Genomic DNA, 63065 nt, shown 5'->3' on the forward strand with positions numbered 1-63065 from the left:
GACACTAAGAGAGACTCACATTGATCTAATCTACATGGGAAGTAGAAAAAGACAAGATCTGAGTAAATTGGGAGCATGGGGACCTTGGGGGAGGGTTGAAGGGGGAGGTCAAAGCAGAGGTTCAAAAGTTAAAGGCCCACCCCATCAAAAACGAGGGAGGGAGGGAGGGAGGGAGGGAGGGAGGGAGAGAGAGAGATTCTGAAGTTCCGTCAATCATTTGCTGTGGATCCTCAATGGACATCACCCTCTAATGGATAAATAGACTAGGCCTAATACAGAGCCCTGAACTCCCTTAGGGTGTGCCCTGCAGGCTGGCTCACCCATTAGACTGCAGCTTTGGGTTCCAAGGAATCCAGGCCACCACATCCTTCCACCTTGACCTCCCCTCCGGCAGAAATCTGTGAGGGTTGGGAAAGGGCAGGACTGGAATTCAGGTCATCCCACCCAGAGATGATCCCGTGACCTGAGTTAGCCAGCTCTCTTCCCTCTCTGAAGTGATGCGGGAACCACTAGCCACACTGACCGCCGAGACTGCGACAGTGTACCTAGTAAGTGCACGCAGGTTCACATGTATGAGTGTCAGAAGTCGGCTTCCAGTGTGACTGTCCACCCTTGTTTTTGAGATTTCTTTTTCACTTCCGCATCTGTGCGCATGTGTGTGAGTGCAGATGCAGAGAGGCAGGAGGGCGTTGGAGCTCCTGGTGCTACGGTTACAGGTTTGTTGTGAATTACCCAGTTTGAGTCCTCTGCAAGAGTAGTTAGCACTCATAACCACTGAGCCATCTCTCCCGTCCCCTTTTACCTTGTGTTTTGAGACCAAATCACTTCCTTACCAAGTAGGTTAGCCAAGGCCCAAGGCTCCACTTGTCTTCCAGATGCCAGGATTATAGCACGGGCCCCAAAGCCCCACCTTTTATAAGGGTTCTGGGAATTGAACTCAGGTCCTCGTGCTTTCAAAAATTTCAGGCTGGAGAGATGGCTCAGAGGTTAAGAGCACTGCCTCTTTCAAAGGTCAAGTTCAAGTCTCAGTAACCACATGGTGGCTCACAACCTCCTGCTTTCAAGGCAAACGCTTTACAGACTTGTTAACCTCAGCCTTGAGCATCTGTGATTAGCATGAAACTATGTGAAATGTAATACAGTTGAAAAATCACACCACTCTAGAGGCAGAGGCAGACCTCTGAATTGTAAATCAGCCTTGTTTACATAGTGAGCTCTAAGCTGGTCAGTTACATAGTAAGACTATGTCTCAAAAAAAGAAAGAAAGAAAAGAAATATGAGGGGGAAAAAGGAAAAGAGAAAAGAAGGTTGTCAGGCCTGGTGGCGCACACCTTTAATCCCAGCACTTGGGAGACAGAGGCAGGCAGACTTCTGAATTCGAGGCCAGCCTGGCTACAGAGAGAGTCCCAGGACAGCCAGGGCTATGCAGAGAATCCCAGTCTTGGGGAAACAAACAAAAGAAAGTTAAGTAAGTTTAAGGTGGAAGGGTAGAGCATGGATTAAATGCATTTAATGATTCCTCACACAAGGCACCGTAATGTATAGATTCGGTGCATTAGTGATTAACTGTGTCACCAATATTGTCAGTGTCACATTAAGGAAAGGAATCAAAGCCCTTCCCCTCGGTGTCATTTAGCCAAGAACAAGTTCAGATTTGAATTCTCGGCATCACTCTCCTATGTCTTCTGTCCTTCAGTCTGTTTTCTGTGTCTGAATCTGTGCCTGCCTCAAGGCTGTCCTATGAGTCTGTCCCTGTATGTCGTCTGTCCCTGTGTGTCTGTCTGTGTGGTCTGGAAAAAAAAAATGGGGATGGTTAGTAGGTATTTCAAGAATGTGGTTTCTCTGTGTAGCCTTGGCTGTCCTGGAACTCACTTTGTAGACCATGCTGCCCTCGAACTCATGTAGATCTACCTGATTCTGCCCCCTAAGTTCTGGGACTAAAGGTATGCACCACCACATCCAGCCTATATATATATATATATATATATATATATATATATATATATATATATATAGCAAAAAAAAATTTTTTTAAGGTTTTTAAATATTGAAGCCCTTAGGAGGTTGAGGCAGACAGATCTCTGTGAGTTTGAGGCCAGTACAATCTACATAGTACATCCCAGGGCAGCCAGGGCTGTATAAGAGAGAGATACCTTGTCTCAAAAAAAAAAGTTTTAAATTACATTTCTCTCTCTCTTTATGGGGTATTGGTGCATGAGCCAGAGCGCATGTGTGACAGTCAGAAGAGAAACTGAAAGCCAGATCTGTCCTCCCACCCAGTGGGTTCTAGGGATCAAACTCAAATTGTCAGGTTTGGTAGACCTTTGATCCTTTAATGTTTTGGGGGGCCTTTGGAGTGGGGGTTGTTGTTTTGGGGGATTGGTTGTTTGTTACAGGTGGTATGTGTAGTCAGATCAGGCATGTGGGTGGTTCTCTTGGCCCATACCCATACAGAATCATCCAGAGGGTGGAGCCTCTGAGGTCACCATCATTGCATACAGTGACCCAGTAACCTCTGGAAGGCCAAGGGCTAGCCACATCTGGTTGTACACGCCTGTCGTTCCAGAACCAGGGAGGTTGAAAGGGGAGGACTTCTGAAGCCAGCCTGGGCTACTGACAGAGTTCGAGATTAGACTGGAGGACTTAGTGAGATTACCCAGCCAGGTCTCAGTGATGTGCCTGCCTCTGCCTCCCGAGTGCTGGGAACAAGTGCATGTGCCCATCACATCTGGCTTGTTTTTTAAGTCAGGTCTCATCTAGTCCATGCTGGCCTCAAACTCATCGTGTAACCAGGATGATCTTGAACTTTTGATCCTCCCAGTTCTATATACTACCTCAGGAGTGTTAGGATTCTCTAACAAGATTCTCTTCGGTTTGTTTTGTTTTTCCAGACAGGGTTTCTCTGTGTATCCTTGGCTGTCTTAGAACTTAACTCTGTAGACCAGGCTGGCCTTGAACTCACAGAGATCCACCTGCCTCTGCCTCCTGAGTGCAGGGATTAAAGGCATTCATCACTACAGCCCAGCTAAAATGGGCTGTCTCGAAGATAAAATAAGTCATATTTCAGATTATTTTAGGTAACAAATTAATAGCATTATACCGACAAAATGCCAGTGTTTCAGAACTGGAAATATGAAGGGCTAATAAGAGGCTCAGCAGGTAAAGATGCTTGATATCAAGCCTAAAGACCAGAGTTTGATCCCTGGGACCCACATGGTGGAAGGAAGGAACCAACAAGCTGTCCTTTGCCCCTCATATGCATGTTGTATCTCTCTCTCTCTTTCTCTCTGTCTCTCTCTCTCTCTCTCTCTCTCTCTCACACACACACACACACACACACACACAATGTAACTTTTATTTATTTATTTATTTTTGGTTTTTTCGAGACAGGGTTTCTCTGTGGTTTTGGAGACTGTCCTGGAACTAGCTCTTGTAGACCAGGCTGGTCTCGAACTTACAGAGATCCGCGTGCCTCTGCCTCCCGAGTGCTGGGATTAAAGGCTTGCGCCACCACCACCCAGCTACAATGTAACTTTTAAAAAAAACATCAGGAATACCAAAAAGTAATGTCATAATGACAGTTACTGCCATTTTACAAAGAGCTGAGAAACTGAACTTGCTGAGGTCACCTAGCTGGTATGGTCATGCGGTGTTCAATGACAAGGATGCATTCTGAGAAACAAGTCATTAGTTAATGTCATCATCATGCAAACAGCACGGAGAGCTCTTGCACACACTAAATGGTGTGTATTGGTCATTCTTTGATGCAATCGAGAGACTTGGCAAACAAGATGTATGAGATTGCTGTTGGCCGAACACCAAGGCTTGTTTCACAGGAATGGGCTAGAGAACTGCCCCAGTGGGCACACTGCTGCCCAGTCAGGAGGACCCGTGTTCAAATCACCTGCATCCAGAGGAAAAGTCAGGCATGCCAGAGCATGCCTGTAACCCCTAGCAGTGGGGGCTGATGGGCAGCAGAGACAAAGGGATCTCTGAGACTTGTTGACAGCCTAACTCTGGTTTAAGTGAAGGAATGAGGAGGAGAGTGACAGAGCAGGACAGATGCCCAAAGTCCTTGTCTGACCTCTGACCTCTGCCACACCCCTCCCCCCATACACACACCCTCAATTTTGTTAAAACTATTTAAAATACCGAATAAGGGGGCTGGCGAGATGGTTCAGCAGTTAACATCACTGGCTGCTCTTCCCAGAGGACCCCGTGGAGGTGCACAACCATCTGTAACTCCAGCCTCAGGGGATCTGACACCCTCTGCTGGCCTCTGAGGGCACTGCACACACATGGTGCACAGCTGGGTATGCAGGCAAAACACCCATACACAAACAATTGAATGAAGTTAGCAAGGATATTGGTTACAGTGAGGACTTAGTTAATGGCTCAAGGGTGACTCAAAAGCAGCTTGCACCACCAAAAAGCCAATCCCTCCCCAGCATGGATGTGTAACAGGCTTTATTTTGGGCCACCAACCAGCTCCCACATCGTGACATGCGGGGGAGGCTGGAGCGATGACTCAGTGGTTAAGAACACTGACTGCTCTTCCAGAGGACCTGGGTTCAATTCCCAGCACTCTTATGGCAGTTCACTCCAGATCCAGGGGATCTGACATCTTCATACCAGTACACACAAAATAAAGTTAAATAAGTTATTTTTTAAAATCATGACATGGAGACTTATTTGTTATGAACGCTTGGCCTTATGTTCCTTTCTCGCTGGCTCTTATAACTTAACCTGTTTCTCTTCATCTGTGTTTTGCCTCTGTACTTTTTACCTTTCTTTCCTTTTGCATGTCCTACTCCGTGTCTAGCTGACTGGCGACTGCCTGGCCCCAGGTGTCTCCCTTTTTCTCCCTCTCCTAGTTCTCTTTCCATTTCTCTCCAGCCTAGATTCCTCCTCCTACTTATTCTCTCTGTCCACCAACCCTGCCCACCCTCTACTATCTACTATCTACCTATTGACCCCTCGGCGTTTTATTAGACCAATCAGGTGCTTTATGCGGGGAGGATAAAACAGCAACACATCTTTACACAGTTAAACAAATGCAGCAGGAACAAGTAACACACACCTTTACATAGTTAAAGTAATATTCCACAACATGGATGACTCACAAAACCTGCATCCCTGGAGCTCCCTGCAAAGCACACAGCCGGCTTGCCTCATCCAGTCTTCTCTCCCCAGAGATTGTGGCTGCTGTTATAACTGAGCATAGCCTTGGGGACCGGGCTTGCAGGGCTTCTAAATTTTAGGAGCTTCCTAGGACTTTTCATGGGCTTCCTGCCCTCCCTTCTTCCCTCAGTTCAGAGGAAGCAGTTACACAGTGACCCGCACCAGGAGTTTGGGAGCACCTGTGAGTTACTATGTACCCATAGTATTTACTTACACTCTTTCCCTTGAGACAGGGTCTCACGTGGTCCAGGCTCATCTTCAGCTTCTGATCCTCATACTTCACCTCCTGAGCGCTGGGGCACAGGCTAATCCAGGGCACACACATACATACACACACACACACACACACACACACCATGCAGGCTAGCCCTCCACGGCTCCACATCCTTGCACAGCACTTTCCCAAAAGGTTTTTCAAACACAGTGGATGCACGTACTCCAGCATCTTCACGAGCACAAGACGTGAGTCTGGTTACTACAGAGGCAGCATCCTCTGGCGGTAGGAGTTTTCCCGGCTCCATTCTAAGCCTATAGCATCATCAAGAATTAGCTCCGTGGTTCAGGGGAACAGACACATCACTGTGCCGTGAATGTTTACAGTAACTGCTATCAAACCACAACAGACAAGCAAACTAAACTTGAGGGACAGGGAGATGACCCAGTAGGAGAAGGTGGCTTCCACCAAACTTGATGGATGACCCGAGTTCCATCCCTGGAATCCATGCAAAAAGGCAGGTATGGTGGCAAGCATCTGTGTCGCAGCATCACTGTGGTGAGACGGGAGGTAGAGAAGACCAGCTAGCCTGCAGAGTACCGTACAATAGCAAAACCAAGGGAGATCCTGCCTCAGGAATGTGAAAGGACTGACTGACCCCTGAAAGCTGCGCTCTGCCCGCCGTTCATGTCCTGTGTACCCACTGCCACACGGGAATGACTGAGCACACACATATGTACATATATATATATGTACCAGTAAATTTTTAAAAATTACATTGATTTTTTTTAATTAAAAAATAAGCCAGGCACTGGTGGTGCACACCTTTAATCCCAGCACTCTAGAGACAGAGGCAGTTGAATCTCTGTGAGTTGAGGCCAGCCTGGTCTACAGAATGAGTTCCAGGACAGCCAGGACTATATGGAGAAATCCTGTTTCAAAACACACACACACACACACACACACACACACACACACACACACACACACAGCAAGAACCAGTAAGATGTAAGATGAGTCAGCAGGAAAAGGCCCTTGCAATCAAGCCTGACCTGGGTTCCGTCCCCAGAGTCCACACCATAAGGAGAAGAAACCCGAGTTCTGAAAATTGTCCTCTGACCACACATGCACTTTGGCATATGCACAACACCCCGCCATACACAATAAGTAGATAAATGTAATAAATAAATAAACAGATAGGTAGTGTGTAGTACTACTTTCTTGTCGGACTTTCTTGGACCACCAGCCCGAAATAATGACACAGAGACTTCTTATGAAAGCTTGGCCTTAACTTAGGCTTTTTCCCAAGTAGCTCTTCTAACTCAAATTAACCTGCTTTTATTAATCTATATTCTGCCATGTGACTTGGCTACTTCTCCTCTCTACAGTATATCTGACTTGTTCCACCTCTCCCTGGATGTCCGGGAACTCTTCCCAGAGTTCTGTCCTTCCCCTGAAACCCTGCCTATTCTCTCCTGCCTAGCTATTGGCCATTTAGCTCTTTATTAAACCAATCAGAAGGCGTCTTAGGCAAGGACAGGGCTTTACAGTGTACACAAATATTCCACAAAAGTAGTCCAGGCTTTTAATCCCAGCACTCAGGGGGTAGAGGCCGACAGATCTCTGAGTTTGAGCCTGGTCTACAGAACAAGTTCCTGAACATCCCAGCTACACGGGCGAAACCCTGTCTCAAAACAACCAACAAGTCAAGGTCTTCTTCAGTTATGGAGAGAGTTCTAGCCCAGCCTGGGTTGCAGCCCTATCTCAAAACAAACAAATAATAAGAACTAAGCAGAAAAGGTAGTGATAAAAGGCTGAAGATGTAGCTCTGGGGAAGAGTGTTCTCCTATGTGTAAGTTCCTTGATTCAATACCCAAGGGGAAATAAAAACTATGAGGGCAGGCAAGATGACTCAATGTATAAAGGGACTTGAGTTGGATCCCAGAGACCCGAATGGAGGAAGGAGAAAATCCACTCCTGCAAGATGTTCTACTCATGGGCAGAGGAACACCTGCATTGCCCTCCAACATCCTCCCCCAATACAATAAGCAAATATATGCAAAACATTAAATCCACGCTGCTTTTATAATCATTTTGTTGATAGAGCTCCACTCTGTAGCCCAGGCTGACCTCAAACCTGAAGCAATTGCCCCTCTAGCATCCTTACTGATGACCCCACAGCAGCCTTTCTCAGGCTTGAGGTTTCTACAGAGTTCTTTACAATTTCACCAATGATACCTTGGAGCATCCAAGAATACTGTAGCCTCCATCAAAGCCCTAGAAAGAGTCTCAGGATCATTAATTCTCACCACGTAGCCATTCCCTGCTATTTCTAGAAGATGCATTGCAGATCAGGACTCTGGTTGGGCTTTTTATGGTTGTTTTATGTGATAGATGTCTTCCCTGCATGTATGTCTGTGTACCATATGTGTGCCTGATACTCTAGGGGGCTAGAAGAGGTTGTTGGATCCCTTGAAGCTGAGTTACAGTTTGGAGCTGTCGTATGGGTGCTGGGGATCAAAATGAAGTCCTCTGGGGAACAGTACGCGATGCTCTTAGCCACTCCAGCCCCTGGGTTTATCTTATTAAAAATAAAATGTGTCAAAGATACAAAACGTTCATGAGCTGTGGGTTCGGACCGTCTCCTTAGGTGTCTCGTTTTAGGAGCTGTCCACCTTGGTTGATTTTGTTTTGAGACAGGTATGTATGTAGTCCTTGCTTGTGTGTGTGTGTGTGTGTGCACTCAAAACATTAAAGGAGCAGAGAGCTCTCACCACAGTTCGTGTGTGGTGGGCAGAGGACAACTTATGGCACCAGTTCTCTCGGTCTACCATGTGAGTCACAGGGATGAAGCTCAGGTCAGGCTTGGTGGCAAACCCCCTTACCCGTCTCCGCTGAGTCAACCTACCCACCCTTAAAAATGCAGCTACAAATGACCTTGTCTCTCATCTTCCATACCCCTCTCCAATACCCAAACAGCAAATACAATGTTTTGTTTTGAAGATTTTTATTTTTATGAGACAGGGTCTTTCTGCACAGGCCTGGTTGGTTTCGCATTCACTACGGAGACCAGGATGGCCTTGAACTCTCAGATCCACCTGTCCCTATCTCCTGAGTGCTGAAATTAAAGGTGTGCGCCACCTCGCCGGGCTCTGCTTTGCCCAGACTAACCTCCAAGTTATAATCCAATCTACCAGTGACCTCAGTCTTCCTAGATTAAGATTGCTGGTATTTACCGCCGCGTTCAGTTTGTAGCAGCTGTCAAAGATGTGTCTTCTCACCTTGTTCATCCACCCACACACCATTCCTACTTCCAAGCCTTAGGCCCCTGGGCATCTGGGGCTCTCCACTTAGAACAGGTTGCCATCATTTGAGTTTTACCCAGTGACTATTTGTCCTTAAGTGTTGTGCGCAAGATGGTCCAAGAGGAGCAGACCTAGAATACCTTAGTAAATCTTAAAGTGAGACCTGAAAGCCTTGCGGCACACACCTGTCACCTCAGCCTTTGGGAGGTGGAAAAAAAAACAAAACACCAGGGATTCAAGGTCATCCCCGTCTACAGAGCTTCGCCCAGGACGGGTTCCCGTCACAAAACCCAGACTGAATCAAGAGGTAACAGCGAACAGCGTGCAGACACCGCCAGAGGGGAGGTGACCACAGGGCAGGGCGGGGCAGGGACAGTGAGAGGCGACCACGCGTGAAACCCAGCAGGCTAGCACACAATGGGCCCCGGCGGGCAGAGCATGCGCGCGGCGCTCCGGGAGGGGGGGGCTGGTCGCCGCACCACGTGGGCCGCAGAGCGCGCCGGGGCCAGCAGCGGGCCCCGTCGGCCCAAGGCCGGGCGCGGCGGCGCGCGCATGCGTGCGTGCGATTTGCGATCAGGCAGCGCGGCGGACAGCCCCGGTAGCGGGGCGGGAGGGGGGAGGAGGAGTTATATTGCGGGGTCCTTCCTCGCTGGCCCGCTGGTTCCTCAAGGAGCGGAGACGGCAAATGGCGGACTTCGATACCTACGACGATCGGGCCTACAGCAGCTTCGGCGGCGGCAGAGGGTGAGGCGGGCGGGGGGCGCGGTTTGGCGGGCGGGTGGGTCGGCCGGGCCGAGTGCGTGAAGGTGCGGAGGGGACGGCCTTGCCGCGCTCACTCGAGACGGGCGGCGTGAAGCGGCCTGACCAGGCCCGAGGAGAGGCCTGGAAATGGCGCGCTCCGGGAGCGGCCGGCGACGGTTAGGCTGCCGGGCTCTTGCTCGCGGCGCATATCCCTCCTCCGGCTCCGCGCCGCCTCCGTCTCGAAGTTAGACCGCAGCGACGCCGGAGGGTTTCCCGGGGAAACCGGCGCCGGCGTCCAGCTTCCTCCCCATCGCGCTCTGGCGCGGCGGCAGGCTGGGCTGCAGCACGGAAGCGGGCGGAGGCCTGCCCCTCTCCAGGGTCCCCGCGGACCGGATGGGGTCGCGGGGCCACGAGAGGGCCGATTCCCTTCCCGCTTGGCGTCTGGATCCTGGGACAGTCGGATCCACCGAGGGAGGCAGGGAGCGCGGACAGCAACCAAAACAAATAGACCGTAGTGGGGAGTGTGTGCGTGTCTGTTTCTCTCTGCCTCCCTCGCGTCTAGGATGCCTTATTGACAGGTCTTACGTGTCTGCTGGCGGAAATTGGTCGTTTCTCCCTGCCCTGGAGAAGAATCGCTTTCGCCTTGTTCTGACTGTATTCAAAATGCAGACGATTAGAATCACCGCCCTCCCACCCCATCGTTAACCGATGAAAATAGAAAGCTCCCGGTGCTTAATTCCAAAAATCAGCACCGGGTATTTTGTTCGCTTTTAAATACACATTAGCAGCTGGGATTGTAGCTCGGTAGTAGTTGAGCGATTGTCTAGCATGCCCGAGGTCGTAGGCTCAGCCTCCTCCCAAACAATAGAAATACACAAGCCTAAGCCACTTGCTTTGACAAATAAAATAACCATTCCCGGTTACAGGAATTTTATAGGACAGTCTGTTTAAGCATCTTGCTTATTTGCCAAGAACACACTTGGCCTTTATCCTTTTTACAGAAAAGGTGACTTTCCTGGGACAATATCACAGTAGTTCTACTGTGGTGTTAGGTTTCCCAAGTGGCTCCCCCAAAGTCTCTTTTGTTAGGTGAATGATCACCTTTAAATACCCAGGGTTGGTGCTGAGTCCCAGGCTTGTTTAGGGGCAGGAGTGTACTGGCTAGCATTCATCCTACCATAAGGAGGAAACTGGGGGTAAGGTGGAGCCATATGTATTTCAAAGAGTATTTTATTTGCTAATAAAAATATAAATAGGTGTTGGATGAAATGTTAGCATGAATGCCCTGGGGGGTAGCTTTCTAGGTACAGATTTGTACTAAAATCCTGTTGAAATTTTTATTTGTGTGTGTGGTTCTGGCTAACCTGAAACCCACCATGTAGACACGTTGTCCTGGAACTCAGCCCACCTCTGCCTTCCCCGTGGTGGGATTAAAGCCACCACACTTAGCAGTCCTGTTTAAATTTAATATTAGAGATTTGAGTTGGTTTTTGTTTGTTTGTTTGTTTGTTTACTAGTTTGAAAAAAGTGCTCAGGGGCTCTTTTCCTACCCAAACCCTAGACTATAGAGGTTAAATCAGGAGGAACCCAAGTCTGAGACCAGCCTGGACTACATAGTGAATCCAATCTCAAAGGGAAAAGAAAACTGCCTTTAAACAAATTTACCAACTTTTTGGTGAAAAATTAGAACGTAAACAAATTCTCTTAAGATGCAACTCGTTTGAAGTTTTAACAGGTGGGTGAAAACGATGGCCATTTGCCAAGTTCTCTCAGAGCTGATTTATGCAAAAGTCCCTTTACTTAGAAACCCCTCTGACCTGAAATCTTCAAGCTGGCTTCATTCCATTTTCTCTTTTGAGACAGGATCTCACTATGTAACTCTGGCTGCCCTCAGATGCAGATCTGCCTGCCTCCCTTCAAGCTCTGGAATTAAAGACCTGCAACTCCACCGCAGGCATTTCAGCTGGCGCTTATTTGTGTGAAAGTAGATTGCTCAATTTCTTTCTAATTACTTATTTATTAATAATCTTACTTGTACATGAGTGTTTTGTGTGCATATGTCTGCTTGCCTGGTGTTCTTAGTGTTCAAAGAGCCATCCCTGAGGATGAGTTAGGAGCTACCATGTAGGTGCTGAGAATCAAACCCTGAGGCTTTGGAAGAACAGTTAATGCTCTTAAGTGCTGTGCTGGGTGGAGGGGGGGGGTGTCTCTATGTAATCATGATTGGCGGGTCTTTTTGGGGTTTGTGGGGTTTTAGTTTTGAGACAGGGTCTCTCTGAAGCTGTGGCCTCAAACTCACAGATCCACCTGCCTCTGCCTCTTAAAATCTGTTGAAATGAGGCCTGGTTGCACTAGCATCAGTTGCTCGGGAGCCTGAGGCAGGAGGATTCCAAGTAAAAAAAGATTGCTCTATGAGTCTGTTTATGTCTTATAGAAGAACTTGTCTGTTCTCAGCTATTGGCTGCCTTGTTTTGGGTGTGTGGTTTTTTTTTGTTTTGTAATTTTGTTCTCTTACCTCACAACTCAGCTGAATATTGAATCCCGGGCCTGGAACTTTCTAGGCAAGCGAGTGTTCTATCATGGAGCTGAACCCCCAACCCAGTTCTCAGCTATCTGAATCTGAAATTTAGTGTTATGGTAGAATTAACCAGATATCTTTAATGACTGATCTTTTCATTGCTATTTTAGTAATGTTTGTATCAGCAGTTATCTCTTACGTTGTGCAGAACTTTAACCTTATAGACACTTCAGCATATATTAGAAAAACGATCTCATATTTTGCTTGTATGAGGTATTTTTTTTTCTTTTTTTTTTTAATTTTTTTATGATTTATTTATCTTTTATTTTATGTGCATGGTGTGAAGGTGTCAGATCCCCTGGAACTGGATTTTCAGACAGTTGTGAACTGCCATGTGGGTGCTGGGAATTGAACCCGGGTCCCCCGAAAGAGCAGTCAGTGCTCTCAACCGCTGAGCCATTTCTCCAGCCCCTTGTATGAGGTATTTTTTTCCCAGTCTAGAACAACACTATGGCCTAAGTCTGGTTTTCAGAGTTACACATTCTCCAAAAGCTTTTGTTAGAGCCTTGAAGCAGGGTCTCATTATGTGGCCTAGTTGGCCTCAAATTATTAGCAATCTTCCCTCTTGCCTCAGTCTGTCCTTACTAAGTTCTGGGATTCTAGTCATGGACCTCTTCCGAAGGACACGGGCCTCTTTCGAAGACATGTTGTGTGGCCCTGCAGTTGTCAAGGAGTGAAGACTAAAAGCATGGCTTTCCCCTCAAGCTTGAGCATGCACAGATCCAATCTCAGCTTGGAATAAGGGCTAGGGACTGCATTGTTCTCTAGCAAATCAAACCACAACTCCAGATCCTCAAGAGTTGATTCTACTTAGTCTTGAATGGACTTTGTTTTGCATTTCAGTATTTTTTCTGTTTGGTTTGATTTGTTATTTCTGAGACAGCATTTCTAGCTTGACCATCCTGGAACTCACATACAGCTTCTGCCTCCTTGGTGCTAAGATTAAAAGATGGGCACCACTACACCCAGCTGTTTGGTTTGATTTTGAGGCAAAGATTAACTATGTATCCCTGGCTAACCTGGAGATCATGTTGACTAGCCAGAAACTTGCTCCTAAATTGTATTTCTGAAGGTCTAGGTCTTTTTTGGTTTTTTTTTTTTTCATTTTGCATGTATGGGTGGTTTGCCAGGATGTCGTGTATGTCATGTATCATGTGTGTACAGAGGCTGGAAGAGGGTGTCTGATGCAGACAAATGTGGGTGCTTGGAACCAAATCCAGGTACTCTGGAAGAGCAGCAAGTAATCATAACCCTTTGAGCCAGCTCCAGCCCAGTGATTCCAGTTGTTTTGTTGGTAATTGACCGCAAAATACAGATTTTACATTTTTAATGGCAATTACAAAAGCTTCTGTGTACTTAATTAAAAGCTGGCAAGCATGAGAATTAGGTGGGGATTTCAGACAATGGGGCTGAGATTGTTGGAGTGTGCCTGCAAGAACATGTGAAACTGCATAGTAAGATTCTGGCTCCAAAACAGACACACACACAAAAAGAAAAGCATGGTGGCACTCACAGTAGTCTTTGTGTTTTTGTTTGTTTTAAACCTTTATTTTATGTGCAATGCTGTGAAGGTGTCAGATCGCCCAGGGACTAGATTTACACACACTTAAGAGCTGTCGTGTGGATCCTGGGAATTGAACCCAGGTCCTCTGGAAGAGCAGTCACCGAACCATCTCTCCAGCCCTACTCCAGTAGTCTTACCCACTCCCCTCTTGGCTGAGGCAAGAGGTTTTCAAGGTCTGCCTGGTCTACAATAGGCCCTATACAAAAAACAACAAAGATCGCTGTCAGATTCCAGTTAAGGAACTTAGAATTCTGACCTTAGAGCCTTGTAGGGCTTCTATTGTTTTTCTTAACATCCCCTCTGACTTTTTGGGATAAAATTTCAATGTATAGCTCAGGCTGGCCTGTCCTCACATCAGTCTTATAGCCTCAGCTGAAGTGCTTAAACAGCCAGCGCCTTTTGTAGTAAACCTCAGGTAACTTCAGAGTTAGTACGTCCCTTGTGTGTTTAAAACAGAAGTGGAAGCAGGGTGTGGTCGTTTACACATTTTAGTCCACCACCTGGGAGCAAGAGGCAGGTGGATCTCTGAGTTCAAGGGCATCCTGGTCTACTAAGCAAATGCCAGAACTATTCAGAAAAACCTAGTCTTGAAGAGAAAAATACTGAGCTGTGTGTGGAAATTGCTTTTTCCTCTGATGCTATAATTGCTTTATTTTTACCTCACTGGCTAATATGTGACAGAGTCCAGAAACTTTGGCTGCAAGGCTGTCCCACTGCCCAAAACACAGAAGATAATGTTTATTGAATGATTAGCACTCTTTATTCATCCGTTTAATTACCACTACCACCCCATTATGTCACCTGAAGACTAGAATTTTCACATTGATGTCTTCCCTGGTAGCCTCTAAACCTTTGAATTGAAGCCACATTGAGGGGAGAGGAGAGGGGCAGCTGAACTAAGTTGAAGGAAGCGGGGAAGCCTCATAGAAACATGAAAAAGACAAGACAGTCTGTCTCATGCAGAGTCTAGAAGTATGTGTGTGAGTGCATCCATGACATGTAAGTAGAAGGGGATCAATGAAGGGACAAACATGGTACATATGTATAGAATATGTAGGACTATGGAACAAGACCTTCCCTCAAAAAAGAAACAGAAAAAGAAACCTTAATGTCTTGTTTTATTTTCTCCCCCCGCATTTCCCTGTTTTAGTGCTTAAACTTGGAGCCTGCCCATTTCTTTGTTATATTTTTGGATTTCTTTTTAAGACAAGGTTAGATGACATGAAACTTATTGTGTAGTCCAAGCTGGCCTTGGACTCAACTGCCTTAGCCCCCAATGCTGGGATTACAGGCATGAGCCTCTTTTGTTTTTCAATTGTCTTATTAATTTTGGCCGGGCATGGTGGTGTATACCTTTAATCTTAGTATTTGGGAGGTAGAATTTCTTAAAGTTCGAAGCCAATCTGGTCTATAGGACAGCCTGCATAGAGAAACCCTGTTGAAAAAAAGAAAATTTCTAAGTAGTATTTCTCTAAAAGAGGGTTTAAAAAAATCTATTTTAAAAAGCATAATACATTTTTTTAAAAAAAATATTTTTAGATGGTACTGGAAAGATTTCTCAGTGGTTAAAAGCAATGACTGCTCTTCCAGAGGACTCAGGTTCAATTCCCAGCACCCAGATGACAACTAAGAACTCCAACATCTGACACCCTCACACAGACATACACTTAGGCAAAATACCAATACACTTAAAATTTTTTTTCTTTTATTTTTATTGCTTTGTAGAGAAGAGGTTTCATTCTATAGCCCTGACTAGCTTGAAAATGTATAGATCAGACGAGAGTGGCCTCAGTTCAGAGACTGTCTCCGCCTTCCAAGTGCTGGGATTAAAGGCTTCTGTCCCTACTAGATTGAGATAGATTTATTTATGTGTGTGTGTGTGTGTGTGTGTGTGTGTGTGTGTGTGTGTGTGTGTGTGTGTTAGGAATGTTTTGTCTGTTGTCAGAGGTCAGAAGAAGGTATCTAGTTCCCTATTCCCTAGAACTGCAGTTGGGATAGATGTGGGTAGTGGAATTAGAGCCTGGGTTCTCTGCAAGTGTACCAAATTCTCTTAACCATCCACTCCATCTCCAGCCTTGAATTTTCTCTAATAATTATTAAAATAATTGAGTACTTGGAAATAACTGATAAGGAATTTATGTGTGGGTGCTGGAGATACAGCTCATTTAGGAGTGTGCACCAGCATGTATGCACTCTAGGTTCCATTCCCAGCACCAGGTAAATTACCTGGTGGTATAAATGTCTGTAACCCCAGCATTAGAGGGAGGATACACGAAACTATCTTAGACAACAAACAAAAGAGAACCCATAAGCACTGGTGGAGCATACATTTTTGCTTTTTCAGACAGAGTCTCTCTCTCTGGTCCTAGCTGCCCTAAAATGCACTATGCAGAACAGATAGGCCTCGAATTCACAGCAATTCTTGTCTCTGTCTCCCTAATGCTGGGATTATGAAGGCTTGGGCCACCATGCAAGGTGTGTTTTGGATTTGGAAACTCAGCAATATTTCATAGTTGGAGATATTGGCACATTCCTTATAAGTATCCCAAAGTGCATATAGTATCAGAAATTGCAGGCATCAGTAGTAGGGTTTCCAACCCTTCAAACAAAGGGAGGTGGTCAAGCTCTTGTTGATAGGTCTTCTTTCTCCTCTCCACACAATTTTAAAATGATTTGTCTAAAAAAAAAATTTTGTTTCAGACTGGTTTGTAGTCTACACATGAACTTGACAACATTGAACTTCTGATCTTCTGCCCCAGCCTCCCAAGTGCTCTGATTGCAGGGGTGTATCACAGACCTGCCTCACCTTTTTCTTTCTCTCGGTAGACAGACAGACAGACAGACAGACAGACAGACAGACAGACAGGGACTTTTGTTCTTTCCCTGTAGTTGCAAGGTGAAGTGGCATTATCTGGTTTGGACACTGTCTGGGTTTGTGCAAAGCCCAACTGCAAGCTGCGTGTAGACTATAAACTGATAATCTGGAATGTTGTGGATCATCAGAACCTATGCAGTAAGAGTGATGATGGGAGGCTTGTCTTTGAGGAGTTGTATGTTTGTTTTGTGACAGGGTCTTCCCATGGAGTCCTGGCTGGCCTCAAACTCAGGTCTGCCTGCTTCTGCCACCTGAGTGCTAGAATTAGAGGTGTGTGCTATCACTGCCTGGCTTAACACATACAGTTTTGTGGGAGGGATATTTGAAACAGCAAGACGAAAGAATAAAGATTTGGACAAAGGAGACTATTGAGATAGACCAGTGTGAATTCATGTCTGCCTACTTGTCCCTCCTGAGTGCTGGATCAAATGGGTGTGCTACCATACCTGGCATATTGATGTACTTCTGAGACTGAGTCTCCACAAATACCCAGCCAAGAATGACCTTGAACTCTACCTCCTGTGTGCTTTTAACTCTGGGTTTACAGGCTGCACCACCATGCTTAATTTTTATGCATTGGTGTGGATAGAGCCTTGGGATTTGCCCATACTAGACAGACACTCTATTGCTGAACTATATTCTTAGCCTACCCCTACCTCCCTTTTTTTTAACTTTAGAGTTTTTTGTTTGTTTTGTTTGAGATAGTCTTGTTAAGTTGCCAGGCTGGCCTCTAATTTGAAACCCACATCTCTTATGTGTGTAGCTAGGATGTGTGCCACCAGGCAGTTGGACCAATTTGATTTTCTGCTTCATTGACTTAACTGGATTCAGCCTCTAATAATATCTATCCGTTTATTGGTTTCTTTGGATGTATGCTGTGCTCAGGGCGGTACCCACGGCTTCAGGTTTGCTAGGCAGACCCTTTACTTAGTGCTGGACCTGATTTTTCTTTTGTAGTAACCTCCATGTTTTTACCAGCCATTTTAGTTTGCTTCCCCAGTCTACCGTCTGCAAAAGTGAGTTCCTGGTGCTGTGGAAGATACTCCCAGCTGTCCTGCCCCAGGATTCATCACCAGGTACACCGACGTGCTTTTCCAGAATCCTGCCTAGAGGGCAGGGCTGGGCCTTGAGCTTCCTTGCTCTGACTTTCAGGCATTCACTATTTGGTTGACTGGAGTGAAGAAAAATGACAGCCTAAAGGATTTGGGTTACACTTGGCAGATAAAAGTTAGATTTCCTAAATTATTATTGCTTCTTCAACATACCCTTTGTGTCATAGATCACTGGTCTGTTCCTAATGATTGTTGAACAGCTGTGGCTCAGTGGTGCCATGTGATAGAGCCTGAGAGTTTGTGACTGTCAGATCTGGTTTGGGTCTTAGGGTACAGGGCTAGGATTTGCTCTTTGACTACCTCATTACCAGTTTCCGTTTCTCTCTACCATCTCCAAGTGCCAGGCTCAGATCATAACCCCAGGTGGTGGCAGCCTAACCTTGAGTACTCTATGATTGTTATTAAATTTTATATGGCACTTGGTATTTATTAAGTAGTTTATAGTCAATGAAATTCATTAATGAAACAGATTTTAAGCATTTAACAGGCAAAACGGAAGCATGGTGTGTATCTTTATCCCAGCCACTGGGAAGGTTGTCCGGTCTGGGTTTTATAGGGGAAAACACAAAAACAACTGAGGTACAGAGAAGTGATTGGTAGAGGTCCTACTCCAAGCTACCAACATCAACAGTAAATCCGCTTTCCTAGACAGGCTTTGAACATGTAGCCCAAGCTCATACTAAGGACTTGTTTGTAGAATGGTTTACACATGCTAACCCCTGCACAAGGTGGTGGCTTACTTGTCAGGACTTCTGAATCCTGTCTCAAGCTAACTCTTTGGTACCTGATGTTTTGGAAACTGGATGTTTTACTCTTCATAGTGTTGCTTGTGCTTTCTTTCAACTTCCCCAACGAGCGAGTTGCCCCTTACTTGCGGCTTTGAAGTGAATCCCACTGCTTTTGCTTTTTGAGAGAGTTTCTCTGTGTAGCCTGTCTATCCTGGAACTCTGTAGAACAGGCAGGCCTTGAACTCGGATCCACCTGGTGTTAAAGGTGTGGGTCACCATGCCAAGCAGGATCACCACCCTGGCTACCCTACTCCTGGACCTGGCCTTGCTCCTACACAGGTGTTCACTATTACTAACCCTTATTCATAATACCCATACACTCATGAGCTCGCTTCCAGAAATAAACAGTGCTTGGGAGTAATGTGATGAGCTTGCGCTGTCCTACCCTAGTGGGGGTGAGTCACATCCCTGTGTCTAGCATATCCTTGCTGTGTGTGCCACCCACACAGCATCACAGCTAGGTGAACCTCCTGTCAGGTCCTTAGAAGGTCAGCCGGAATACCAAGGGTAAGTCAAGTGCAGTGTGGTGTCCTGCCATTGGCTGCAGCGGTGCCAGCAGTGCTCCACTTGACTGTGTTAATGCTGCTCATCTCCTGAGCCTTGATTAAAGGGCTAGTAAATGTGCAGTTTTCAGATGCTCAGGTGATAGCTTACGTGTCCACAGCCCAGAGCTAAAGTAGCTTACTAAGAATATTCAGAAGATACTTCGGGAGGTAGGAGCATGAGAGTAGTGTCAAAGGGTTGAGTCAGTTGGGCTCTTACACACTACATAAGCTTGGGAGAGTGGGGAGGTGGGAGAAGTGGCTGCAGCCCTCATAAGCCTGTTCTGTTGCTGTTAGTTCAGGCTGCAGAGCTTCCTTTGGGGAGTGACACACCAGTGGGGTGTTTGTGTTGTTTGAGGTGGGATCTTGAGATAGGCTACTGGCTGTGAATGTGACATGGTCCTCTGTCTCAAGGACTAGGATTTCAGACATGCACCTACAGCTTTTTAAGATTTATTTATTATGTATTATACAGTGTTCTGCCTCCCAGAAGAGGGCATCATATCTCATTATAGATGGTTGTAAAGTCAACCCAACCATGTGGTTGCTGGGAATTGAACTCAGGATCTCTGGAAGAGTAGCCAGTATTCTCAACCTCTGAGCCATCTCTCCTGGGTCCTCACACACACGCACACAACCGCCGTCCCTCCTTTTTCTTTCTTTCTTCTCTCTCTTAACCCCCTTAGCATTTTGTTTTAAGGTGAGTTTCTCTGTAGCTCTGGCTGCCCTGGAACCCAGAGATACTTTGCTTCTGTCTCCCGAGTAGTACTGGGATTAAATTAAAGGCTTGGACCACCATGCCTGACATTTGTTAGGCATTCTGTGGTCACTAGTCAGCAGTAAAGAAAAATTATTGTAGCACCAATGTGTTGACCTCAGCGTCTGAATAGCTGCCTCGGAGCTTTTAGAATGCTTGGAGAGAGAGGGTCTGGGTTTGAATCCCAGTGCCCACATAATGGCTCAAAACCATCTGTAACTCCAGGGAACACAATGCCTTTCTGACTTATGTGGGCACCATGCATGTAGCACGTATACATACATGCAGGCCAAACATTCCTACACATAATACATCTAAAATAAAAGCTTTATTATATGATGGCACGTGTCTTTAATGCCAACACTTGGGAGGCAGAGGCAGACAGATCTCTTGAGTTCAAGGCCAGCCTAATCTACAAAGCAAGTAAGTTCCAAGGACATCCAGAGCTGTTACACAGAGAAGCCCTGTCTCAAAAAATCAAACTAAAAAATAAAAAATAAAAACCCAGGTGGGCATGGTAGCATGTGGTTTTAGTGTCCCATCCTGGGGAGGCAGAGGTGGAAGGATATCTGAGTTTGAGGCCTAGACTACATACGTTCCTGGACAGCCAGGGCTATGTAGTAGTCCCTCCTAGGAAAAGAAATTGCTCACATCTCTCTTCTGGCTGATCCGTCCTGGTTTTTTGTTTTGTGGCTCAGGGTGGCTTTGCTCCTGTCTCAGCCTCCTAGTTACTGGCATGTACCACCATGCCCTGCTCTCTGGTTTATTTGTTTGCATATTTAGTCCAGGGGTCAATAGCAAGTGTCTTCTTGAGTCACTTTCCAGCTTAGTTTTGAGACTGGTTCTTCCTGAACCTGGAACTCAGCTAGACTAGAAGGCCAGTGAGCCCCAGAGATCTAGACTGAGTCATTCAGCCCATCTTCCCCCAATCCTAAAGGGCTGGGTCTTACGGAACTTAAGCTAGTCTTGAACTTTTGGTCATCTTGCCTTCAGGCTCTTGAGGGTATTGACTTAGGTTTTACCATATAAACATTGCAGATACAGATTCCAGCCCAGCAAGGGAGCTAGTTGTCATTGATGTGGTATGTTTGGGGCGTCTAGTACAGTGTTTGCTTAGATTCTGTGTTTCTATGGTTATTTCTTTCTTTCTTTTTTTTTTTCTTTTCGAGACAGGGTTTCTCTGTGGCTTTGGAGCCTGTCCTGGAACTAGCTCTGTAGACCAGGCTGGTCTCGAACTCACAGAGATCCACCTGCCTCTGCCTCCCGAGTGCTGGGATTAAAGGCGTGCGCCCCACCGTCCGGCCTCTATGGTTATTTCTGTCATCAAAATCAGGCCCTTTTTTGATGAACATGAGGAGGATTGTGGGTCAAGAGCCTTAAACTCTTGTGCATCTCTCTTCCTAGGTCCCGTGGCAGTGCTGGTGGCCATGGATCCCGAAGCCAGAAGGAGCTGCCCACAGAGCCCCCCTACACAGCTTATGTAGGAAATCTCCCTTTTAACACAGTTCAGGGTGACATAGATGCTATCTTTAAGGATCTCAGCATACGGAGTGTGCGGCTAGTCAGAGACAAAGACACGGACAAATTTAAAGGTAGGTTTTGAGGAATTTATTGTGGGTGGATCTGGAGGGTTAAGAGGTGGGATAGATATGTGAATGAAAATAAGTTAATTGAGCCAGAAGGCTCTGCTCTGGTGTGTGTGTCCCATGTTAGCCTGGTCCCCAGCAGAAATCACCATACCTCTCCCTTTAACGCTGTCCCCTTGGGAGAACAGTGTTTTATGATTGTAGTTTGTAGTACATATCCCCATGTTTGTCTGCCCAGCTTTCATATAGTTCTGTCTACAGGCACAGGAGCTATCTCAGAGGAAAAGGAGGCAATAAAACTAAAGACAACTTCAGAACAAAAAAATTTTTTTAGCTGTGTGCCTGTACATCCCTGAAAACAACTTTTTTTAAAAAAAATTTTTTTAAAAAAAGATTTATTTATTTATTAGGTATACAACATTCTTTCTCCATGTATTCCATGTATGCCCACACGCCAGAAGAGGGCGCCAGATCTCATTACAGATGGTTGTGAGCTACCATGTGGTTGCTGGGAATTGAACTCAGGACCTCTGGAAGAGCAGTCAGTGCTCTTAACCACTGAGCCATCTCTCCAGCCCAAAACAACTTTTTTAAAATTAGCTTTACTTTTATGTTGCATATGAATGTTTTACATATGTGCATGTATGTATATGCACCATGTGTGAACCTGATAGAGTGCCTGGATCTGGGGTTACAGATAGTTGTAGCCACAATGTGTATGTTGAGATGTTTCTTGCCCTCTGGAAGAGTCAACAATTGTTCTTCTCGGGGGCTGGAGAGATGGCTCAGAGGTTAAGAGCATTGCCTGCTCTTCCAAAGGTCCTGAGTTCAATTCCCAGCAACCACATGGTGGCTCACAGCCATCTGTATTGAGGTCCAGTGTCCTCTTATGGCCTTCAGGCATACACACAGACAGAATATTGTATACATAATAAATAAATAAATAAATATTTTTAAAGAAAAAAAGCAATTGCTCTTCTCCAGCCTTGAAAAAAACTTTTAGTTTCCCTCTCAGTGTTCTTGTTTTTCTTGGTGGCTTCCTGATAATTGTTATCTGAAAACAACCTCAGTGGTGCCAGACTCCCTTGGGAAACTTAGAGTATATTTGGGAGGGCTAGTTCATTTTACATGTAGCTGGTGTCTGCACAGTGGTGTCTGAATGGGCCGAGGATGGAAAAGATGGGTAAGCATATCCTTCCTCCCAGTCCTAAGTGCATGCTGTCCTGGGTTCATTCAACTTACCCTGTGAAAGCCAAGCAAAAAGTATGTGAGTGTGGCTTTGTATAGGCTTTGTTTGCTTCAAACCCTGCGGCTGGGCATAGTATATAAAATGTAGTAAATTAGGGAATCTCTGCATGCTAAAAACACTAGCAAACCAAATTTGCATAAGGTTTATGGGTCAACGTGGCTTCAGGCTGCACCAGTATTGGATGTCTTGGGGTCTGTCTCTTGGAACATTGTGCTGAGTTAGAGCTCTAGAGGTTGAGGTATGTGACTGTGCTGTCATTGCCTCCTTAAACTTGGAAATCACTCTCCCAGATACCCTTGCTGAATTCACCTAGGGAAGAAGACTCCCATTGGTCTTCTGCAGGTTGGTGTCCTCTAACAACTAGTGGAGCAGCAGCTGCTGGCTCAGATCTTCCAAGCACCATTTAGTCTTTCCGAGAGTGATGTGTGAGGAGGGGTGTGGGGTAATCGTGAGCACATGGGTATACACATTAAGCAGTACTTAATCCAGATTTAGACATCACAGGGAATGGACAGCAGAGTCGGTGTCTGGGATGTAGTTGTTAAAACAGATTTCTAGCCCAATGATAACAGAAAATGTGATCCTGTTGCTAAGGATATATTTCTTTTTTTTTTTTTTTTTTTTTGGTTTTTCGAGACAGGGTTTCTCTGTGGCTTTGGAGCCTGTCCTGGAACTAGCTCTGTAGACCAGGCTGGTCTCGAACTCACAGAGATCCTCTGCCTCCCGAGTGCTGGGATTAAAGGCGTGCGCCACCATCGCCCGGCTTTAAGGATATATTTCTTAGCTTAAAACAAAAAGTAGGAATTTAGTAGGTACTATGAACCCCTTCCTTCAAAACGTTGTAGGTATTAATTTGAGTCTGAAGTCTGCCTCCCAATTAGATGACATTAAACAAGATCACCCAGAAGCCAGACAGCTCTGCAGCAGTCCCAAGAAAAGTTTTAATAATTGCAGTTAAAGCTTATAAGCAGAGGTCTGGGTACATGCTTCTATGGCAGAGCATTTACCTAACATACACAAGACTCTGCATTCCATCCCCAGCACTGCTATATATATGAGGGGGAAGCATTGTAAAAACACTGGCTGTTTCAGTGCCTATTAGGTTAGCATTTTCTACCTGATGGAATATAATTAAGGGCTTGGAATGTGGCTTAGCTGGTAGAGTGCTTGCCTAGCATGTGCATAGCCCTGGGTTCTATGCCTAGCATTACATAAACTAGGCATGGTTGTATATGCCTATAATCCCAGCACTTGGGAGATCGAGACAGGAGGATCAAAAATTCTAGTTATCTTTAGTTAGTTATATATAGCAAGTTTGAGGCCATTCTGGACTATATGAAACCTCATCTTGAAAGGTGGGTATACTAGCGTGTTCTGTGGTCATCCATATGGTACAACACTATGGGCTGTGGTGTCTAGTGATGCTAATGAGACTCCAGCAGACCTGGAGTCCAGAATGTGTGTATAAGGTAGCTTTTGTTCTCTTTCAGGGTTTTGCTATGTAGAATTTGATGAGGTGGATTCCCTGAAGGAGGCTCTGACGTACGACGGTGCAGTAAGTATCATCAACTTCCCCTTGCCCAGGCAGGAGCCTGAGGTATGTGTTCGTGTTAATACATAAAGTATTTTTCCTCTTGTCCTCAGCTCTTGGGTGACCGGTCACTTCGTGTGGACATTGCAGAAGGCAGAAAACAAGATAAAGGTGGCTTTGGATTCAGGAAAGGTGGACCCGATGACAGAGGTGATTGACTGTTTTAAAAGTGGACACAACTTGCTGTGTGCACACAGTGCTTGCTACTCATGTGCCTCACTTACTGAGCACTGCCTGAGAGCTTAGGTTTTGGAATACTTCTGCAGTGACTTAGGGTTTCTATTGCTGGGATGAAACAACGTGATGGAGAGCAGCTTGGAGGAAAGGGTTTATTTGGCTTAAACTTCTGTTCATCACTGAAGGAAGTCGGCGGGGCCATGGAGGCTTACTGTATTGCTACCAATGGCTTGTTCAGCCTGCTTTCTTCTAGCACTCAGGACCTCCAGCCCAGGCGTGGCACCGCCTACAAGCTTCTGTATAGCCCAGTCTTATAGAGGTGTTTTCTTAATTGAGGTTCCCTCTTCTCATGACTCTAGTTTGTGTCAAGTTGGCATAAAATGACCCAGCACATGCAGCAACATTGCCTTATCCTAGTTAGGTTTCTCTTTGCTAAATCACTGTGACGAGGGCAACTTGGGGAAGAAAGTATTTATTTGGCTACTGTCCATCATCTAGGGAAGCCAAGGCAGGAGCTGAAGCAGAAACCATGTAAAGAATGCTGCTTACTGGCTTGCTCAGCTTGCTTCCTGACGTATACAATCCAGACTCACCTACCCACAGGTGGCATTGCCCAAAATAGGCTGAGTCCATCCACGTCAATCATTAATCAAGAAAATGTCTTCTCAGACAGTCTCACATGTCAATCTGATAAGAGACAATTTCTCAATTAAGGTTTCCCTTTTTAAATGTTGTGTCATGGCAACCAGCTAACCAACACAGACCTCAACTTGATCTTTTTTGTGTGTGTGTCCTCAGGAATGGGTGGCTCTCGAGAATCTAGAGGTGGATGGGATTCCCGGGACGACTTCAACTCTGGTATCAGTATTTAAACATTCCACTCTTCCCCAGTCCCTTGTTGTCCTTTGTTTCTTGGAAGTGTTCAGCCTAGGCAGATTTAACTCCTTCTCCAGTGAGACTCCAGAAGGTCTCCAGGCATGCACTAAACCTCTCAGAACTAGGTAGAGAGACTCCCCTGAGCATGTTGCTTGGGCTAGAGTCAGGACAGCTCCTGAGGTTACATATGTGGTACGAAAAGAACTAGCAGCGTTTCTAGAAATGACATAGCATAAAGGTTCCAGAGGTGCCCGGGAAACCTCAGTGCTATGGATCCTGATGGCCAATATTTTTCTTAAAGAACATGGAGCTGTGGATAGGCTCTGCTTCACCATCCCTCGTCAGCCGATCCAGGTTGATGAGAGGATGTCTGTGTCAGTCAGTAGGTGTAGGGGTGCAGGCAGGCAAATGCAAAGTCCTGTAGCCAGTCAGAAATGAGCTTATTCATAAAAGTACAGTAGCATGCAGTAAGTCTGTAATTTTATGTATAAGCTGGTCTCTGACTGAAGTGTGCAGCATGTGTCAGAGCCAGCCCATGCAAGGAAAGCAGGTCCTGGGGTGGTGACCCCTAGTCTACAGTGTTAGAGCCTTAGGTCCTAGAAAAAAGCAGGGTGACTGAGCCATAAAATGAGCAACTTACTAGAGACCAGAACCTTCCTGCCTCACTTTGACTCCGTCATGAATGCAGCAGGAAAGTAGATGAAAACATCCCACAGGAGTGGGTGTAAGTAGCTAAGCATGTGAAGAAGAGGCCCTGAATAAGCCCTGCACCATACGTGCACACATGCCTCCATCACCAGAACTGACAGCCAGTGTGCTGACCTTGACTTTGTAAAGAGAACTAAGGGTTTCCATGGTAGAAGTCCATATCTCCTACATAACCTTCCCGTTTGGGGTTGGGGTTTGGGGTTTTGTTTAAGATGTATATGTATTGGTGTTTGTATATGTGCACCATTTGTGTGCTTGGTTCCCACAAATGTAAGTTGTGTGGCCTTTCTATAATCCCAGTGCCCAGGGGACTGAGGTAGGAAGAGCTCAAGTTTGAGTCATAGTTAAGACCCTGACTCAGAAAACCATGAAGAATAGTAAGTTGCAAGGAGTGAAATTTCTACTTTGCAAAGGGAATTCAAATAAAGGAAAGCGGGCATGTTTGAATACTCTCTTGTGCTCTGTGTGTGCTATTTTGGGGATTGTTTGTTTAGACAAGAGCCCACCATGTAACTTTTGCTTGCCTGGAACACTGTGTAGCCCAGGCTGGCCTCAAATTCAGATCTATCTTCCTTTTAAGCACTGGAATTTAAGGCATGTACCACTTCCCCTGGCTTTAAAGAAGATATTTTTAATTTTTGTTTCTCTGTGTGTGCACAAGCCTCTGTGTATGTATGTGCAGGTCAGAGGGTAGTTTTCAGAGGACATGTCTTCTTACACTGGGAACCAGGCACTGAAAGAAGTCAGGGCAACATGTTGGCTTGGCAGCAAGCACCCTCACTTGCTAAGGCCGCTCTTGGTTTATTTTTGAGACAGCATCTCTCATTGGCCAGAACTTACCTGTTGCAAGGCTGGCCAGCCAACAGTGAGCCCCAGGGATCCACTGTCTCTGTCTCCCCAGTGGTAGGATTACAAATCTATGACACCATGAGAACCCATGGAAGACCAGTCTTTAGCTCCAGATTCCCAGGAGCTATAGTTGACAAGTAGTTATGGGCCACCAGATGTGAAGACAAGGAACTGAACTCAGTGCTGAGAACAGCAAGCTCTTTGGATGGTGGGGCTTTTTGTTTGTTTCTGATACGGAGGTTTTCTGTGTGGTCTTGGCTGGCCTCAAACCTTGGAATAGTCCTGTCTCTGAGAAATACCGTCTGTAGCTGAGAATTCAGCATCTCTTACATGAGCTGCAGTTTATGCTGTGGACTCTCAGCATGTACAGAGTTGTGGCAATGTGAGGTTCCCTCTGAGTGTTCCACACAGCAGCAGGGACAGTGGAATAGAACAATTGCCTAGAGCTCTCCCCAGTGAGGGGTAAGTTGTGACTTGGAGGCAGAATGCTTGACTAGCTCTTATATGTGGTGCTTGCCTTTAATCTCTGCACTAGGAAAGCAGGGGCAAGAGGGTCTGAGTTGGAAACCAGCCAGGGCTACTGCTAGTTGACACCCCATGTCAAAGGGGGTGCTGCTTTCCTAGCATCACTGAGTAACTAGGGTCGTGGCTTAACAACAGAATGCTTCCCTAGCACACACAGGGTCCGTGTGATTACCCAGCAGGTGCACCTAATTTAGAAAAAAATCTCATACTAGACAAACTAAACATTAAATTTGGAGTTGGTTCCTAGACTATTGTCTGTCTCTTTGTAATAGTGTAAACAATTGCTAACTCAGTATCTTCTTCCTTAGGCTACAGGGATGACTTCTTAGGGGGTAGGGGGGGCAGTCGCCCTGGAGACCGGCGAGCAGGCCCTCCAATGGGGAGTCGCTTTCGAGACGGCCCTCCCATGCGCGGCTCCAATATGGACTTCAGAGAACCTACAGAAGGTATGGCAGACATTCTTAGTTAGGACTTACTGTCTACCCCCTGTAAAACCTGTCTTAACCCTGCGTTGATTTTAACTAAACTTGTAAGAGTCCATTTTGAAAATTGGATAGGTCTGTTTCAGTGGCCTATAGTCCTGGCACTTGGGGAGGGGTGGGTTGAGGATGAAGGATCCAGATTTCAGTGTCATTTTCAGCTGTATAGAAAGTGTTAGGCCAACCTGGGCTACGTGAAGCCCTGTCACAAAGGATTGGGGTCATTGAAGTTCCTGTAGTTTGGTTAGCTGCCTGGGTGTATGGCATGGAGCCCATTCTGTATAAGCTACCTTGTTTTCTGTCCTCCAGAGGAACGAGCACAGAGACCACGGCTGCAGCTTAAACCTCGGACAGTGGCAACACCCCTCAATCAAGTAGCCAACCCGAACTCAGCCATCTTCGGGGGAGCCAGGCCCAGAGAGGAAGTGGTTCAGAAGGAGCAAGAATGAGCTTAGATTGGGAGGGAATGGGGCACGGGGGAGCTGGAGCAAGACCACAGCCCAGTCTGATGGCGGCCGGTCGCCCTGCAGGCCCCATTCCCACCTGGCACTGTCCTCCTTACAGCGGAAACACAGAGCTTGTGAGTGCATGTCAGCTGTTAACAAGTGGTTTCTAGTACATTCTTGGCTTTGCTATATCTATCTAGTGCCTGTTTTGTGCTTTCTTTCTGTTTTCTCTCTCTTCCCTTTCTCTCTTGCCCTCCCTGCTCCTTCCCACACGGTGTGGGTGTGGTGGTCGCGTGTGGAAGGTAGGCTGAGGTGTTGCTTCATCCTTCTTTGCTTTCTTTCTTTCCTTTACATGCCCTAGCCACACTCCGGGCATGCTGTCCTCTGCTTTTTCTCGGAGCTTCTCTCCAACCTGCATGTCGAGTTCTGTGTTGCTGTGGCTTCTGGGAAAGAACTAGAGCCACTGGCTAGGTGGCTGGTGGTGACTTGTTGGTATCCAGCTGGGATGAGCGTGCAGAATTGGAAGCACCTTGCTTTTAAAACAAGGAAACATGCCTGCCAGTCCTGACAGGCCACTGTGTTGGGGGCCTATCACCTGCCCCAGCAGCCTGTTCAGGCACAGCGGGCTCCTGTCAAACAGTGAGGCCAGAAGGATACAGGGGAATCCGGACATTCTGCACTGGTGGTGACCTGAGTGCCAGTGGCCATGTGACTTTGCTCCTGCTCGCTCTTAAGACCAAGTGCAAGCTCATTCCCTGCTCTTCCTGGGCCATGGAGGCCCCTTGGGGGTGCAGCCCACTGCAGCTCAATCCGCTTCCTACAGCTGAGGCCGTGGGAAGCAGGGGTGGTGCTGGAGCTGCACTGGGCAGCTGTGCTTGCACTGAGTCTGTGCGCTCTTTCTTTCCCTTGTGTCTGTCTGCTCCGGGGTGCTTAGCATAGAGGCTGCTCCCCACCACAGCTCAAGGCCTAGAGTCTGGCACTTTATCTGATAGATACACAGCTGTTAAGACCCTCAGTACCTGGGTGTCTAGAAACCTCTAGGTTTGCTGCCTCCTCCGTGGGGCAGACCCCTGCTCCCACAGACAGTGTTGAACACTGACTTGGGAGCAAGGGGGATCAGGCTTTGCTTTTAGCTTGAACAGCTGTGAGTGAACAAATGGAAAATGATTTGGCACCAAGTCCCCATCTGTTCTGATTGGAGCAGTTAGGGGTCAGCCAGCCACTAGAGCCTTAGGGAGAGGGGCTGAGAGGTGCGCAGCTTGCTTATTAGCTAGCAGCTTCCTGCCAGCCTTCCCCTTGGCTTATGATTGTCTTTGTCGCAAGGTCTCGGCAATTTGCAGAACTCTCACTCCTTCCCTCGCCTGCCATCTTCTCTGCTTCTGAGATAAGAACCATTTGTGTAACACCAATACCTAACTTAAGACAGACATGCATTGCGTGGTTGTAATCAAAGCTGATGCTTTCAGATGATCTAATCCATCTCCAATGCGGAAAAGACAGAACAGGCACGTCCATCACACTGCTGGGCGCCCAGCTGACTGTAAGAATGGAATTCCAAACACTTAACACATTCAGTTCTATGACAGAAAGTGAGTCTATGGATATGGTATTTTGTGAATGATCTTTTAAATAAAAGAGAACCTTACGTAACATCTACTGTGTCTTTTTGGCCACTTGTGAAGTTGAATTTTGTGTGCTGTTGAGGGCATTAGAAGTAATTTAGGTGGCAGGTTCAGTGCAGCTTTTCAGCTATTCAAAGAGTTATGCTGTCATCTTTGGTCCTATTAGGCAAGTGCTGTGGTACTAAGTGTGCTCTGTCCATCCGTCTCAATTCCCAGTGATGGATGGCCTTGCTTGAGGCCTGATCCTTGGACCCTCAAAAGAAGAGAGTGGGGTGCAGCCTGGTAAAGAACAGTGTTTGTTGTATAAGCATCTCCAGCATCCATGTAAAACAGCAGCGCACCCCCATGGTCCCAGTGCTGGAGATGCAGAGACAGGAAGATAAATGCCTGGGACGTGGGTCTGTGATAGACTCTGTGTTTTAAAATGGCCTTTGAGGGCTAGAAATGGTTGAGTTAAGGGTACTGACTGCTCTTCCAGAGTTCTCGCATTCAGATCCCAGCATCTACATGGTAGCTCACAACCATCTATAATTCCAGTCCCAGGAAGTCTGGTGTCCTCTTCCGACCACCATCAGGCATGAATACATTTGCAGGTGAACACCCTTACACGTAAAATGATGTGTTGGGCATAGTGGCATACCTTTAATCCCAACATTCAGGATGCAAAGACAGGCAGATCTTGAATTCAGTACATAATGAGACCAAGTCTGAGAAATGCTGCTCACTAGCTTAGCTATCTAGTGTCCCTACCTCCCAGGAGTCAAAGCTAAGGGTAGGTGTGACCCTAGCAAAATGCCAAAGTGAAAGGAACTTTTTCACAGTGTTTGTGAACCGTCTCTATTGATGCATATTGATGGTCCTGAGATGAATTCAGACAAGTGGTTATTGAGTTCTCTGCCTTTTTTTAAAATTCATTTATTTTGTTTTTCAAGACAAAAATGTAACAGCCATGGCTTTCCTGGAACTCTGGACCAGGCTAGCCTCAAACTCCCAGAGATCCACCTGCCTCTGCTGGGATTAAAGGTGTGAGCCACCACTGCCTGGCTGTTTTGTTTGTTTTTGTTGTTCCTGGGAATTGAAGGCAAGGCCTATATGCTACGCGAAAACACCACAGCTGAGCCACACTTCAACCTCTGCAGGGTTCTTAGACTGGATTCACAGAACAACAGTATGCTAAAATGCTCTTCCTTTGGGTTCATTCTGTTGAGCCATATTGTCTCTCCAGAGTCTGAGTCTTGGTGATTTTGAGAATTTTGTGGTGTTGGCTTTTTTTGTTGGGTTGTTGTTGTGGTTTTTTTTTTGGTTTTTTTTTTGGTTTTTTTTTATGGTGTTTTTGGCTTTTTGAGAGCCTCTCCTGGAACTAGCTCTTGTAGATTGTGGTGCTTTACAATACTTTGTGACTTTTTGTCTACTTATGTAGGGTGTCCCTGCAGTGGCTAGAAGAGGGTGTTGGGTCTCCTGGAGCGCTCGCGCTCTCTCTCTCTCTCTCCTCTCGTGTGTGTGGGGGTGGGTGGGTGGGTGTGGGTTTGTCTGCATCACGTGCACTCAGGGCTGGCAGAAGCCAAAGGAAGGAGCCAGCTTCCCTGGAACTGGACTTGAATTGTGAGCCGACATGTGGGTACTTGGGATCATCAAACCACCCCCTGGAAAAGCAGCCAGTGCTCTATGCACCGAGTCACCTCTCTGGTCCTAAGATTTAGTTTGAGCATGAGCATTTTGCATGAATGTTGCACTATGTGCCTGTGGAGTAGTCAGGAGAGAGTACTGAATCTCTTGGAGCTAGAGTCAGCTGGTTGTGAGCTCTCCTTTAAAGAGCAGCAGGGTTTTGTTTATTTTTTTTGTAAAGGTGAACCACAATATTGAAGACGGGACAGTGAGATGGCTTAGCAGATAAGGATACTTGCTGCATGCCTGACAAACTAAGTTCAATCCCCAGCACCCACATGGTTGAAAGAAACTGACTTTCACAAGTGTCCTTTGACCTCCTATGTTGTCTACACACACAAATGTAAACTTAACTTGGGAAACAAACAAACAAAAAAATGGCTATAGCCAACTCAGTCCCTGCTTTATCTCTCACTGCATCCAAAGCTCTATAAAATGCAGATACTCAAAAGCAACTGCTCTGTAAAATTGCTTTGTGGTCTTCTTTTAGGCCCTACAGAGTTTGGATTCCCTGGGAGATGCTATAATGAGTTATTAGCAGAGCAGTCCTTCTGAAAAGCAGGGAGGAGATATCCAGAATACCACCAAGGAAGGGCCTTCTCATATATTGTACTATTGAAATTAAGGATAGATTTATGCCTTTAAATCCAGCACTCGGGAGGCAGCGACAGGCAGATCTCTAAGTTCAAGACCATCCTGGTTTACGAGAGCTAGCCACTGTCCTTTCAGGACAGGCTCCAAAGCTACAGAGAAAGCCTGTCTTGAAAAACAAAAATGAGGGTTGGAGAGATGGCTCAGTGGTTAAGAGCATTGCCTGCTCTTCCAAAGGTCCTGAGTTCAATTCCCGGCAACCACATGGTAAATGAGGTCTGGTGCCCTCTTCTGGCCTGCAGACATACACACAGACAGAATATTGGATACATAATAAATAAATAAATATTTAAAAAAAAACAAAGATACATAATAAGTAAAAAAAACAAAAATGGAAAATTAGGGCTAGGCAGTGGTAGCACACACCCCTCTTTAATCCCAGCACTTGGGAGGCAGAGGCAGGTGGGTCTCTAAGTTTGAGGCCTGCCTGGTCTACAGAGGGTCCCAGGACAGGCTCCAAAGCTACGTAGAAACTCTTAAAAAAAACAAAAATGGAAAATTAGGGCTGGGCAGTGGTCGCACATGCTTTTAATCCTAGCACTGAGACCAGCCTGAGCTACAGAGAGTTCTAGGCCAGGCTCCAAAGCTACACAGAGAAACCCAGTCTTGAAAACCCAAAAAAGAAAAAAAAATTAGAAAGGGCTTGGACATTATAGGAGTGTGCCTCCATACCTAGCCTGTGCATTGTGGGTATGGAACCTAGGCAAACATTTACCAACTGAGCAACATTCCTAGCCCTCTCCATTCCAGTTTGTGTTGTTTCATCTTTGGGGGGGGGGGGATTACTTTTGTAGATCAGGCTGGCCTTGAACTCAGATCTGCCTGCCTCTAGGTGCTAGGATTAAAGGGGTCTGCCACCACCACCTGGCTAATAATCTTTAGCTGTGTGTATGGGTGCCCTCAGAGGCTAGAAGGGTAGCTATGCCACCGGCCTTGGGATAAATGCTGAATTGTTACCAAAGTGTGGGGAAGAGGCCAGCCGTGAACACTAGCTCTTCCTGAGTCTCTGCTTCCCCACCTGACCCCATGGGAAAGGAAGCCTTTTGAACTGAGTGTGCCAGGCACTATCTGACACATATTCCCAGTGGTCCTAGGATGTTGGAGATGGAGCCAACTCCTGAGCTGCCTGCGATCTCCTGCTAATGGGTACTGTTCCCTGTGTTACTTTACTTCACCACCTGGTGGCAGCAGTAGGCTCGGTGCAAAGACTGGAGGAGAAAAAAACCCAGACCGCTAGGGCAGACCTTGGTTCTGAAACACTAAACTCAGCAAGCAGATTTCAGGGTGGGACTGTCCTGCCTCAAGCCTTGATGTGACCAGCAGGTGGAACATCATATTAGCCTTTTTCAAGTTGCAGGGTGCAGAGCTAGGCAGGCTGTTGATCCTTGTCCCTTAGGGCAGTGGTGCCTCCCTGAGCCGCAGGCAATAACACTCCCAACTGAGAAGCAGCTTTGGGGTAGAGAGGACATATGATAGTCCATAAAGCTCTCAAAAGCCAGAGAACCCAAACTCATAGCGGCTCTGGGAACAAACACTGATCTCAGCACTGAGGACATGGAAACAAGGCTCTCTGGAGTTTGCAGGACCAGTCAGCCTGGACTACTCGGTAAGCCGCCCCGGGTCTGTGAGAGGAAAGCAAGGTGGAAACTGGGTGTGGTCCCAGCACTCAGGAAGAAGCAGGTGGGTCTCCGAGTTCCCAGGCCAGTCAGGACTACATAGACATAAATAGAGAAATAAACCACTAGGTGATCTGGCAAGGTGGCTCAGTGGGTCTCAGTGGGTAAAGGTGCTTTCTAACAAGACAGACTGGGACCCATTTGGTAAAATAACCAATTCCATGATTGGTGGTGATGGCACACTCTGATCCCAGCACTTAGGAGGCTGAGGCAGGTGCATCTCTGAATTTGAGGCCAGCCTGGTCTACAGAGTGAGTTCCATGACAGCCAGGGCTACTCAAAGAAACCTGTCTTGGGGGAGGAAAAAAAGAAGTGGATGTTACCAAGACTGGCTTCTGGCTTCCACGTTCACACCCCCCCCCCACCTCCCTCACTGGCCTCCACGTTCACACACACCCCCACCTCCCTCACTGGCCTCCACGTTCACCCCCCCCACCTCCCTCACTGGCCTCCACGTTCACACACACCCCCACCTCCCTCACTGGCCTCCACGTTCACCCCCCCCACCTCCCTCACTGGCCTCCATGTTCACACACACCCCCACCTCCCTCACTGGCCTCCACGTTCACACACACCCCCACCTCCCTCACTGGCCTCCACGTTCACACACCCCCACCTCCCTCACTGGCCTCCATGTTCACACACACACACACCTCCCTCACTGGCCTCCACGTTCACACACACCCCCACCTCCCTCACTGGCCTCCACGTTCACCCCCCCCACCTCCCTCACTGGCCTCCATGTTCACACACACCCCCACCTCCCTCACTGGCCTCCACGTTCACACACACACACACCTCCCTCACTGGCCTCCACGTTCACACACACCCCACCTCTCTCACTGGCCTCCACGTTCACACACACACACACCTCCCTCACTGGCCTCCACGTTCACACACCCCCACCTCCCTCACTGGCCTCCACGTTCACACACCCCCACCTCCCTCACTGGCCTCCACGTTCACACACACCCCCACCTCCCTCACTGGCCTCCACGTTCACACACCCCCACCTCCCTCACTGGCCTCCACGTTCACACACACACACACCTCCCTCACTGGCCTCCATGTTCACACATACCTCCATCCCCCTCCCAACACACAGAGGCAGGTTGGGTGTCTATCCAGCTGCTTGTGACACTGCTCTTTCGTTGCATCTGCTGTCTTTGTGCCATCCACCATGCCCCTTACCTTGTTTGTCCTATGGGATTCTGCTGCTCTAGTCTCCTTGTCTGCCTGATCCCCACTCGGACGCTGGAGGGTGCTGAAAGGGCTCTGCTTGTCTGTGTCTCTGCATATCTGTCTGTCTTTCTGGTCCTCTCCTGACCTGTGTGACTCTCTCCCTCCCCTCTTGGTGTATGTGTGTTCGTTCTGTGGGTCCCTCCTGCACGGCTCTCCTTCTGTCCTCCCCACTTCTGTGTGCATGTGAACTCTGAGGTTGACATTGCTCCTCTTCTCCGTGCTTCTTGGGGCCTGTGTGAGTCTGGGCTTTCTGTGTTTCTGTGCCTGTCTCTCACTTCCCATTTCTAAGACAAGGTCTCACCGTGCAGCATCCCTGGCTGGAACTCACTATGTAGAACAGACGCCTCATACTCTCAGAGATCTGCCTGCTTCTGCCTCCCAGGTACAGGCATTTGAAGGCACACACCACCATGCCCCACTCCTCGCTTTCTATCTCTGTATCTTTCTCTGTCTCTGCCCCGCCCACTCTGTCACTAGCCAGTTGAGCAGTCCGGCTGAGGCGGATGTGCGCAGATGACTCAGTAGTGACAGGAAGCCAACCGCCTTGCCTGCTGCCCACCAGAGTCTATGGTGTTGGCATCAGCTTGGGCAGGTGTGCCGGCACAGGATGGGTTGGCCATGGTGAGGAACCCCCACTCTCAGGTAAGCATTTCCCAGGGGTGCCCAGCTGAGCAGGTGTTTTCTGCACCATACTGAAGACCCTTAGCTATGGACTGAGCGGTGGCTGAGACATCTGATAGCCCTGGCCTGGTGCTGTGGCCCCTTAGGGACAGCCTGTTTCAGGGGCTCCAGATACCTACCTACCTATCATTTTCTTCCCGAACCCCGAGCCTGTGAGACCCCAGGAGGCCCCCAGGGTGGTTCTGGTATTACCAGTGGCTGGGGAAGGCCAGCCAAAACCAAGAGATAAACTCGGTTTCTCCCATCTGTAAAGGGTTAGCTAATACCCCAGGCCTGTGGGTGAATCTGGGATGCTCTGGGGAACTGTGCCCAGGCCCTGTCTCAGCCAGGAGGGAGTTGCTGTCCCTCATCCAACCAGTCCTGACCCAACTTAATACCTGTTGACAGATAGCCCCTGTAGAGCTGGCGGGCTCTGTTTGTCTCTGTGAATAGGTGGCCCGGGTTGGCCAGGTTCCTCCAGCCAATCTCCACCACCACCACTGACCTGGAAAAGGGCTCACCAGACCTCTGCACATGGCTATACCCACAAACACATGTACAACTCACCTGGACGTTTGGCCTTCGATAGGTTTTTCAGAGCCCTCTCTCCACCTATTTGAAGCCCCAGGTACTTGGTCCAGCCGGGTGGGGATTGTGGTACACTGCTGTAATCATAGCCCTAGGGATGCTAAGGAGGGAGAACAGTGAGTTCAAGGCCAGCCTGTACTCCGTACTGAGACCCTGTTTCAGAGGAACAAACCACAGACATTCAGCCAAGACCACAGGCCCCAGAGTAGCTCATGAACACAGCTACAGCCATCCCAGGTCTGTGCGATTGGTTGCAATCCTCAGCTAAGCCAACCCTTGTGGCCTCTTGTTCCCTGAAGGGTGAGCCATGGGCAGAGCTATCACTAAGGACCGTTGAGGCTGGAGGCTCCGAGGTTAGAGACCAGCCCTGTGCAAACCTTGTTCATATGAAAACTGCCCACTTCCCTTTGAGCTATTTTGGCCCACAGAACCACAGGGCTGTGGCAGTCCCCGGCATACCCGCAGCCAGCCCTGCTTGGCCCCTTGGGGCCTTGTGTGACTGCAGGCTGCCCCTCCTGCAGCCCCAACCTGTTGTCCCCTCCACCCTCAGCCCGGCCTGCTGGCATCCCAGGTAGAGAGCGCGTATGAGCACATGGAATGGCGGGAACTCAGGGGGCCCGCTCTGGACTTCCGTCACTGCCTCTCTTTAACTCTGTTTCTTTGTGGCGAAGTACATACCTCTCTAAGCCTCCCGTTTGCCCCCTGGGAAGAAAACAGTTGGGCTCAGGCAAATTCCCAACTGAGAAGCAGGTCCCAGACCCTGTCCAGGAAGCGCCCCACGCGCTCGCATCTGCTCTTTTTGTTTTGTTTCTTACTATTTTAACACATTTTTAATTACTGGATGGGTGGATGGATAGGCGCGTGCTATGGTGTAGGGCAGAGAACACCTTGCAGGAGTAAGGTCTCACCATTGTGTGGGTCCTGGGAATCAAGCTGAGACTCTGAGAAAAGCACATTTTTACCCAAGCTAGCTCACCAGCCTCCACTCCGCCTTTTTCTTACCATGTACTGATTATGCATAATGATAGGCTTGTGGCTTTTCCATACATGTAAAGGATGCATCTTGACTATATTCACCCCGTCACCTCTCTTGTCCACCCCATTCTCATTGGTTGCTTGCCCTCTTCCCAACCAACCCCCTTCTGATATCATGGTCTTCTTCCAGTAGAGTGAGGTCTGGTGGTAGCCCGGTGAGTTCCATTAGGTTTGCTTTCAGGATGTGAGGGGTTAACCTACAGGAGCGTGGGCACCTTACCGTGAGGAACTTCTCTCCTCCAGCAACCTTTTTAGTTAACTTTAAAACTTTCATGTAGGGCTGGAGAGATGGCTCAGAGGTTAAGAGCATTGCCTGCTCTTCCAAAGGTCCTGAGTTCAATTCCCAGCAACCACATGGTGGCTCACAACCATCTGTAATGGGGTCTGGTCCCTCTTCTGGACTGCAGGCATACACACAGAGAGAATGTTGTATTGTATAAATAAATATTAAAAAAAAAACTTTCATGTAAGTTGGCACATGATGGTGCCCGCTATAATCTCAGCCCTTGGGAGGCAGAGGCAGGCCAGTCTCTTTGAGTTCTGGGCCAGCCTGGACTACACAGTGAGTTTCAGACCAGCCAGGGCTTCACAGTGACTTCCTGTCTCAAAGACAAAATGTATGTGTGTGAGTGTTTTGCTTGCATGTACATGTGTGTACCACATTCATGCCTGGTGCCCACAAAGACAGGGTAAGGATTGGATGCCCTCCTGCCACAGCCTCCTCAGCAGCTAGGAGAGCAAGCCTGCTCCTCTAGGCCTGTCATCTGCTTCATTAGGTTCTCACAGTCCTCACAAGGTTTAGTCCCTCAGACCCCACTGGGGTCAGTGGAGGGCATCCAGGCTGTGCCTCTCGACATCACCAGCTGGGATACTACATCCCCTCAGTCTTTGCACTGACAGTCCCTTCCCATGACACATGGCCACAACTGTGACTATGACAAGATCTAGGTGGAAACAACCCACATGACTGACCCTGCTCTACAGTCATCATCTCCATGACAGGCCACACGTCATTTCCCTGGGTGGCAGGCTTTAGCATAGAGGTGACCTGAGCCACACCACCCCAGGGCTGAGGACTTCTGGAGTCCCGCTCATCCCTGGACAACAGGCCTAGAAGCCAGTTGGCTCTCTGGTAACCAAAGCCTCTTGGACAGAGCATGGTTCTCCTTCCAAAGGCATGGGGTCTTGAAGAGGAAACAGAAGCCAGCAGGCCAGCTCCTGGGACCGTGAATGCCAATCCAAAAGTACGGGCTTGCTCTTGGGGTCCCAAGTGGACTGAAGTGAGCAACCACTGAGTTATAGGGAGCCTGCTTGTGCTATGTCCAAGTCTCCTCATCCTCCTCGTTTTTTTTCCTTGAGAGAGTGTCTTGTAGCCCAAGCTGGCCACTATGTAGCCAAGGATGACCTTGAACTCCTGAGCCGCTGCTTCCCAAGTGCTGGGTTACAGGCATATAGGAGCAAGACACCATGCTCCAATTCTCTCTTCTCCCCACCCTCCTGCTATTACTCTTTCATATTTCCCCCTCTGCTTCCTCTCTGTCTCCCCCTCCGTGTGTGTGTGTGTGTGTGTGTGTACATCTCTCCTTTTTTTAAAAAAATATACATAGGGTTGTGCTTTGTACCCAGAATTAGCCTTGATCTCCCAGTCCTCCTGGCTTGTTCTTTCTTTCCTTGTTTATTTTGTTTTTGTTTTTCAAGTTAGGGTTTCTTTGTGTAGTTTTGGAGCCTGTATGACTGTCCTGGAACTCTCTGTAAACCAGGCTGGCCTTGAACTCACAGACATCCATCTGCCTCTTCTTCCCAATCCCAGTGCTGGGATTAAAGGCATGTGCCACTACCACCCAAATTTTTTTTGAAAGATTTATATATGAGTGCTCCATCTGCATGCTCGCCCTTATATTAAAGGAGGTAACATATCCCACTAGAGATGGTTGTGAGCTACCACGTGGTTGCTGGGAATTGAACTCAAGTCCTCTGGAAAAACAACCAGTGCTCTTAACAAGCCACTGAGCCATTTCTCTAACTCCCCTGGTTCTGTTTCATGCAGTGCTAGAATTACGGGGATGTGCCATATGCTCAGTTTATGTCCTTTGATAGACAAAGACAATGTTCTAACCAAAGGCTACACCCCAGCCCCTCACTGGGGGGTTCTAGGCAGGGGCTCTACCACTGAGCCACACCCCAGCCCCTCACTGGGGGATTCTAGGCAGGGGCTCTACCACTGAGCCACACCCCAGCCCCTCACTGGGGGGTTCTAGGCAGGGGCTCTACCACTGAGCCACACCCCAGCCCCTCACTGGGGAATTCTAGGCAGGGGCTCTACCACTGAGCCACACCCCAGCCCCTCACTGGGGGATTCTAGGCAGGTGCTCTACCACTGAGCCACACCCCAGCCCCTCACTGGGGGATTCTAGGCAGGTGCTCTACCACTGAGCCACACCCCAGCCCCTCACTGGGGGATTCTAGGCAGGGGCTCTACCACTGAGCCACACCCCAGCCCCTCACTGGGGGATTCTAGGCAGATGCTCTATCACTGAGCTGTGCCTTCTCTAGCTGGAAGTAGGACCAAGTGCAGACAGAGCGGCCACTTTGTCACTATCGCTCCACATGCCCCTGACTGGCTCCCTCAACTGTGTCCCCTGTCCATGCTCTAAGCTGAGTCTCTTCGTACTTGTGTTAGCTGGTTTCATAAGGGATGGCTGTATTCTACCCACTCACCAGACTATACAGGGCTTCAAGGCTGGGACAGCCACTGCCTTCTCATGGCCCTGGGCTAACTGGGAGTTCACAGCCTCCTCACTGCAGACATCCCCCCCCACAGCCCCACCTCCCCCTTTCTCTCACTCTACGGGTCCTCAAACCCTGTCCCTCAGCCGGGCACCCATCCCTGAACTATGCTGTCTCAGGGTGCCCTCCTCTGAGAGGCATCCTCTAGCTCCCACACTACAGGCAGGATCTGGGTTGGTTGGTTTTTTTGAGACAGGGTTTCTCTGTGTAGCCCCAGCTGTTCTGGAAGTCACTCCATAGACCAGGCTGGCCTCCAACTCAGAGCTCCGCCTGCCTCTGCCTCCCGGGTGCTGGGATTAAAGGCATGCGTGCTCTCTTCAGTGTTGAGCCATCGCTTCAGCCCCGCCACCTTATTTTTGTTTTGTTTCTGACATTGGGTCTTAGTCTTTAGCCCAGGCTAACCTGAGACACACTAAGTTGTCTCCGGCTGGCCTGAGGCTACAGGCAATTCTTCAGCCTCCAGCGTTGCTGGGATGATGGCAGATGCAAGCCCTTGTGCCAGGTCCAGGACTGAGCCTTATGTTTGACTCTTCCCTGTCCATAAAGCAGCTGGGGCCAGGTCCTAGTCTCAGCTTCTCCAGTTGTGAGTTAAGGAGCCTGTCTCTCAGGGCCAGGGGATTGGGAATGAGTGCTTGGGCTTGTCCACAGTTTCTTGGTGCTGCCCAGTGATTTCAGAATCTTCTAGTGCACATGGTCTGGTAGTCAGTGTGTTGGTTAGGGTCGCATAGGAGAGAGACATGGTTGGTCAATCCTGGAGCAAGGACAGCCATAACATTGTTGCTGGAACCAAGAACCAGAGAGATCAGGAGCTGAAGCCATTGGGTAGGGCAGCAGCTGGGAGCCCCTGGCTCACAGATCTCCAATGCAGCTTTGCAGCCCCCTCCCCAAGCCGACATGAGTGACAAGTTGGAGCTGCTGTGGCCATTGTCAGTACCAATGCTGCTGCTGTTGGGGGCCACAGCCTGGCTGTGTGCCCGCTGCTCCCGCCCAGGTAAGTGTCACATGGGCAGGGAATGATGGGAGTACCGTGGAGATTCTGTCCCAGAGGCCTCTGGGGCTGGACCTGGCTGTCAGAAGGGACAAGAGGATGGGCACCCAGGAACCAGCTGCTGGCCCCTACTCAGCCCCTGAAGACACTGGGTGTGGGCGAAGACCAGTTCTATTGGACCAGGGCGGTCACTTAGGCCAGGAGTTGCTCTGGAGAAGGGAGGCCAGCTACCTGTGGCACCCTCTATTTCAAACTGTCCTCCCCTCACAAAAGGGATTAAGTACTTTTCCTTCCTTTCCTCCTTCCTTCTTCTCCCTCCCTCCTTCCTTCCTACCCCCTGCCCCAGCCTTCTTCCAGCCTCTCTTCCTCCTTCCTTCCTCTCCCTCCCTCATTTCTTCTGTCTTCTCTCTGTTTTTTTCTTCCTCCAGCCTGCCTGCCTTCCTTCCTTCCTTCCATCCTTCCTTCCTTCCTTCCTTCTTCCTTCTTCAGCTCAAGCTAGCCTCAAATTGTTCCTATTCTCCTGCCTCTGCTTCCTAAGTGGTGGGATCACAGGCATGTGTCACCATACCCGACTGATATGAACCATCTCAATGACAGGCAGCCACAAGGGACTTTGCCAAGAGCCTAGTGGAATTACAAAAGGGGGGGGTGGTCAGCCCTCAGCTTCCCTCACCACACATCCCAAGTTCAGGGACACTTGCTATGCCATTTCTGTTCTTGCAGGGGTGAAGAGAAATGAGAAAATCTACGAGCAGAGGAACCAGTGAGTTGTCCCAGCTTGGTGTATTTGGGGATCCCCCCAGGGGCCCAGTTTCTGCCCTCACTCATGCCTGTTCCATGGCAGGCTCCAGTGGGTGCTTAGCATTCATTGGAGGAAAGAATCCAGGGCTGTCTGAGAGAATGCGCCAACACAGGGCATGGGAGCGGGGAAGAAGCCTGGACACCAGGCAGAATGGGAGCAGAATCTAAAATCCACTTGAGAGGCACCTCCTGTCACCCCAGATACCCCAGAGCCTGCCTGGGCCACAAGGGAGTTCAAGGCCAGCCTGGCAACTCAACAAACCTTGCCTCAAAATTTGTGCAGCAAGTAAAAGTGACTGAAGCCAAAGTCTGGTGACTTGAGTTTGATCCCTGGAATCCATGGTAGAAGAAAACTAAGGACTCCCAAAAATGTCCTCTGGTCTCCATCTGCTTACTACACCACACACTGCTTACTACACCACACACACACACACACACACACACACTCACACACACACACACCATCACCACCACCACCACCACCACCACCAACAACAACAACAATAATAATAAATATAAATAAACTTTTTTAAAGTTGAAAAGCAGGGCTGGAGAGATGGCTCAGTGGTTAAGAGCACTGGATTTGATCCCCAACACCCACATCTTTAACTCCGGCTCCAGAGATCCAATGCCCTCTTCTAACCTCCTCAGGCACCAGGAATGCATGTGGTGGACAGACAAACACGTGGGAAAAATACCCAGTAAAATACCCATGCATATTATAAAAATAAAAGAACTTTAAAGTGTGTAGGGGGTGGGGAAGAGATTGTGACTCAGCTGTAGAGCATGTACCTAGAGTCCCCAGAGAAGGGCTGAGTATGTGGCTCAGTGGTGCTTGCTGAGTATGCTCAGGGTCCTGAGTTCAATGCCCAACATAAAATAAAAAGGCAAGGGGCAGGCACAGTCGTACATCCCTTTCATCTCAGCACTCAGGAAGCAGAGGCAGGCGGATCTCTATGTTCTGAGCTAATCAGCTCGATATAGTCCACAGAATTCCAGGACAGTAAGGTCTACAGAATGAGACCGCATCGCAAAACAGAAAAAAAGACGAGAGGGGAGGGGACCTGGCTGACCACACTCTCCCGGTCTCTGCTGCATGCACACACACTTCCTACACTTATAGCACAGACTTCACGTGCACACTCTAACAGGCACTGTCACACACACACACACACACACACACACTCACACACTTCCTCATTTCCTTTTGCAACTGAAAAACCGCAGAGATTTGAAAACAAAATCTTCCATCTCTGACCACCATGGGCCATGGTAAAGCTTACGTGTTTATTTTTTTGTTTTTGAGGCAGAGTCTTACTCTGTAGCACTGGCTAGCATAGAACTTGCTCTGGAGCCCAGGCTGGCTTCAAATTCCCAATCACCTTCCTGACTTTAGTGCTGGGAATCCAGCCGCAGGCATCCAGTCACCTTCCCAGGCTCTGCTCCTCCCTCTTCTGTGTTCCTCGGCCTCTCTCCGTTCCTTGGCTGGGGCATGTCAAGGTCCCACTCAGCATACCTTTGTGTATTTGCAGGCAAGAAAATGAACAGAGCTTTACCCTGGCTCAGACCTACTCCCGTGAGTCCCTGCTGCTTCCCTGGTTTGGTTTGGGGCTTGGACTTCCCAAATCAAGGTCCCTTCTGTGTCCCTTGCCCTGAGGCCAGCCTGATGTAGTGGGCAAAGGCTCAGCTGGGTGAGTGCCTACCTATACCCTGTTCCTGCTTCCCTCTTAAAGTGGCTAGACCAGTGTGGCCAGGACCCCTGAGGGACACAGCTTTGGACAAGCCGTCTGAAAGGTAGGGAGACATTCCGCAGTGCATGGTCCTCCCAGGGACCCCCACCTGGCACAGTCAGCCAAGCCTTGTCCCCAAGCTGCAGAACTGTCTTGGTCCTGGCCTGTGGGGGCCCAGGGGACCGTCCCCTCCCCAGGGTGCCGCCTCAGCCCTCCCTTGCCCCATCCTTGCAGGAAGAACAAGCTGCTGTTCTCTCACCTCGAAGGTGAGTGACACCAGGCAGGGCTGAGCCTGACTGGGGATGGGACAGTGGGATAAGTACTGGCCTTTTAGGGAGGGCTGAGCCTGGGGTTGATGGAAGGGGCCTGAATAGATAAGGCACACACTTCTAACAGACTACATACAAAGCTATGACCGTCCAAAGCCCCTAGTCCCTTGCTTGGGCTGCAGAGCCTGGGTTGGGCTGGGGCAGCACCTGGAGGGAAGACAGCTTAGCCTTTCTTCCAGGACCTGAGTCTCTTAGGTACCAGAACTTCTACAAAGGTGGGTAGCTCTGCGGGGAGGGCATGGGCCACAGCCCGGGAGCTTAGCCCATCTTTAACTCTTCTATCTGGCCTCTTCCAGGCAGCAGTCACGAGCCTGATGAGACCTATGTGTAAGTGGCCCTCATCCAAACCTGCTCTCTGTATGCCCCTGAATTTCTGGGTCTCCCGTCCCAAGCGTCTTTATCTATGAGACATTTAGTGAAGGCCTTTCAATCTGGTGACCATGGTCGCTCAAAGGAGGAGCATCTGGTAGGGTGGGCAGCCATCCTGCCATCTGGTGAAAGGCGAGTTACAAAGCAGTCACCATGGGCTACCTGTCAAGATGTGATTCCCTCCATCCAAAAATGGGGTGGGGTTCAGTTTGTAGTATCCGGGTTTCATCACCAGCACTGCGTAAACCTGATGTGGTGGCTCGTGCTGTAATCCCAGCACAGGGGAAGGAGGTCATCCTGGTCTAGAGAGTTTGAGATCAGTATGGGACAATAGCGTGGGGGGGGGGGCAGGTGGCCGTCAGCTAGCTCAACCACTGAATGCATTTACTTCACAAGCCCCACAACCCAATTTCCACACACCCCCATCTCCCCACCACCCCTGGGACCCACATGGTAAAAAGGAAAGAACCAACTCTAAATGTAAACTTGGAGAGGAGGGAGGAGAGAGATAGATGCATAGATAGACGGAGGGGGGATGGTGAGGTACAGGTCTATCCTCCCAGCCATCCCAGTACTTGGGGGGCTAAGGCAGAAGGATCTGATTTAAGGCCACCTCCCCAAAAGAAATGACCCCTAATAGGGTCTCCTCATGTCATAAATGAGAATTTTGGCCCTGGGATGGGTGGGTGGGGACTTGTTGAAGGTATCCTAGCCAGGCTCACAGTCCCTTAGCCCCAGGGTAGTCAGGGGTTCTGGAAACATCGATAGTAAATGGGAGGGGCGACCCCCTCAGGGCCCTTCCTGATAGCCCCCTCCTGACAGGCCTGCCCAGCAACCTGCACTCTGTTTTCTTGTCCAGAGATCCCATTTCCACAGACTACTACAACTGGGGATGTCCGCAGAAGCCCCCAGAAGGTAAGGTGGAAGCTGGGGTGGGGAGGTGCAGAGGAGGAGGCAGCCCCTAGGTCAGGATGGGTCTGCAGAGATGTCGAGAGGTGAAGGGAGGAGGAGGACATGCTACAGGCCAGCCGAGGTGGGTAGGGCGGAAGGAAGCTGGTCAGCACATGCAGGGGATGGGGACAGAGCGCAGAGAGCAAGGGAGAGGACAGGAAGCAGAAGTGGAGCCGTGGGTGGGAGCATCTGAGCTCACTTCTCAACCGGGGCTGGGCAGACACAGATGGGCACTGATGACAGATAAGCCCAGGCGGGCATGGAGGATGCCAGAGCCTTTGGTCATGGTCACTTCTGCTTTACAGAGAGCAAGGGTGGGGGTGGAGGGGTGGGAATCAGGACAGCCTATGGAGAGGAGCCGGGCTCTGGGTGGGGTCCTCACCTGGCTCTGTAGCGGGTCCTGGCAGTCTATTGAGGGGTCCTCTTCTTTCCCCCACTCTCTGCCACTTCTCCTCTTCCTCTTCTATTTTTTAAAACATCTTTAAGAAAACAATTTGTTTATTGCGTGGGTGTGGGGACACACATGTGGCAGTCTTGGGACGACTTGTGGGAGTCGATGCTGACCTTTAACCATGTGGGTCCTGGGGAAGGAGCTCAGCAAGTGCCTTTGCTTGATCTTTATTCTTTTTTAAAAAAAATTATTTATTTATTATGTATACAGTGTATGCCTGCACTATAGGCCAGAATAGGGTACTGGAACGCATTATAGATGGTTGTGAGCCACCATGTGGTTGCTGGGACTAGAACTCAGGACCTGTGGAAGAGCAGCCAGTGCTCTTAACCTTTGAGCCATCTCTCCAGTCCCTGATCTTTATCCTGTGAGAAAGGTCTCCTGCCAGGTGTGGTGGCACAGGCCTTTAATCCCAGCACTCAGATCTCTGTGAGTTCGAGGGCAGTCCAGTTTTCACAGCAAGTTCCAGGACAAGCAGGGCTACACAGGGGGACATTGTCCCAAAACAAAACAAGATCACCAAGACGGGTAACAACAAACACGCACATCTGCACCAGTAGACACACAGAACAAACAACAACACCCCCAAAAACATCTGGGCTAAGAGAAGGCAAAAGACGCTAAAGCCCAGGGGGAGAGCTTGGTGGGGCTGTGGGGGCAGCAGAAGCGGGAAGGGACATGGGGCTTGCAGGTAGGGCCCACCAGCAGACCCTGCCAGCCGCCTTCTATTACAGAGGATGACTCCAACTCCTACGAGAACGTGCTCATCTGCAAGCCCGGCGCCCTGGACTCCGGTAAGGCAGGGCAGGGGCCGGCAGCCCGAGCTAGGCTCGCCCTCATGAACAGGAAGTGAGTTCCCAAGACTCAGCTTTGCCTGTGTTCTCCATGTCTCTGCTACTTTTGGGTCAAGTTCACCCAAAGGAGGAGCTGGCCCCTGGCTCCCTGGACCTACTCAGTGTCCCCATCCCCTCCCTCAGGTGGCGAGGACGCCGAGGATTACCAGAACTCACTATCCATCCGAGAGTGGAGAGAATCCAGGAGGACTGTGGGTCTGTCTCCCATGGGCAGAGGCCACCACAAGTGCAGGCTGGGGTGGTGGTGGTGGGATCCACTCCAGCAGGCAGCAGGAGGGTCGGCCTGGGTGGGTTCCCCTCCAGCCAATCAGGCTAGCTTCACAGTGGAGCCTCCATTGTTCGCAAGGCCACAGAACTCCCCTTGGCAGCAGCGTGGCCTCCAGAGCTGGTCACCCAGTCTTGAAGCAGGAGAATTTCTGAAAACACAGCAGGGACAGGCTGTGTCACCAAGAGTCCTGTGCAACATGACACCTCCCCTGTGTCATCTGTGGGGTCTTGAGCATGCTGGCTGGGGACCAGCAGTGGTGTGTGTCTGTGAACTGTGAACAACCACCCGTCCTGATCCGTAGGTGCACCCGTGTTCCCATCAGGGAGCCCAGATGAGGAGCCAGATTACGTGAACGGGGATGTGGCTGCTGCCGAGAACATCTAGGGGAGAATCAATCGGAAGAAGGTACTGCACCCTGTGGCTACTCAGAAGTGAAGGGTCCAAGTGCAGGGAGGAGCCTCGGACTCATGACTAGCCCACTGCGTGCACATCAGCTCTTAGGACTAGAAGGGAGATGCTGGGCGATGGTGGTGCACGCCTTTAATCCCAGCACTCGGGAGGCAGAGGCAGGAGGATCTCTGTGAGTTCAAGACCAGCCTGGTCTACAGAGCTAGTTCCAGGACAGGCTCCAAAGCCACAGAGAAACCCTGTCTCGAAAAACCAAAAAAAAAAAAAAAAGGGAGATGCTTACTGAAGTCCACCGGTCCACTTCCTGTGGGACTGGGGGACCCAGAAGAGTTAGGGTTACCCAGGTGATAGGAGGAAGCATATACATGGTCGTGGCACTGGAGATGATTTTTTTTTTGTTATTGTTTTTTTGTTTTTCAAGATAGGGTTTTCCAGCTGGGCGGTGGTGGCTCACACCTTTAATCCCAGCACTCGGGAGGCAGAGGCAGGCAGATCTCTGTGAGTTCAAGAACAGCCTGGTCTACAAGAGCTAGTTCCAGGACAGGCTCCAAAGCCACAGAGAAACCCTGTCTCGAAAAACCAAAAAAAAAAAAAAAAAAAGATAGGGTTTTCCAGTAGCTATCTAGTCAGTCCTGGAACTCTGTAGACCAGGCTGGCCTTGAACTCACAGAGATCCACTTGACTCTGCCACTGCCCAGCTCAGAGATCTGGTCTTAAATAATAGAAAGGAAACTTGACAGATGGCTCAGTGTAAGCATAGGATGTGAGTTCGGATCCCCAGCACACACCCGTCATCTGGTGCTGGGGAGGCAGATCTCAGGGCTCACTGACCAGCCAGCCCAGCACAAACAATGAGCTCTACAGGGATAATGGTACAGCAAGATATTCAAAGTTGACTTCTGGCCTCCCTATGGACATGGACCTGTACACACAGGTGCACCTATCAGACACACATGCATGCGCGCATGTGCGCATGTATGCACATGCACACACACACACACACACACACACACACGAATAGATAAAAGGAAAGATGCAAAAAGAAAATAGGAGGCCAGGCCGTGGTGGTGCATGCCTTTAATCCCAGCACTCGGGAGGCAGAGGCAGGTGAATCCCTGTGAGTTCGAGGCCAGCCTGGTCTACAAGAGCTTGTTCCAGGACAGCTAGGACTGTTACATAGGGAAACCCTGTCTCAAAAAAACCATAAAAAGAAAGAAAGAATCAGATAAACAATAAAACAGATAAGAAAATTCAATATACCAGACATAGTGGTGCACACCTTTAATCCCAGCACTCAGGAGACAGGCAGGCAGATCTCTGAGTTCCAGGACATCCTGGTCTACAGAGTAATACCCTGTCTCAAAAAAAATCCCAAAACCAAAAATGTAATATGTTCCCTGGTAAGAAGCCTTGGTGATGAACAACCAGGAGAACGGGGCTGTAACTTGAGATGGGGTGGTGGAGACTAGGATTTTCTTCCTCCTCATTGGGAAGGACATCCCTGGAACAGCCGTAAGGAGTTGGCAGAAGCAAGATACTTGTCTTTAGTAGAGGGCATGGGAGAGGTTGGTGGTCAGCCAGTGCCGGCATTGGATTTATTGACAGACAAGAGGGACAGTGGATCTGGGTCTTGCTCCCTTCTCCCTCCTACCTTCTACCACACTTGGCAAGCTTTTCTCTCTCTCTCTCTCTCTCTCTCTCTCTCTCTCTCTCTCTCTCTCTCTCTCTCTCTTCACAGTGTTCATAGTAGCTTTGTTTGCAATCCTTACAGGCTTTTTTTTTTAAGATTTATTTATTTAGAATAGTGTTCTGTCTGTGGGCCAGAAAAGAGCATCAGTTCTCATCATAGATGGTGTGAGCCACCATGTAGTTGCTGGGAATTGAACTCAGGACCTTAGGAAGAACAGCCAGTGCTCTTAACTGCTGAGCCATCTCTCCAGCCCCCTGGCAAACTTTCCTTTATGTTTTGTTGAAACAGGTTCTTTTTTTCCTCTTTCTCTGTAGCTTTGGAGCCTGTCCTGGAACTAGCTCTTGTAGACCAGGCTGGCCTCGATCTCACAAAGATCTGCCTGCCTCTGCCTCCCGAATCATGGGATGAAAGGCGTGCGCCACCACTGCCCAGCCATGCCTGTCTTTTTATGTGGGTTCTAAAAATTGAATGCAGGTCCTCACGCTTATGTAAGAAGTACTTTACTGACGGAGACACCTCTCCAGGCGCCAACCTTTGCCTCCTAACTCTCTTCTCTCTTGAAGGGCCCGAGGGAATTGTGATTTGAAGCATTCATTGCCTGCTGAAGCCTGCTTGCCAGGAACGCTCAAGCTTCAGACCTGGCTGTGGCTGCTCTTGGGAGACGTTCCAGAACACCCTGACACACAGCCTGCCAGGAACGCTCAAGCTTCAGACCTGGCTGTGGCTGCTCTTGGGGGACGTTCCAGAACACCCTGACACACAGCCTGGGAGACCCTGGGACTCATCAGGGCTACAACCTCCAAGCAATGCCCTGAACTTTTCTGGGGACAAAGCAGGTGCCTGGGGACATTGGCTGTGCTAACTAGAGGCCCAAGACTGGAGGGAAGCTGAGTCCCCAGTACCACATCTAAAACTTGGCACGACAAAATCACTCACATTGGTCTCAAGCTTGCAATCCTCCAGCCTCAGCCCTAGTGCTGGGATCACAGGGTGTATCACTACCTTGTATCTTTTTTCCTTGTTTGAACCTCAAATTGTTTCTGGTCATATCACCTGTTTCTATGGTTAACTTCTATTGTTGGAGCCATATTTAATAGTGTCAATGTCAGGGGGACTTCCTGTCTTTCAGAGAGCATTACATGAACTAACTTTAACAGATGAACGGGGTGTAGGGTAACCTTGGGTCTCCTTGTTCCTAGTGGGCTCCAGTCTGCTCAGATTTATCGACCATTCCTGCAGGGACGTTGTGGGTCAGTGATAGGGAAACAAAACTAGTCCTCATCAACCATCAATAAACCACGAGTTCAAGAGCAGGCCCTGCCACATCTGTCTATAGTGTCCACAGGGCCGAGCAGGCCCTGCCACATCTGTCTATCTATCGTGTCCACAGGCCCTGCCACATCTGTCTGTCTACCGTGTCCACAGGCCCTGCCACATCTGTCTATCGTGTCCACAGGCCCTGCCACATCTGTCTGTCTACCGTGTCCACAGGCCCTGCCACATCTGTCTGTCTATCGTGTCCACAGGCCCTGCCACATCTGTCTATCGTGTCCACAGGTCCTGCCACATCTGTCTGTCTACCGTGTCCACAGGCCCTGCCACATCTGTCTATCGTGTCCACAGGGCTGAGCAGGCCCTGCCACATCTGTCTGTCTATCGTGTCCACAGGCCCTGCCACATCTGTCTCTATCGTGTCCACAGGGCTGAGCAGGCCCTGCCACATCTGTCTGTCTATCGCGTCCACAGGGCTGAGCAGGCCCTGCCACATCTGTCTGTCTATCGTGTCCACAGGCCCTGCCACATCTGTCTATCATGTCCACAGGGCTGAGCAGGCCCTGCCACATCTGTCTATCGTGTCCACAGGGCTGAGCGGCTGCCTCTGTTGCTCTTCATTCTTGGGTTTTTGAAGGTAGTCACACTGGGTAGCCCTGGCTGCCTGGGAACTTGCTATATAAATCAGGCTGGCCTTAAGATTCGTATGATTCCACTTCTGGGTACTGGGACTAAAGGCGGCAGCACGCCTGGCCTGCGGTTTGAGAACACTGTGGGTATAGCACATGTGAGTGCCAGTTGCGTTCTGAAGGAACCAGAACACTTGGGCGTTCATACAGACCTTTGTCAGCTGCCCTTGAGTGCTGGGAACCCAGCTAGGGTCCTCCGGAACCTAGCTCAGGCTCAACCCCTAGCCACATCGCTCCTGTTTTCTGAGCAAGTGTCTGTCATTGAACTTGTAGCTTGCTGATTGGGTAGACTTGCTGGACAGGGAGCCCCAGGTACCCTGTCTCCAATTTGCCAGCACGAGGAACATAGGCGTCCACCACTCAGGTGGCTTTTACTTGGGTGCTATGGATTCAAACTTAGGTTCTCATGCTAACATAGCAATCACTTACCCACCAAGCCATCTCCCTTACTGTGTGCAGGCATGGTCAGAGGCCAGCTCTGTGACGCTGGGGCTCCTTCCACCTTCAGGAGGGCTCCAGGGACAAAACTCAGGTCAACAGGTTTGCGTGACAGGTCCCTTTACCAGCTAAGCCATCTTGCCAGCACCCTTTTGTCGTGAGTCACACTCTGTAACCCAGCCCGGCTGGTACTGAACTCATGACAATCCTTTGCATCAGCATCATGGGTGCTGGGATTATAGGTCTGTGCCACCACACCAGGCTCTGGTAAAGACCTTTGCCAGAAATGAAGATCACGTTGTTCTTTTTTTCTTTCGAGACAAGGTTTCTCTGTGTAACAGTCCTGGCTGTCTTGGAACTCACACTGTAGACCAGGCTGGCCTCGAATTCACAGGGATTCACCTGCCTCTGCCTCCTGAATGCTGGGATTAAAGGTGTGTGATTAAACCACTACCACCTGGTTTATGATCAAGGTTCTTACTTAATAGAAAGGACCCTGAAGTCCAGAGAATGGGCTGTGTACTTCATGTCCAGTCCCTTTCCCCCGGACACCACAAATTCATTCTGAGAGGAAAAATGCTGTAAGTTAGTATATTAGAAGAAACACCTAGAACCCAATTGTTAGACACTGACACAGGAGGCTCTTACGTTTTTAGGGTGGCCTGGACTCACTTTTTAACAGGGGCTAGTCTGAACTCAGCCCGAGTGCTTGGCATTATGGGTTTGTGGGACTGGGGAGGTGGTTAGGGTGTTCTGGTTATTCTTACAGAGGCCCTGGGTTTAATTCCGAGCACCCATATGGAGGTCTACAAGTATCTGCAACTTCAGTCCCAAGGGACTCAATGTCCTCTTTTGGCCTTCATGGGTACTGCATGCACACAGTGCACAGGCAAGGCACCAACACACACAGACAAATCAACCTTAAAAAAAAAATCACTAATACACATTAATTTGAAAAATTATGGTGTGTGCTACTGTACCTGGCTTCATTTCTTAAATTTATTTTTATAATTTTACTTATTATTGTGTGTGCATGTATGCAGGGCCCAAATGACATCTTTTATTGAGACAAGTCTCTCTATGTAGTTCTTGAGCTCGCAGAGATCCTCCTGCCTGTCTCCAAGCACTGGGACTAAAGGTGTGCGCCACTGCACTCTGCGCACAGAGAACGTCTGTCTCTGTGGTGTCAGCTCTCTTCTGCCTCTTGTGGGCTCTGGAGATGGCATGCAGGTGGTCAGGTGCCAGGCCAGCACTTCACCCGCTGTGCTCTCGCTGGCCGCGGGCACTGTTTCTACTAGCAGGGGACACCAGGCCGAAGCAAGACGCTGGTTTTCTCAAGGCCTCAAGCAGTTAAGCATTACAGGTCAAAATCCTGAGACTGAGGAGGTTGGGGACCTTCCCGACACGCCCCATATCAGGCCTGCAGGTGAATTCAGATAAAAGAGCAGAAGTGGAAACCCTGAGCTCAGTCACACAGCCGCCAGTGTGCTCAGGTCCCAGCCCCAGCACTCAGGAGGCAGAAGCAGGAGGGTCAGCAGTTCAAGGTTAGGCACAGCAGCAGGGGTTCAAAGCCAGCCTGGGCTACAGGAGACCCTGTTCTCCCAGAACAAAAAACGAAGTGAGCATGTACTATGATGTCTTGGGCACATCTCCCACGACTGGACAGCTGGACATCAGTGTCTCAGTGGCAAGGACCCTCCTCATTTCATCTCAACTGGCCACTGGAGCCATGGTCTTCTGACACAGCCTGGCCAGGAGCCCAGCCATCTGCAGCAAGGAGTTCACACCTTCCGCCACTTTCATGTGAGTGTATCCAATCTCCTGAAACACAAGTTCAAGGAACCAGTGGGTTAGCCGGGAGTGTGGGCTCCTTTCTATCTAAACTGTAGACGGTTCAAAACCAATGACCTCAAAATGCACCACAGTAAGAGGACGAACCTGGCTTCACTCAAGTTTAGCTCATGCTGGAAAAGGGTGTTCCAGGCAAAGGGAGCAAACCCAGGGCTTCCAGCACTGAGCTACAGCCCCAGTCTGCTAGGGTCTCACATAGGCCAGGCCAGTTTTAAAGCCCCTATATAGCTGAGGATAGCCCTGAGCTTCTGAGTCTCTTGCCTCTACCTCCAAGGTATGAAACTACTGGCAAACAAAAGGACACCCAGTTTTTTTGCTGTTGTTGTTTTGAAACAAAGTCTCACTGCGGAGCACTGAGGGTGAGCACCACCACACCTAGTCTCACTGCGGAGCACTGAGGGTGAGCACCACCACACCTAGTCTCACTGCGGAGCACTGAGGGGAGCACCACCACACCTAGTCTCACTGCGGAGCACTGAGGTGAGCACCATTACACCTAGTCTCACTGCGGAGCACTGAGGGGAGCACCACCACACCTAGTCTCACTGCGGAGCACTGAGGGGAGCACCACCACACCTAGTCTCACTGCGGAGCACTGAGGGTGAGCACCACCACACCTAGTCTCACTGCGGAGCACTGAGGGGAGCACCACCACACCTAGTCTCACTGCGGAGCACTGAGGGTGAGCACATCACACCGAGTCTCACTGCGGAGCACTGAGGGGAGCACCACCACACCTAGTCTCACTGCGGAGCACTGAGGGTGAGCACCACCACACCTAGTCTCACTGTGGAGCACTGAGGGGAGCACCACCACACCTAGTCTCACTGTGGAGCACTGAGGGGAGCACCACCACACCTAGTCTCACTGTGGAGCACTGAGGGTGAGCACCACCACACCTAGTCTCACTGTGGAGCACTGAGGGGAGCACCACCACACCTAGTCTCACTGCGGAGCACTGAGGGTGAGCACCATTACACCTAGTCTCGCTGTGGAGCACTGAGGGGAGCACCACCACACCTAGTCTCGCTGTGGAGCACTGAGGGGAGCACCACCACACCTAGTCTCACTGTGGAGCACTGAGGGGAGCACCACCACACCTAGTCTCACTGTGGAGCACTGAGGGTGAGCACCATTACACCTAGCAGCACCCATCTTATGCAGGGCTGAAGACCAACCCAGGGCTCTGCACACTCGAGGTGTGTACTCTCCCAACTGAGCCACCCCCTGTCAAATTCTTTTTTGTTGTTTTGTTTTTCAAGACAGGGTTTCTCTGTGTAGCCCTGAAACTCGCTTTATAGACCAGGCTGGCCTCGAATTCAGAGATCCACCTGCCTCTGCCTCCCAAGTGCTGGGATTCAAGGCGTGCATCACCACTGCCCAGCTCTAGTCAAATTCATTAACCAAGGTTAAATGTACACTTGTCTGAGCTGGTGGTCTCACACCTAGGAACCCAACCATGTAGAACAAGAACCTGGCAGCCAGGCTATCTTGTGCGTGCCAGCATGCACATTTTAGTTACAAATGCCTTTCCTAGAGAACAAGTGACCACAACACAGCCACACAGCAGAATACTGTTCAGTGATAAGGGCCAGGCAATGGGCACGCTACAGCAGAGCTGGAGGGCACTATGCACTGAAGAGGCCAATGCACGCTAGTGTGGTAGCGCACGCCTGTAGCCCCAGCTTGTGCTACACTGTAAGGCCTTGTCTAAAAATAAAGCAAGAAGCCACTAGACTCAAAAGGTGGCAAAAGCGCACGAGGCATTCCTGAGCTCTGACTAACCTTGATGAATTCCAGTTTCAAGTATTCGGCCATCGGAAAGGTTTTACACACTCGGAAAATGTTCCCGATGACGTCCTCTGGTGAGTAGCCCAGGTGCCACAGGTGAGCAAGAATCTAAATGAAAGACAAAACAGGCTCTGAACACCGTGACAGGGAAGGGAGATGGAGTTGGTCCTACAATGGTCCTAGCCCATCACCATCAGCTTGGACCGGGTGACCCATGAGGCTCTGAGGAACACCTGAACCTTATGGAGGTGCTGGTGGCCCCATGGATGCCTTGTGTCACCCAGCCCTCTGATCACACAGGAAAGTTAGCCCGCTTTCCCAGCAGGTGCCTGTCCTCAACTACGGGCATGATGGTCTGACATCCTGCCTACATCATGTCCCTACCCAGAGCTTTCCAGGTGGAATTCCTCACTGCTGGCTCTCCCAGGCTCAGTAAGGACCAGACGACCTAAGCAGGGCAGGATTCCATTAGCCCTGTGTCTCCCTCCCTCCCCGTCCTCTTCCCCCAGTCTGGGGCTGTGTCTAAAGAGTCCATTGAGCTTTGGCAGCTTGGGGTGGATTCTGGTAGTGTTAGGATTAGCCTTGTTCTTCCTTCAGTAACCAGCCTCTGTCTGTACCTGTTTCCCTGCCCAACCCTGCCCTGCCCCTAGTCAACTGGACTAGCAGCTGACGTGCAGATTAAAAAAAAAAAAGTAAAGTAAAGTGTGTTATGTTAGCCCCACGCCCTCAGCACCACAAGCTGCCATGCCTCCCGCCATGATGGGCTGCAGGCTCTCCAAGCAGATCCAAGTAAAGCCTGCTGCTCCTGAGCCGCTTCTGTCAGGTTCTGAGTGACGAGCAAAGTAAAAAGTCCACCCGAAGCCAAGGGTGATTTTAAGGGTCAAGGACAGTGGTGCGGAGTCCTGGTGGCACCATGGAAGCCAGGGGAGGAACAAGGGCCCACCTTATAAGCCTCATCGATGTTGGCATCCACGCAGTGCTGGATCATCTCCTTCACCAGCAGGGGGTGGGGCTCGTCACAGACCTGAGCAAACACCAGGAGAGGCAGCATGAGGCCCCAAGGACTAGTCAGTACCAACTCTCCAACAACTAGAATGGGATTTGGGAACTCTTCTCACTTCCACAGACAGCCCCAAATATGGCAGCTCCTGATGCCATGGTTACATTTCTCATTTCCGAAATGAACGAACCACAAAGCAGGCAAAGGCCCCAAAGACTCTCTTCCTGGGTGGTATTAATGGCATGGAGCTGTGCATAGTGACACACGCCTGTGTCCTAGGTGCTGTGCACAGTGACAACGCCTGTATCCTAGGTGCTGTGCATAGTGACACACGCCTGTGTCCTAGATGCTGTGCACAGTGACACACACCTGTGTCCTAGGTGCTGTGCACAGTGACACACGCCTGTATCCTAGGTGCTGTGCACAGTGACACACGCCTGTATCCTAGGTGCTGTGCACAGTGACACACGCCTGTATCCTAGGTGCTGTGCACAGTGACACACACCTGTGTCCTAGGTGCTGTGCACAGTGACACACACATGTATCCTAGGTGCTGTGCACAGTGACACACACCTGTGTCCTAGGTGCTGTGCACAGCGACACACACATGTATCCTAGGTGCTGTGCACAGTGACACACACCTGTGTCCTAGGTGCTGTGCACAGTGACACACACATGTATCCTAGGTGCTGTGCACAGTGACACACACCTGTGTCCTAGGTGCTGTGCACAGTGACACACGCCTGTATCCTAGGTGCTGTGCACAGTGACACACGCCTGTATCCTAAGTGCTGTGCACAGTGACCACGCCTGTGTCCTAGGTGCTGTGCACAGTGACACACGCCTGTATCATAGGAGCTGTGCACAGTAACAACGCCTGTGTCCTAGGTGCTGTGCACAGTGACACACACATGTATCCTAGGTGCTGTGCACAGTGACACACGCCTGTATCCTAAGTGCTGTGCACAGTGACAACGCCTGTATCTTAGGTGCTGTGCATAGTGACACATGTCTGTATCCTAGAACTCAGGAAGAGCTTAGTGGGGATGGAACAAACTCTGTCTCAGAAAAAAAAAAAAAAAACCAAACCAAAATAATACCCAAAACACCCCAGAGGATCTCAATTCAAGGCCAGTATGGGCTATATATTGAGACCTGTCTCTAAAATGAGTAAGTTGGGGATGGTGGTGCATGCTTGTAATTCCCGATGTGGGAGGTGGAGGTTCAAGGCCAGCCTGGGTACACAGCCTGGGCCACAGACTCGGTCAAGAAAAGAGGAGAAGAGAGTGGGATGGGATGCGAGGGGAAAGGGGGGACAGAAGACAGGGGAGGGGAGGAGAAACCAGAGCCCAGCCCACAGCACAGGGGAGCTCTGCGGGGAGGTGGTGAGGGAGGGCATCAAGGAAGACTGCTGAAGGCTAGCGTGGATCTGCCCATCTGGCACCACTCACATGTGGACCCCCCCAGACCCTCCCACTGGTCCCTTGGGCACGAGAGACAAAGCTGTGGTGGGAAGAATGAGCATGGCCGCGTGGCCCACTGTTGGAGAGCAGCCCCAAGCCCTATACCTTGAACACATTCTCGCTGTTGATATAGCCGAATCCCGAGAAGGTTGACTGCAGGTTGTTCAGTGCCTGGAGAAGGCAAGGGATACGTCAAGGGCCAATATGTCTTTCCCGGTCCTGCCTCTCAGAGAGCCAACGCCCACCCCCCAGACTTGGTACAACACTCACTCCTCAACCTCAGCTTGAAAAGGCAGTGTCCTGGCTGTTCTTACGCCACCTTGACACACAAACTAGAGTTTCTGAAAGGAGGGACCCTCAACTGAGATCCTTCATAAAATCCAGCTGTAAACCATTTTCTTAACTAGTGTTTGATGGGGAGGGCCCAGCCCATGCTGGTGGTCCTGGGCGCTGTAAGAAAGCAGGCTGAGAAGCCATGGGGAGCAAGCCAGTAAGCAGCACCCTCCACGGACTCTTCATCGGCCTCTACACTGCTCGAGTTCCTGCCCTAACTTCCTTCGGTGAGGAACAGCAATATGGAAGTATAAGCCAAATAAACCCTTTCCTCCCCAACTTGTTTTGGTGATGGTGTTTCATCAGAGCAATAGAAACCCTAACCAAGACAGGCAGCAACAGTCACCCACCGACCTGGCGCATGTCCCCTTGGGCTGTGAAGATAATGGCTTCCAGGCCATCATCTGTGTATGGCACGTTTTCCTTCTCGATGACATTCATGAGCCTGGTGAGGACCTGAGCATCAGTGAGCTTGGTGTAGCGGAGCACTGCACAGCGTGACTGGATGGGCTCTGGACAGAGACAGCACAGTGAGCGCTCCCTGGCAAGGCCTGCTGCTTATCAGGACACAGCTGACCAGAGCCAAGTGTCAAATTATCAGATAAGAAGCAAAGAGGCTGGATGGTTGGCCTTCCCGGTCCTGCCCCCCTGCTCTGCGGAGAGTCTTCTTCTCTGTGCATGTGCTGTGTGTGTGTTTCCTTACCCCCCAAAACGCCTGCCTTTAACTGTTGGAAAAAAATAAGAAAGGAAAGAGACCCGAGTTAGCAACACCCAGGTCCTGCTTCTGGAGAGAAGTAGGCCTCAGGACAAACACCACCACACATACAAGCCTCCCCTCCCCACAAAGAGTTAGGGGTCTCTGGAGTCACAGTGTGATGGGTGGGCCCTTCAGGAAAGATCAATTTGGTCAGACTGGAAGGGAACCCCAAGCTCTTTGACTCTCCACAGGGGAACAAGGGACGAAGGTGTCTGCCTATAACCCCAACACTTGGGATTACATAGGGAGGTAGGGACAAGAGGATCAAGAGTTTAAGGTCAACCTTGGTCAATTTAAGGTTAGCCTGTGCTACCTGAGACTCTGGCTAAACAACACAACAAACACAAACCCCAACAATAAAAAAGGACAGGGGGTCTAGCAAGATGGCTTAGTGGATAAAGATGCTTGCCACTAAGACTGACAACCAGAGTTCAATTCTGGGACCCATAAAGATAATAACTGACTTTACAAATTATTCTCTGACATCTATACACAGACACACGGCCCCAACATGTGCACACACACACATACACACAAAATAATTCTAAAATATGGGCCGGGCGGTGGTGGCGCACGCCTTTAATCCCAGCACTCGGGAGGCAGAGGCAGGAAGAACTCTGTGAGTTCGAGACCAGCCTGGTCTACAAGAGCTAGTTCCAGGACAGGCTCCAAAACCACAGAGAAACCCTGTCTCGAAAAACCAAAATAAATAAATAAATAATTCTAAAATAAATGGTGTATGTGTGTGTGGGAGGGGTCTTGTCACATTAAGCAATTCGCCCACCTAGGCAGTCGTGAGCTGTGTGGAAAAGGAGTGTGGTAACAAACCTATGTATGACCACACACACACACTTGGGTGCAGGAGGGGGAAGTGGGACAGAAAAGCCCCCACTGCTGGGGATCAGCGAAATAGAAATGAGACAGAGAGAACACACAATATGGTGACGGCATGACTCACGCAGTAGGTGACGGGAAGATGTAACACCAGCCCGACAGGGTAGACCAGTGCTGTGGGCAGTAGCTGGGCTAAAGGACAAAGGGCCCCATAAGGAGGCACTGTGGTGAGGTAGAGGCCTGGCCATACTGGGCAGCCACAAAGCCTAACGCAGAGTTGATGCCAGGGGCTACAGCACAAGAAAAAAACAGATGGGCTGAGTGGCTCAGGTCTGTCACCCCAACAACTCAGGATGCCGAGGCAGGAGAACTGTAGGTTTAAGGCATTCCTGGGCTATAAAGTGAGTTCAAGGCCAGCCCGGGTAAGGGAAGACCAGGTCTCAGAATAAAAAGTAAAGCGGGAAAAACTCTGTCTCTAAAAACAAACAGGGGGCTGGAGAGATGGCTCAATGGTTAAGAGCATTGCCTGCTCTTCCAAAGGTCCTGAGTTCAATTCCCGGCAACCACATGGTGGCTCACAACCATCTGTAAAGAGGTCTGGTGCCCTCTTCCGGCCTGCAGGCATACACACAGACAGAATATTGTATACATAATAAATAAAAACAAACAAACAAAAAAGAGTAAATAAGTAAAAAGGGAGTCTCGGGCTGGAGAGATGGCTCAGAGGTTAAGAGCACTGGCTGCCCTTCCAGAGGTCCTGAGTTCAATTCCCAGCAACCACATGGTGGCTCACAGCCATCTATAGTGGGATCTGATGCCTCAGAACACTCACATACATAAACAAATCTTTTTTTTCTTTTTTTTTCTCGGAGACAGGATTTCTCTGTGTAGCTTTGGAGCCTATCCTGACACTGGCTCTGTAGACCAGGCTGGCCTCGAACTCACAGAGATCTGCCTGCCTCTGCCTCCTGAGTGCTGGGAATAAAGGCGTGTGTCATCACCACCTCGCAAAATAAATAATCTTTTTTTTTTGGTTTTTCGAGACAGGGTTTCTCTGTGGTTTTGGAGCCTATCCTGACACTGGCTCTGTAGACCAGGCTGGCCTTGAACTCACAGAGATCTACCTGCCTCTACCTCCTGAGTGCTGTGATTAAAGGCGTGTGTCATCAACCTCGCAAAATAAATAATCTTAAAAAAAAAAAAAAGACGCCTCACTGGATAATGACCCAGGTGGCGTGCTCACCTATGATTTTGTCTGAAGCATTACAAGCCAGAGCGAAGCGGGTCGTCTTGGAGTAGATTTCCATGGTCCTCCTGAGGGCCTGCTGAGCACCGTCCGTCATGCTGAGGCAAGCATAAGAGGGCAGTGGGTGCCAGGTCTGGAGCATGGCCCACAATCCCTGTTGTTCGGGAGGCAAAAGCAGGACTGGAAAACTGAGGCCAGCCTGAGTTACTTGGGGATCCCCACCTCCAGCCCGCACCTGTCTGCTTCATCCAAAATGATGATCTTGTGTCGGCCCTTGGGAAGGGTGACCTTCTGTTGGGCGAACATTTTGATTTTATTCCTCACCACATCAATTCCCCTGAAAAACAGGAAGGCATGTGTCACAAATGGAGGAACTTTTTATTATCATGGGGAGGGGTTTGTGTGTGTGTGTGTGTGTGTGTGTGTGTGTGCACATGCGCACGCATACGGTCAGAAGACAACTTTAAAGACCCAATTCTCGCCTTCACTTTGAGTTATATGGGCAGAACCAGTGCTTTCAAGCTGGCACAGCGAGGGCGTTTATCCACTGAGCCATCTCTGGTCCTATTTTATTTTTTTAACATGTCTGCGCAGATGCAGGGCATGTGCAGGCGGGTACCTGTAGAGACCAGGTGTCAGAAGCCCTGGAGCTGGAGTTCTGAGCAATTGTGAACTGACTGATGTGGGTGCAAGGAAACTCTGGGTGAGGGCAGCATGTTCCTTTTCTTTGTTTGGTTTTTGAGACAGGGTTTCTCTGTGTACCCTGGCTGTCCTGCAACTTGCTCTGTAGACCAGGCTGGCCTCAAACCAGAGATTTGCCTGCCTCTGCCTCCCCAGTGCTAGGATCAAAGGCATGCACCACACGTTCTTTTTTTTTTTTTGGTTTTTTGAGACAGGGTTTCTCTCTGGCTTTGGAGCCTGTCCTGGAACTAGCTCTGTAGACCAGGCTGGTCTCAAACTCACAGAGATCTGCCTGCCTCTGCCTCCCGAGTGCTGGGATTAAAGGCGTGCGCCACCACCGCCCGGCGCACTACATGTTCTTAACTACTGAGCAATCTCTCCAGTCCCATACTTTATTTTTTGAGAGAGGCTCTTTATATAGCACCTGAGCAGACCTGGTACTCAGAATCCACCGCCTTACCCTTCCCCGTGCTGGGATTTCCCACAGACCACCCCAAGCTCACAAGGGGCTTGTAAATCCTCCGCGTAGCCCCAAGGGCTACAAGACTTTATTCTAACCTGGGAACATGAGCTAATAGTCAAATACACAGACCAGAAGGTGGGCTGTGGCTGCCGGGGCTGCAGAAGGGAAATGGGGAGGCGCATGAGGGCAGTTTCAGTTTCGCAGGGCCAGAAAGCTGTTGCACAAGAACACAAACATATAACATGACTGAAGTTGACATTTGAAAGTGGTTTCAGGGCTGGTGAGATGGCACAATGGGTAAAGCCACCTGCTGGCAAACCAGGCAAGACTGACAACCAGAGTTCAATCCCCAGAACCCACATAAAGGTAAAAGGAAAAAAAATTCCACATGGTTATGCTCTGATCTGCATGCATGCATGCATGCGTGCGCGCGCGCACACACACACACACACACACACACACACACACACACACACACACGACAGGGTTGGGGGGATGGTTCTTACCGCCAACCCTCACAACCTGAGTTTGATCCTTAGGATCCACTTTGTGGAAGGAGAGAACCAGCTCCCAGCAAGGTGTCCTCTGACCTCCACACGTACATCATGGCATATGCCCCTCCCCACAATAAATAAGCAGCAATAAAAACAAATTTTAAAGGTTTTTTTTTAACATTTTCATCAAAACGAGGAACCCTGCAGGTGCTCCTCTGACACTCAGACAAGGCAATAAATGATTCCCCTGTTAAGCGTGGAGCCAGTGAAGCAAGCACCAGGCACGAGCCAGAACCAAGTGGAGCCTCTAGACTCAGGTACAGCAGAAGGCCTCCACCTCCCCACCCACTGTACCTGTCATTTGATGCGTTGAGCTCCAGAACTGCATCCTTCAGCGCCGGGCCCAGCAGTGCTCTTGCCAAGCAGAGGATGCTGGTTGTTTTGCCGGTTCCTGGGGGACCCTGTGGGTGAGAGCTCTCTGCTTCATGCAGGGAAAACCCAGAGGCTGGAGAGATGCCTCAGCAGTTAAGAGCACTGGCTTCCATTCCCAATGCCCCAAACGGGCTGTAACTCCAGTTCCAAAGGATATATTATCACTACCCCCACCTCCCAGGGAACCAGACATACCCATGGTGTATAAACACAGATGCAGGCAAAACACCCATACACGTAAAAATTAACTGATTAATTAAAGGGTTCCCAGGTAGATCTTGCTGCTCCCACAATTCCCACTGTTGGCACTTGCTCCCCTGATTCTCCAACAAGTCAACCAGGGACATGTGGGCCTCCCTGAGGAGGGAGTGGACAGGCAAGATGCCCAGGGGACCAGGCCCAGGTACTCACAG

General features: G+C 49.3%; 3 protein-coding genes across 8 annotated transcripts in view; 2 read left to right on the forward strand and 1 right to left on the reverse strand.

Moving 5' to 3' along the window:
* The first annotated feature begins 9218 nt into the window (after nt 1-9218).
* Nucleotides 9219-29795, forward strand: Eif4h (eukaryotic translation initiation factor 4H). 2 transcript variants are annotated; one of them, XM_075977202.1, is made up of 7 exons: nt 9219-9444; nt 21062-21249; nt 23983-24047; nt 24137-24233; nt 25059-25118; nt 27527-27664; nt 28007-29795. In XM_075977202.1, the coding sequence occupies exons 1-7, from the start codon at nt 9386-9388 to the stop codon at nt 28144-28146; spliced, it is 747 nt and encodes a 248-aa protein (XP_075833317.1). In that variant the 5' UTR covers nt 9219-9385; the 3' UTR covers nt 28147-29795. The 2 variants fall into 2 exon arrangements, with proteins under 2 accessions (XP_075833317.1, XP_075833308.1); XM_075977193.1 differs by lacking the exon at nt 25059-25118 and having other exon boundaries at nt 9288-9444.
* Nucleotides 29796-35390: 5595 nt separating this feature from the next.
* Lat2 (linker for activation of T cells family member 2) lies at nt 35391-50221 on the forward strand. Of its 4 annotated transcripts, XM_075977264.1 has the most exons (14): nt 35557-35641; nt 36113-36287; nt 40938-41060; nt 41781-41820; nt 43391-43434; nt 43592-43652; nt 43823-43854; nt 44097-44132; nt 44214-44244; nt 45146-45201; nt 46423-46482; nt 46666-46737; nt 47112-47215; nt 49472-50221. In XM_075977264.1, the coding sequence occupies exons 2-13, from the start codon at nt 36194-36196 to the stop codon at nt 47192-47194; spliced, it is 732 nt and encodes a 243-aa protein (XP_075833379.1). In that variant the 5' UTR covers nt 35557-35641; nt 36113-36193; the 3' UTR covers nt 47195-47215; nt 49472-50221. The 4 variants fall into 4 exon arrangements, with proteins under 4 accessions (XP_075833362.1, XP_075833353.1, XP_075833370.1 ...); XM_075977247.1 differs by lacking the exon at nt 36113-36287 and having other exon boundaries at nt 35391-35641; nt 47133-47215; XM_075977238.1 differs by lacking the exon at nt 36113-36287 and having other exon boundaries at nt 35480-35641.
* A 2036-nt stretch (nt 50222-52257) lies between these two features.
* Rfc2 (replication factor C subunit 2) overlaps nt 52258-63065 on the reverse strand; it is a 15851-nt gene continuing 5043 nt past the window's right edge. For both annotated transcript variants that reach the window (XM_075977225.1, XM_075977215.1), the window contains exons 3-11: nt 63064-63065; nt 62575-62681; nt 60818-60919; nt 60580-60680; nt 58100-58257; nt 57518-57583; nt 55893-55973; nt 54944-55057; nt 52258-53128 (exon numbers count right to left, since the gene is read on the reverse strand). The exon at nt 63064-63065 is cut by the window's right edge and continues 40 nt beyond it. In XM_075977225.1, coding sequence (XP_075833340.1) covers nt 53018-53128; nt 54944-55057; nt 55893-55973; nt 57518-57583; nt 58100-58257; nt 60580-60680; nt 60818-60888 — 702 coding nt within the window. In that variant the 5' untranslated portion in view covers nt 60889-60919; nt 62575-62681; nt 63064-63065 and the 3' untranslated portion in view covers nt 52258-53017. The remainder of the gene's footprint in view (nt 53129-54943; nt 55058-55892; nt 55974-57517; nt 57584-58099; nt 58258-60579; nt 60681-60817; nt 60920-62574; nt 62682-63063) is intronic.

Source organism: Microtus pennsylvanicus, chromosome 1 (assembly GCF_037038515.1).
Source record: "Microtus pennsylvanicus isolate mMicPen1 chromosome 1, mMicPen1.hap1, whole genome shotgun sequence".
Classification (NCBI taxonomy): Eukaryota; Metazoa; Chordata; class Mammalia; order Rodentia; family Cricetidae; genus Microtus; species Microtus pennsylvanicus.

What these genes read in the sequence shown, in the direction of transcription:
- Lat2 (XM_075977238.1), top strand. Translation starts at nt 35,503, where the DNA reads ATGTGCGCAGATGACTCAGTAGTGACAGGAAGCCAACCGCCTTGCCTG. An exon ending in ATCTACGAGCAGAGGAACCA is followed by an intron (nt 41,821 to 43,390) that starts GTGAGTTGTCCC and finishes GTGTATTTGCAG; the next exon opens with GCAAGAAAATGAACAGAGCT. An exon ending in GCTGTTCTCTCACCTCGAAG is followed by an intron (nt 43,855 to 44,096) that starts GTGAGTGACACC and finishes CCTTTCTTCCAG; the next exon opens with GACCTGAGTCTCTTAGGTAC.
- Eif4h (XM_075977202.1), top strand. Translation starts at nt 9,386, where the DNA reads ATGGCGGACTTCGATACCTACGACGATCGGGCCTACAGCAGCTTCGGC. An exon ending in CTCTGACGTACGACGGTGCA is followed by an intron (nt 24,048 to 24,136) that starts GTAAGTATCATC and finishes TCTTGTCCTCAG; the next exon opens with CTCTTGGGTGACCGGTCACT. An exon ending in AGGTGGACCCGATGACAGAG is followed by an intron (nt 24,234 to 25,058) that starts GTGATTGACTGT and finishes GTGTGTCCTCAG; the next exon opens with GAATGGGTGGCTCTCGAGAA.